Source organism: Pelodiscus sinensis, chromosome 9 (genome assembly GCF_049634645.1).
Source record: "Pelodiscus sinensis isolate JC-2024 chromosome 9, ASM4963464v1, whole genome shotgun sequence".
Taxonomy (NCBI): Eukaryota; Metazoa; Chordata; order Testudines; family Trionychidae; genus Pelodiscus; species Pelodiscus sinensis.
In genome coordinates, this window is record NC_134719.1 from 56,795,860 (window position 1) to 56,866,629 (window position 70,770).

The window sequence follows — 70,770 nt, forward strand, 5'->3', positions numbered from 1 at the left end:
AGACATGGTCATGACTGGACAACTCAAGCCATGACATCACAAAAGCCAACAGACTGAAAACAGATCAATCAGCTCTGACTTGGACGTCCTGATCTGTTGTGCAATTCTCCAAAATGTTCATTAGTTATCGGAAAGTTTTTGTAAAACTGGGGATATAAAATCCCGTTTAAAATATTAACTGGTTAAACCAGGGGTTCTCAAACCTTGATCCCATGACCCCCTAAAATGCTCACGGCCCGGGGAGAGAGGTCACAAGCGAAAAACCGAATCCAGCTGCGACCCCCCTCTAAGTTGTTTGTGACCCCCCTGGGGGTCGTGACCCACCGCTTGAGTAACACTGGGTTAAACTATATGTGGGCCTGGTCAGGCTGCTCTGGCCCATCTGCCTAGAGCCTGCCACACTGCGGGAAGAGGTTTGTTTCGGCCCAGCTGGCCTGGACTGCCCCCTGTGGCGTAGCCTGGCAAGGCTGCTCTGATCAGGCTGGGCGCCAGGTAACTGGTTACCAGTGAGCATCACCTAGTCTTTCAGGTCTGCGTTATACGTCATACACAAGCCCAACTAAACATTGCAAAGAAACCTTTAACAGCCCTGTCATTTAGAAGTGATTCTTAGTGCACAGTTGCCAGTTCTAAAAGCCCCCCTTCCATGGTGTTCGAGACAATGACTTCCAAGTCCCTGACCACATTAGGGTTTGTAACCATGTTTAGAATGTTTTCAGGACTTTCCTTTGCTTGTGTAATTCATACATATTGTTTCATGATGTTTTATTTTGTATGCTGCAAAAGGAACAGTAGACTTACAAATCCAGGCCATAATTCCCTTTTGTAATGGCAACATTACTCGCACATGGTGAGGTGTCAAGGCTAGAAACACTGATACCAGAGCACTAGGACAGGGAAAGTCACAGGTCTTCAGTGAGACAAGTCATTTTACTTTAATGGCTCATATTAGACCCCTGCCAGTGCTCGGCCTTTATAGCTTTTGTTGGATTGAGTGTAATGTAGAGAGTGGGAAAATCATTTATTTGTGGAAAAAATAAAACATTGAGGCATATTTTCTGCCCCACCAGGGATTGCTTGAAAGCTGTTTATTGGTTTTTTTTAGAATTTTACATGTAGGCCTGGTAGAAATAGATTGAGCAGAGTGCCAATAAGGCTTCAATAGGGTTATTCTGCATATAGCGTGGGTTATTGATTACAGGTCTTCACCTTAAAAAACAACGAATAGTCTAGTAGCACCTTAAAGATTAACAAAACATGTAGAAGGGATCATCAGCATTGTAACAAGGATTGGGCAAGAGGGGCACTTGCCCCGGGCACAGTACATTTAGGGATGCAAAATTAAAAATAGGAAAGTTAAAATATTATTTCTTTTATATCTTTACTATCATCTATTTCCAATCTCAATATATATGCAATTAACAACATATGCAATTAATAAAATACACAGAAATTAAGAATTTTATCTTTTTTGGGGGCGATGGTTCAGTAGCTTAGTGTGTAGCAACTTTAAAATGTTGTATTTTTTAACCAGGACAGATCCCCTTTAACATATTGGAAAGTGTTTAATTTAGACATACTGTGATTGAGTTAGATGGGGGCTACTCAACTTTGGAAGCCCTGGGGGCCACAGTGATACTCACAGCACATGCCGAGAGCCCCAACTTAAGTGTGGTCGCATATACATATGCAAATAACTCCTCTCAAACTGACAGGCATGAATACAAAGATTAAGGCAAGACGACACAACATGCAGGCCCTAATTAAGTCAGTTCTGCTGATATTCAAAAAATGCAATATTTACCCCATTTCCACCCGTATGCACTTTTAATGAGCAATGACAGTCCCAGGAATTTAACTTCGAAAAAGCATACGAAGAGAAGATCATTATATTGACTTTTTTTGTTTTGGCTCCCACTTGTGGGTCACATATTGAGCCCCACATGAACCCAAACTGCACCACAGGCCTCAAATAAATGGGTCGGCTCACAGATGGCATGTTGAGTAACCCTGTGTTAGACTATTCATATACTGATGATGCACAATGCCTTCCTCTCCCACTCACCCCTTGCCCAAACTGTATATCCGGGTAAGAGCTATATATCTTCCAGACATTTTAGTCTTTGAAGGAAATTTAGGTTATCCACTTTCTCCGGCTCTCAATCAGCCTATAATCTTTCTGTAATCACTGTTTATCTTTCAAACTGAGGAGTGAATAAAATATGAATATGAAGCACCTGTTGCGTTACAATAAGTTAACTAGCTAAGAACATTTCTCTGCTCATGTTTGGTCACATTTAAACACCCCCAAAGCACAGGGGTTAACGTCCCGATCCTGGCCATCATCTATTAAACCTGCTACACTCCTGCTTTCAGATGAAAAACATCCAGCATCTCAGCTGGATCGGGAGAAGCACTGACTAGCCTGCCCCAATTTTTCCTCTCCTCAAATGCCACAACATGTGAATGAAAATACAAAGGCCATAGCAACGGTGAATATTTATTTCTTTTCTACCCTCTCCTCCCCCTGTTTCCGTAGAACAGACCCCTGTGGGTCCCAGCGCATTTCACACGGACTGCTGTCCCTTGCCTCTGTCTAGGATCTCAGCTGGACCTGGAGAAGCACGTGTGTAACACTGATTCGCCTGCCCCAATATTTTTGCTCCCAAATGCCACAACATGTGAATGAAAATACAAAGGACATAGCAACGGTGAACATGTATTTATTTCCCCCCCCCCTTTTTTATGTAGAACAGACCCTTTTCCGGACACATCTGCAGACATGAACGTATGGAGTGGGATGGGGTGGTCACAAGACCAGGTGTCGGGGAGGATTGATGAACTCCGCTCCCAGGAACACCACTCGGCTATTGTCGCGAGGAGCAGCGGTGAGATGGCTCTCCACCCCTCAGTCTCAGGGGTCATCGAGGTGGGGCAGGGTTTCCAGCTGGCCCTCTCTCCTCGCTTCCTCCACCCCTTGCAGCCACTCCATACACCTGCACACCAGCTTCGGGTTCCTGATCCCCGGCGCCGGATCCTCCTCATACTCTTCGTCATCATAGCGGTTCTGCTCATTCACCACTGAGATCTTTATTAATGAGGTCAGGTCCAGGCCGGCCCTGCTCTGGGAGCCCGGCAGGGGTGTGGTGCTGCCCAAGGGATTCCTCCATCCGCTCTGGTTCTCCAGGTGGCGGCGCAGCAGCAGCCTGGTCGCCTCGGCCGTGAGGTTGATGGTGTAGTCCGTGGTGGGGAACTCAGCCTCCGGCTCCGGCTTCGCCGCCGCACCTGGGTTCCTGGTGGTGCGGCCGCGGGTACGGGTCGGGCTCGACCTCTGTGGCTGCTGCGGTGGCTGTGGCTGTACCTGTTGTTGTTGCTGCTGCTGATGCAGGGAGGCGCAGAGGCGGGAGTTGGGCAAGGGGCCGGTTCTCGCCTGGGGCGCCCCGCGTGGATTCCTCTTCTTAGGAGCTACCTGCTTCTTCGGCTGCACACGGGTGGTGGCGGGGCCAGAGGCCGCAGCAGCGGGAGGCTGGATGGGCGGTAGAGGCTTGGCGGTGCTGCATGACCCCTGTGCTCTACCCGCCGACTCAGCAGCCACTGTCGCCCGGGGCAGGTGGAATAGATTTTTCTCTGGGTTTGAGATGCGCTCCCAAAGGACAGAGGAGCACTGCTGCAGCTGGCGGGGGCCCCGGCTCAGTAACTTAGAGAGGCGACGGCAGCAGGGCTGAGCCGGAGGAGTGGGTGTGAGGACGGGAGGAGCGGGTGGCGCGGCCTGGGAAGCTCCCACGCGGGAGGGCTGCGACATCCCCCAGGAGGGCTGCGGAGCCACCACACGGGGGAGTTGCGATGTCCCCTGCATTGCCTGCGATGCCACCACCTTAGAGTGGTGTGGGGCAACCACTGGAGAAGTCTGTGGCGCTGTCCCCCGGGAGAACTGCGATGTCCTCTGGGAGGGCTGCTGCAACATTGTGACCTGGGAGGGCTTCGGTGACGACATCACCCGGGAGGACTGCGACACCACCATCTGGGAAGGATGCGACGTTCCCGATGCTGGAGTCTGAACACCGCTGAAATAGAAGGGATGGGTTAAAATAGGACTCCAAGGGGAGACAAGTCTGACAGAGCAAGAGATGTCAACAGATAATCCCGGAAACGTTCACAAGAACAAACTCTACAGGCAGTTTGAGCAAGGCTGGAGCATTTACAGCTCTGAAATATTAGAGGGACTTGAAGTTTAGCTGCTAATACTCTGGTACCGACCAGTATTTTCAGCCCACTAGGGCACATCCTACTGCCCTTCCTCTGCACTCCTTGGTGCACAGGGGAACTGCTTTTTACATTTTAAAACAGTCATTTGCCTAATGGAACCCTGTGCCAAGTTCCCTGCCTACCACAACCCCAGAGCTCCGAGTGGCTGCTCCATGTGTCTTTCTGTGGGGCACAGTGGGAGGCGGAGAAGGGGGAGCTACATGCATTGCCCAGGCCCCCAGCACAATCTCTCAGCTCCCATTGTAATGGAGATTGTGATGTAATGTCAAGTGTGTCCGGTATTTTTGCTGGAACCATCTGGCAACCCCTAGCTCTTACACAGCAGAGCCCCACTTGTCATGTCAAATTGGGACCAGGACCAAACCAGATGATCAAAAATTCAGATATTCAGGAGAGTAGGGAAGTGTGAGGCCACAGCGCCATCTAGTGGCCATGGGAGGGTTGCCTGCTGCTGGCCCTGCATGCGCTGGTTATTAGGTCAACATGGAAAGTTGCACAATGGAAGGCTGGAAAAATGGGGCTCTACTGCACGAATATGTGAAAAGAACACTGATTTTATTGTTCATCTGTAAGGACTCCATATAATAGGGCACCTCGTATTACACACTCCTGGCAGTGACACACACACACACACACACACACACCCCCTCAACCTCCTTAGCCAAAGGGCAGATAGTTGGGTGTAACAATCCACTCCTGACAGAATCAGGAACTGCTCAGGCCCAACCAATGTAGAGAAGCTGAACAATTCCCCAAGCAGATGACACATTCTGGCTCATTTGCTGGGTCTTAAAGAGAACAAAGTCCTGGGTCTTCTCCCTATCACTATCTCATCCACTCAACAGTGACACTCAGGCAGGGCAGGAGACTATGGGAAAAGGGAAACAAAAGACACAAAATCCACTGTCCCCACTGGTAAGGAATAGTTCCAATATGAATGTTTCTACAACTTCCATTTGGCCAGCACCCAATAGGTCAGGCAGCATCAGCACCAAATCTATCACAGGCTCTTACCTTCTCCGCAGAGACGTGTCTCTTTTCTCAGAAAGGGATTTGTATAACACTCCAAGAAGATTCTTCTTAGTGTTCATGTTTGAGGCCTGAGAGCGCTCAAGGTAAGAAGAGCAGACCTCGAGATGACTCCCGGCCGGAAAGCTACGGGAGTCTGAAATTGCCCCGGCCCCGCATCCTGTCCTACCTGGCTGTTGTCATGGACTCTCTGTGAGTTCACCACCTGGCAAGGTCCTTTAACCAATAAGCGGAGACACCGAAAAAGGCCTTGTGATGTCACCGCCACACCCTGTCCTGCCCCTGGCCAGCCCCTCTGCATATTTGAGCCTCTCCCCCCTGCATTTCCCCTACTCACTCAATGTTAGTTCTAGGAATCAAGCAGGCTGCACATGGAATCATCAGAGGCTGCTCAGTGCCACATGTACTTGGCAGATTGTAAGGTCACAAAAGACCAATCACCTATCCCAAGGGTGGACAATAATTTTCACTGTGGGGGGGTCACTTCAGCAATTTTGATTTGTGGTCACAGGCTGGATTTGTGCCCCCTGGAAGGTGCAGGGCTTCAGAGCTACAGAGAGAGAGAGGGAGTTAGGGATGTTAAATTTAAACAGAGCTCAAAATGGCCGCCCTTAAAAGGACAATGCCGGCTCTCCTCTTTAAAAGGACAAACTGTTTTGTTTTTTTGCTTATCTTCTTTTCCCTGTCCTTTTTTGTTTGGTTGGTTTGCTCAACAACTTTTCCTTGGGGCATTTTTATTCCCCATCAACAACTTTTCCCTTGGGAATGGCCGCCCTTAAAGGGGCAAGGCTTTTTTTTTGGCTTAAAAATCTTTGGTTTAAAGTTTAAAGAGTGTGATTTGAGAAAATTACACTATTGAAAAAAATTAGGACTGAACTGACTAACTTTTAATTGCGTAAAATGAGATCAATTAATGGTGACTCCCTTGCATAAGTAATATATGAGAGACAATACCTGAAAAAGAGGGAAAAGTATTAAAATTTGAAAGGTTTAATTTGTTTTCTACATATCAATTCATTATTTTTGTTGCAGACTGCTATAATAAACCATGTAATTGGATTATGTATACAAATTCTATCCACTTTACAATAAAAGAATGCTTCAAGAACTAAGCGTACTGCCCAGAGATTCTTTTCTTTTTTTTTAATCGGTGTTGCTATGTAGCGCTTAACTTTCACTGACTATGAACTCCACTACAAAACAGAATATGGAGATTTCCTATCACTTAACATTCTCAACTTGAGTTCTCGAAGACTGATAACATCCCTATTTCATATAGTTGAGTTAAGAGGCAGGTATTTAATTAATCGAGTAGTCCATAGAATTATTGACTACTTGATTAGTCGATTGGCAACCCAGGTTGTGCCATTTTCTTCCCCCTGGCTGTGTCTAGACTGGCAAGGTTTTCCGGAAAATGAGCCGCTTTCCCGGAAAAACTTGCCAGCTGTCTACGCTGGCCGCTTGATTTTCCACAAAAGCAATGACGATCTGCTGTGCGAAATCAACTGCTTTTCCGGAAAAGCTTTGCCGCTCCCGTTCGGGGAAAAGTCCTTTTTGCGAAAAACTGTTGCACAAAAGGGCCAGTGTAGACAGCTAGCTAAGACTTTTGCGGAAAAGCAGGCTAAATGGAAAAAAGTGGTTTGGATGCCGGGAGACCCTGTAGGAGCCCTGGATTTCCTGGGAACCCGAGCTCTTTAAGCAGTCACAGGCTACTGAGCGCACGTGGCAGGACCGTGCCACAGAGCTCTATGGCCTGAGGTCTGCCACAGCGCCCGTCCTGCCCAGCAGCCATCAGAGCCGGCCATGGCAGCTCCAGGCGGTGAGCCACCTGCACCCCCAGTGCAGGAGGCCCCCACAGGCTGGAAAAGACGGGCTCCCTCGTGGTCCCCCAGGGAGCTGGAGAGCCATGGACCTCTGGCAGGAGGAGGAGGGCCTCCACGACACGAGGTCCCGGCACCGCAACACTGATATCTTCGGCCGCATGGCTCAGGCGCTGGCCCAGCACGGACACCCTGCCCGGAACCTCGACCAGGTGCGGGCGAAGGTGAAGGAGCTGCGCCTGGCCGACGTGAGGGCCAGCGAGTGCAGGGGGGCAGGACCAGACACCTGCCCCCAGTACGACCGGCTGCATGTCATCCTTGGCCAGCCAGCCCCGCGAATCCCAGACGTGCCCGTGGACACCTGTGAGCACCCCCACCGGGGCGGAGGAAGGAGAAAGCAGCGCTTCGGAGGAGGAGGCCAGCGTTGCCACCCAGCAGGCCCCCTCCAGCAGCCCCTCCGAGGCCGGGGAAGGATCCACCGGTGAGTCTTGCACTTTGCACTCACAAGGGCAGGGGGGCAGAGGGGGAGAGCCAGGCGCCCGGAGGAGGCAGGGGAAGGGAGGGGGAGAGCATGTCACTCTGGCCATGTGAGCTGCACGCTGTGTAGCATTAGGCAGCAAGCAGCACGTGCAGCCTTGTGACCGAGCGGCACGTGGCCGCGGCAGGCAGCTGCAGGGCACGCCTGGGACCGTGCTGCTCACACACATTCGGCAGGACCAGGGGGAAGGGTGGATGCCGGCTGGAACCGGCCAGGGTCCCAGGGACTGAGCCCAGAGCCTGCACCTCCGCCAAGGGTGCAGCACGGAGAACGGCAACACTGTCCCATGCCTGGCTGTGAGGCACAGCCAGCTGCTCCTGGGTAAACTGCAGTGTCACAGCCCTGAGACCGTGGCCCCCACTGAGCCCCTCACCTGCTCCTGGTGCCTTGGCTGGCTCCCCGAGGGAAGTCCCCACTGTGGCCACACATGTCCCTCGGCTACCATTGTGTGAGGGACAGTGGGAGGAAGAAGGGGGGGAAGCGCTCGGGCCGCCTTTAGGGCTGCCTGAGTTTTTCTGCAAGGCTGGGACACCCCCCCCCCCAGTCACTCTTCTGGTTCCGTCCCGGAGATATCCCACGCGATGGGGATCTGAGAGCCCAGACCACCTCCGCCAGACGTGCTCCCAGGCACTGTGTGGGGATGCATCTCGCTCCCTGTCAAACACCAGTGATTAGCCCAAAGCCTTCACAGTCTCCACGGCAGGGAGTTCCACAGGTGAATGCAACACATGCGCCCTCCCGCCCTCCATGGGGCCAGAACACAGACCGGCGGTTACAATACTGGAGGGAGGACCCTACTCCAGGGGCGGTCCTCCTTGCAAACATACAACATGGGAGGTAGGCGGGGAACCGAGTGGGCCCAAGCCACACAACTGTGGGGTCACCTGGGCTCAGGGGTGGAGGGCATGAGGTGTGGGGACAGTGACCGGCCTGCCTGCCTGACCCATCCTTTCTTCTCTTCCCTGCAGCGAGACCCTCCAGTCCGGCAGCAGTGGCACCCCCACGGTTGCGGTCGAGGGAATACAGGGCTCCATTCGCGAGCGCGTCCAGGGGGACCTGCGATGGCGCCAGGAGGCCTGGGCCGCCTTCCAGGCCCAGTGCACCAGGATGGCTGACTCCATGGCCATCCTCACAGCGCACATAGCGCACACAATCCATTACGGCTTGGCCGTACCCCGTACCCCCGCCATCCCTCCCCTAGCACTGCCCATGCCCCCTCCTGCCCCTGCGATGCTCCCTGCTCCAATGCCCCCTCCTGCCCCTGCAATGCCTCCTGCTCCTGTCGCCCCTCCAATGCCCCCTGCTCCTGCCCACCTCCCCATGCAGCCTGCCCCGATGCGGCCTGCCCCACATGTGCAGGTCCACCCCCGCGCTTGCAGGGGCCATCCCTCCCAGTAGCTCATCCCCCTCCCCGTCCAAGTTGAAGGTCTCCTCCCCCTCCCCGTCCCAGTTGAAGGTCTCCTTCCCCTCCTCCTTGTAAATAAAAAGACAATTTTTCAGTTGATTATTGTGTTGGTTAATTGTGTTACTCGAGGTAACTGTAATAAATGATTTGAGATGCCAATTAGCCACCTAAATTTAAAAGGATTACAAAATGCGGACACCAAATGCGGTGGTCCCTTTAAGTGGTCATTGGTTTGTGGCGCATAAATAAATACTGACGCTTTTAAGTAAAATTTAAACCACAACTATATTAACATAGATAACAAAAAACAAGAAAGGTTAAAAGACGCACACAAAAGAATATGTAACAAAGTCTAGACGCAGGAGATGATTGTCGTGTTACTGGCAACCTCAATCCTTTGGTCCTTCCGGGCCTCGGGAGAGGAACAGCCAGGAGATCGTCTTGGACGATGTGCTTGGAACTGACGCTTTACAATTGGGGGAAGGTAAGGGGAGGGGGTGAGGAAGGGTAGGGGATGGGAGGGAGTCATATGGGGAGACCCAGGTGACCCTACTACGGGGCTTGTGCGAACATGTCCGTCAGGGCCTCTCTGATGCGCACCCCATCCTGGCGCGCCTGGCGGATGGCAGCTGTGTGGGGCTGTTCGAATGTCTGTGCCTCGGCGGCCATCCATGCAGGGAGAAAGGCCTCCCCACTGCGCTCCACAATGTTGTGGAGCACGCAGCACGCGGCCAGTACCTCCGTTGCATTCCATCTCGAGATGGGTGAGCATACACCGGAAGCGGGCTTTCAAGCGTCCAAAGATGAGCTCTACCTGATTTCAGGCCCGGTTGACGTGGTCATTGAACCGGGCCCAGTTCTGGTCCAGCCATCCCGTTTAGGGCCGCATTAGCCAGGGCAGCAGGGGGTAGGCCACGTCCCCGATGACGCAGATGGGCATAGGCACATCCCCAATGGTCAAGTCCAACCGGGGGAAGTAGGTGCCCGCCTCCAGCATGCAAAAGAGTCCGGAGTTGCGGAGGATGCGGGGGTCATGTGCCCTGCCGGACCAGCCCCTGTAGATGTCCTGGAAGCGGCCCCGGTGGTCCACAAGGACCTGGAGAAAAATCGAGCAGTACCCCTTCCTGTTCGTGAAATGGGCTGCTCGATGCAAAAGCGCATCATTATAGTGATAACTGCTCTTCCCCCGCTGAGTGGGAGAAGGGGGAGAATTCCAGGGCCATTGTGAGCCAGGGAGTCGCACCCAGCCAGTCCTTTGTCCTGGTCAGGCCAGAGGTTTCAGGTTTTGAGCCCACAGGACAGGGGGAGGGACAGGACTTGCTTTGGCTAAGAAGACTCACAGATTAAACCAGAAGGGCCAAAACTGCAATGGTGCGGAGCCAAAGACGTGGCCTGCTGGAGAATGTTGTCAATATACACCTGATATAGGATTGTGCTTCTGACTGATGTTAATTCTTGTAACTGATGTATCATTATTGCAGAGAATTGTAAAGGTATACAACATGCATGATCTTACGGAAATACCATGTAATCTGTCAGGAGATGTACGAAACGACAGGTGGCATGTAAAAGGACATTGTGATGGTGCTATTTCATGGTTAATGCTTGTAACTGGTCTTGGAACTTCTTACAGGACAAAAAGGGTTCCAGTCAGAAGGTGCTGTGTGAAAAGGGAAACTGAGTCACGCCACCATTTTGTCTTCGTGGCTAAGTGCATAGATGCCTACATTATTTGGGATGAAAATACCTGCATTCACACAATGTTAATTTTTGTTCAGAGAATTACAAGAGCTGGCCTGGATAAATTCACTATTTTTTTCAGCTCTGGGCAAAAGCACCTGACACATATAGGGATCATGCTGAAAATGCAGATCCAAGTAACTGTGGTTCTTGCCAAGTTCTACCTTGGTTTGGTGAGACAATGCAAGGACGTGACTATGGCTAGGACAGACCTTGCAGTAATGAAGCCTATTTTAGGCAAACTGGGTTCTCATACACTCATCCAGGTCTGGACTGTTGTTTCTACCCCTGGGTTAGAACATGTGATGACACAGAGCCAAAACATGGGGAGGCCTGTGATGCCTTCTGTGATGTTACTAGCATCACTTCCTGCATCAATTTTGTGTTGGGGGGTATTACGTGAACTGAAGTTTAGGGAAGCTGCCAGATCACTGCTGCAGCCATGGGGGGCGGAGGTATTAGCCCCAAATTGGCACAAAGAGGGCCACGTTAGGTGTCAAACAAATGCTTACTTTCTACTGGTTCCGTGTATGCTCTTCATATATCTGGATAATGTCTGTGTGTGGAGTTATGAATATGTACTCTGTATGGAGACTGAAAGTTTCTCTGTATGTCGTTGAGTAATGGGTCAGGAATGTTTTCCTATGGACATGTTAATGAGCAAGTCTCCAGGGAACAATGGATCTCTGGAGTCCAAAGACACACCTGGCCACTGGCCGTGTGACTCTAGCCAGCTTGGAAGAAACCTGGAAGGAGGTATAAATAGACCATGTGGATGACTCCATCTTGGTCTTCAGCTCTGCTTCTGACCCCAGATGCAGCCTCGTAGGGAATCATGAGCCAGGAAGAACTGCAGACCCATCCTGGCGTAGGATGTGCACCAAGGACTTGTAAGCCAGCAGCTATAACATCTGTCCTACAAGCCTGCATCGAGAACTGGGAGATTCGCTGCATGTAATGTATGATACTTTAACAGCCTTACTCTCATGCTTTTCTTTCTTGTAGTAATAAACCTTTCGATGTTAGATTCTAAAGGATTGGCTCAGCGTGATTTGTGGGTAAGATCCAGAGTGTAAGTTGACCTGGGAACTGTGGCAGGTTTCTTGGAACCGGACAGAACTTGTTCGGGGTAGGTGAGATTGGGTTCTAACACCCGTCACCTGTGTATGAGGCCCCTGGCCATCTGGGGCATGCATACTGGTGCGATGTCGGAGGGATTTTGCTCGTGAAGCTTCAGGAAGGCAGCTGAAGCGCTCTGTGGGACTGGTTTGTGGCCTATTTGTGAAGGCCTCCAGTCTGGGGGCTAGAGAGAGCCCCGAATTTGAGCAATTCACTCTGAGCGGATGCCCTAAGCTGCACCCAGAACCGGCCCGGTCCATGGCATCTATGACCCCAGGCTCATCAGTTAAATGTGCACACTGTTACATCCTTGTTATGCCCAATTAATTTTAAGGTGGCTTTTTAGGAGGAAAGAATGTCCAGTAACGACTTGCCTGAGACAACTGAATTCACTCTCCAGTGAGGTCTTCAACATTTTAACTTACTAGATAAGGGTCTGGTGCAGAAAATTAACTCCCCGTCCAATAGTCTGTATTTGATAGCAAGCAGCTACTTAGAAGTTTACCGCTTCCTTGTTTGTTTTGTAATTTTCGTCTCAACTGAACTAGTGGCAGGCGGAGGCGTGTGATCCCTCACAGGAAATACACAAAGAAACAGCAATATCAAGTCACAATAGACAAGAGGATTTCATCAACTGAACTTGTCCCAAAACACTTGGATCTCTGTCACTCTCTGCATGTCTTCGACATGTTTTAATTAAATAAAACTATTCTCCCAGAATGCAAATAATTATCCCATTTTAAAGTAGTATTTCACTCACAACTTTGACATCTTTTAAAATGATTTTCTGATTCCTACAGTGCAGCGGCTGATGACTATTCAGAAGAGGAGGAAATGTTCTCCTCTTCTAAAGCTGTAAGCTGGTTGCCATGTCCCCTTACAGTTCACTACCGGAACGTTACGAAACAGAAGATAAACAAGACAGTAAAAAGAAGAGAACAATAATATTATTTGTAATTACATTGGCCAAATTTCAGAACCAACATTGACGAATTTACAAAGCTTTATATTACAAATCATTTTATTGGGAAATCACTTAGCAAGTATAAAACAATTCAACTGCCTTAGTCAATTGTGTTGTCTCTGAAGTAAATACCAGGTAAATGAACATGCTCTGAAGCATTACTTTTTGTTAAGATGCGTGTAATTCATTAATTGTGCAGTTGACAAAAAAGTCGACTATACAATTCATCTATAAGGCTTAGCACTGCAAGCGCTCAGTCCCGGCTTGCGCCGTTTCCTGGGAGCTACCCCCATTGCGGCTCTGCACTGGAAATAATTTGGGAGCTGGGGGCAGGCACCATGGCTCCTAAAATACTCTTCCTGTGGGGCTGCAGCAGGGGAAGCTCCCGGGACCGGCATGAGCTGGAACTGAGCCGTGCTGCCTGTCCGCCAGCTCCTAAAATACTTTTAATGCAGAACCATAGTGGGGGTAGCTCCCGGGACCCAGCACCAGGTAGGACTGAGCCAGGCTATGTACTGGGGGAGGGGATGGGGTGCAGAAGGGAGTTTGGGGTAAAGGATTGGGGTGCAGATGGAAGAATGGAGGCTGAGAAGGAGTTTGGGTGAAGGAGGCAATTGTGATTTATGGCAGGGGACTGAGGTGCAGGGTTTTGGGATGTCAGACCTTGGGAAGGAGACAGGGATGCCAGATCTGGGAAGAGGTAGGGGTGCAGGAGGGAGGCAGGAGTGGGGGGCAGAGCACTAGCGGTACCAGAGGCAGGCTCTAGTCTGGAGACTTACCAGCCAGCAGCCAAACCAGCCTGCCTGCAGAGCTCAAGCCATGTCTCAGCCATCCAGCCAACCCTCCCCACCACGTGCTTCGGTCAATAACTGAGCAGGAGGAGAGGGGGTACGGTGCTTTGTGGCTGCCTGTTGTTCTAACAGGCAGCTCTGCCAGATATTGGCCAAGGGGATCATGCTGGGGGTGGGGGTAGCACCTGAAACTTCCCCCACTCCCCTCCAGGATTACAGTTTACAAAGGGAAATGGGGCCAGGCAGCTGCGTTTGTGAGCGCCATGCGTTGCAAGTAGGGGAGCCTGCCCGGAGCTCCCTGCTGCCTCTGCAGGCTGGATCTGGTGGCTTGATGGGCCATACTTTGCCCAGGCCTGGTTTACACTGTCACTTCACTGCCCCAGAACTTTCTGGCTCAGTGAAGCAAGTTACAGGCCTGTGAAGCGCCAGGGGAAAAGGCCTCCAGCTCCCAGGATCTTTAACTGCTCCCTTGGCCCCGGTTCCCTGTGAGGTGCGTGTCTGCAGGGGCACACACCACAAATGTGAGTCCCGCCCACAGTGCGGCTGCGCAGTCACAGCCCAGCTGCTCCCGGGGTGGGGCCGTGTGGCAGCTGCCACAGCTGGAGCCTGGGCTGCAGTACTAAAAATCGCACCGTGGCCCCAGCTCCAGTCCTGGCACAGGGGGAAGCCACCCGCCACGTGGCCCTGCCCCCAGAGGCACCGGGGGCTGCAGCTGCTGGGACAGCAGTACTAAAAGTAGAACCGCGGCCTCAGCTCAGTCCCGGCACACAGGGCCTGCTTCCCCGAAAGCCCCAAGGAGCAGAGATGGGCAGCCACCACTTCAGCCCTGCAGGGCGTGGGGAGGAGGCAGCCTTCTGCGGGGAGCTGGGTTTGGCCTTCAGCTCCTGACCGAGCCACTTTTCTTTCTTCCCTGGGAGGCGCAAGGGCCAGTCCTGCCCTGCCCCTCTGGGACACCTCTCCATGCTTGCTGGGGCCCCCTCCTCCCCAAGCCCCTGCCTGACTCTCTGCACCTCCCAATCGCCTGCCTTCTCTTCCCTTCCCTTGGTGCGTCCTTCCCACCCTCCTGGGCTCCATCCTGCCTCCTGCCCTCACCTTCCAGCCACCCCGCTCCAAACCCTGGCTAGAGTCGTCAGCTTGGTAGTAGCAGCCTCGCTCTGTCAGCCCTGTCTCCAGCACCCCTCAGCAGGGAGCTACAGCTCAGCACCCTGAGCCAGTTCCAAGAGGGGAATGGATCCCCAGGCCTCGGGAATCCACCAGCCCAGTGGTGGAGCGGAGGCTGCAGGCAAGCCCCGGCCTTTCAGCACAGCCTTTTGTTCCCCCAGCCGGAAGCTTGTGCACCAAGGCCCGTCCACCCCCTCAGCTGCCCTGGGTGCCGGGACTGGAGCAGGGCCATGGTAGAGCTGCTCTTGGGCCAGGGCTAGGATACTAAAAATAGCACCGTGGCCCTGGCTCCAGCCCAGGCACATGGGGCAGCCACCGGCCATGCAGCCCCGCAACCAGCACAAGACGGTTGAGGGATGCAGGTGTCAGGACGGTGAGGGAATGGACAGGGGGAGAGCTAAGGGGAAGGTTGGGGTGAGGAGAGGAAGGGGCTTGTACTGACGGAGAGGAGGGGCGCAGGGCAGGAGAAGAAAGGGGAAGGCACCAAGAGGCAGGCTGGAGGAGAGACATGCCAGGGAGCCAAAAGAAGACAATGAGGGGAAAGGGCAGAGGGTGGGGGGAAGGTATTGGTAGGGGAGGGAGGGGTTAGTCATGCTGAGAGAGGAGAATGGAGGGGCATTGGGGGACGAGAAAGGAAAAGGAGAGGAGAGGAGAGAAGAGGAGTGGGTGCTGGGAGAAGAGGGGTTGAAAGGAGGGGTAAACATGAGGAAGGCAGGGGATGGAACAAGTCATGTGTGAGGGTGCCGGGGGGCATGAGTTTAGGCCTAACACTTTAGGCAATGTAGTCGTAAAACTGTTTAACTCAATTTCTGTTAACACAGTTTAATCCCCAAAGTAGATGGTTCAGGATTTGGGTAATATATGTACAATTTCTTCTAAAGTTTTGTGTATCATTTCTTATGGTATTACTATTGTTGTTCACTCTCTGCATTTCCCAAACATCAGGATTTTATAATGATTGTAGAGAAAATGTTTAGTTAATTATAGCTGGTAGGACGGCTTTGAAATGTTTGAACGTTTGTAACAGTATGGAGAAAGCTTGATATGAGCATGGGAGGTCTGGTAAATGCTTACTCGGTTTTGTTATAATGCTAATATTTTAAGCACCAATTTTTTACTTTGAAACTTAAAATATAATTAAAATGACATGAAAATAATATCTAAATTGATTTACAAAATACATAATTTTTAAATGATGACTATAATTTTTAAACTTAAGCAACATGGCTGGAAATTAAAATGATGTTTTTGCAAACATGTTTCATTTTAGAAGTAATAATTTAAAGGTGTGTTGACTAATTTCAATCTTTTGCTACCGAGGAACACCAAAACATTTTTTTTATGAGAAACACCAAGGATTTTTAAGACAAAAAAAAAAAATGGAGGCTTTAAGGGCAGCCATTTCCAAGGGAAAAGTTGTTGATGGGGAAATAAAAATGTCCCAAGGAGAAGTTGTTGAGCAAACAAAAAATGACAGGGAAAAGAAGTTAAGCAAAAAAACAATCAAACAAAAAAAAAACCCACTAAAACAAAAAACAAACCCAAACAGTTTGTCCTTTTATCATAGAATCATTTAATCATAGACTACTAGGACTGGAAGGGACCTTAAGAGATGATCGCGTCCAGTCCCCTGCGCTCGTGGCAGGACAAAATACTGTCTAGACCATCCCTGATAGACATTTATCTAACCCACTCTTTAATATCTCCAGAGATGGTGATTCCACAACCTCCCTGGGCAATTGATTCCAGTGTTTGACTACCCTGACAATTAGGAACTTTTTCCTAATATCCAACCTAAACTTCCCTTGTTGCAGTTAAAGCACATTGCTTCTTGTTCTATCCTCAGAGGCCAAGAAGAATAAGTTTTCTCCCTTCTCCTTATCACACCCTGTTAGATTCCTGAAAACGGCTATCATGTCCCCCCTCAATCTTCTCTTTTCTAAACTAAACAATCCCAATTCCTTCAGCCTTCCTGCATAGGTCATGTTCTCTAGACCTTTCATCATTCTGTTGCTCTTCTCTGGACCCTCTCCAATTTCTCCACATCCTTCTTGAAATGCGGTGCCCAGTACTTGACACAATACTCCAACTGAGGCCTAACTAGTGCAGAGTAGAGCGGAAGAATGACTTCTGGTGTCTTGCTCACAACACACTTGTTAATGCATCTCAGAATCATGTTTCCTTTTTTTGCAACAGCATCAAACTACTGACTCATATTCAGCTTGTGGTCCAATATAACCCCTAGATCCCTTTCTGCCATACTTCTTCCTAGACAGTCGCTTCCCATTCTGTATGTGTGAAACTAATTTTTCCTTCCTAAGTAGAGTACTTTGCATTTGTCTTTATTAAACTTCATCCTGTTTACCTCAGACCATTTCTCCAATTTGTCCAGGTCATTTTGAATTATGACCCTATCCTCCAGATTAGTCGCAACCCCTCCCAGCTTGGTATCATCTGCAAACTTCATAAGCTTCTTTCTATGCCAATATCTAAATCGTTGATGAAGATACTGAAGAGATCCGGTCCCAAAGCAGACCCCTGCGGAACCCCACTTGTTATGCCTTTCCAGCAGGAATGTGAACCATTAATAACTACTCTCTGAGTACGGTAATCCAGTCAGTTATGCACCCACCTTATAGTAGCCCCATCTAAGTTGTATTTGCCTAGTTTATTGATAAGAATATCATGCAAGACTGTATCAAATGCCTTACTAAAGTCTAGGTATACCACATCCACCGCTCTCATTTATCCACAAGAGCAGGCCTTATCAGTAGAGCAGGCATTGTCCTTTTAAGGGTGGCAATTTTGAGTTCTGTTTAAATTTAACATCCCTAACTCCGGGTATGTCTACACTACAGCGCTAGTTCGAACTAACGGATCCAGACTAAAAATCTAGTTCGAATTAGCGTTTTGCTAATAAAGAAACGTTTTTTATGTATTTGTATAAATAATTAAAGCCTTTTGTGTTGCAACAGCAGATCCTTGGGAACTGTGAACAGGACTGTTCATCTGTTGCAGGCATCTGATTTTATTAAGTTCTGGGTTTGAAAGAGAAACAGTGATTACAGAAAGATAAGGATGGGCCAATTAAGAGCCGGAGAATGTGCAGGTTATGTTGGATAACCTTAATTTCCTTCCTAAACTAAAATGTCTGGAAGATTGATAGCTCTTACCCGGATATACAGTTTGGACAAGAGATGGGTGGGAGAGGAAGGCATTGTGCATCATCAGTATATGAATGGTCTAACAGAGGGCTACTCAACATGCCGTCCGTGGGCCGACCCGTTTATTTGCGGCCTGCGGTACAGTTTGGGTTTATGTGGGGCTCAGCATGCGACCCAGGAGTGGAAGCCAAAACAAAAAAGTAGTCAATATAATGGTCTTCTCTTGCTATACGTTTTAGTGGTTAAATTCCTGGGTCTGTCATTGCTCATTAAAAGTGCATAAGTGTGGAAATCAGGTAAATATTGCATTTTTTGAATATCGGCAGAACTGACTAAAATAGGGCCTGCATGTTGGGTAGTCTTGCCTTAATCTTTGTATTCATGCCTGTCAGTTTGAGAGGAGCTATTAGCATATGTATATGCAACCATACTTTATTTGGGGCCCTGGGCATGTGCTGTAAGTATCACTGTGGCCCCCAGAGCTTCCAAAGTTGAGTAGTCCTGGTGTAACCCAATCACATTATGTCTAAAATAAACACTTTCCAATATGTTAACGGGAATCTTTCCTTGTTAAAAAATACAACATTTAAAAGTTGCTACACACTAAGGGTACGTCTAAACTACATGCCTCCATCGACGGAGGCATGTAGATTAGCCAGATCGGCAGAGGGAAATGAAGCCGCGATTAAAATAATCGCGGCTTCTTTTAAATTTAAATGGCTGCCCCGCTCTGCTGATCAGCTGTTTGTCGGCAGATCGGGGCAGTCTGGACGCGCCGCGCCAACAAAGAAGCCTTTCTTGATCGGCACTGGTAAACCTGGTTTCACGAAGCTGTGCTTAAAGGGACCTGACCCCCACCTAACCCCCACCCCAGACAGACAGTTCTCAGGGTTCCCCTCTTGCTTGTTTACCTCGATGAGGGACAGCAAAGCAGTCCTGTCTTGGAGTGCCCTGAGTGCCCGCACTCGGTGCATCACAGCGCTCGGCCAACAGCCCGGCTACACTTGCTGCAGGCTGCCATCTGGGGAGGGGGTCAATCTGGGGGCTGTCAGGATCCAGGAGGCCCTGCAGGAGAGCTTCCACCCCGAGGAGCCCACAGAGCCACCCCAGTCCTCCCCATCAGGGTCTCGTACCCCATTCCTCCCTCACCTCCTTTCACTTACCCCTCCCTAGCCCCCCTTCCTGATGTAAAAAATAGATGTTCAAAAATAGAATCTCTCTTTATTTAACAAAACTGGGGGGAGGGGGATTAACCTTCGGGGAGACTGGGAAAAGAAGGTGGGAGAGGGGAAGAGAGAGGGTGGGAGGGGATAGGAGGAAACCTGGGGGGAGGGAGCTGGAAAGGGGAAGCCAGGGGAAGAAGAAGGACGGGAAGTATAAAACTATGGTACGCCATATCTTCAGTACTGTGTACAGATGTGGTCGCCTCACCTCAAAAAAGACATTTTGGCCTTGGAAAGGGTTCAGAAAAGGGAATCTAAAATGATTAGGGTTTGGAATAGGTTCCATATGAAGAGAGGCTAAAGAGACTGGGACTTTTCAGATTAGAAAAGAGGAGGGATATGATAGAGGTCTATAAAATCATGAGTAGTGTGGAGAGGGTGAATAAAGACAAGTTCTTCATTAGTTCCCATAATATAAGGACTAGAGGACATGAAATGAAATTAATGGGCAGTAGGTTTAAAACTAATAAGTGAAAGTCCTTCTTCACCCAGCACATAGTCAACCTGTGGAACTCCTTGCCACATGAGGCTGTGAAGCTAGAAGTATAACAGAGTTTAAAGAGAAAATAGATAAATTTATGGAGGTTGGGTCTATGGAGTGCTATTAGCCAGGGGGTAGGAATGGTGTCTTCGGTCACTTTTTGTGGAAGGCTGGAGATGGATGGCATGAGACAAATCGCTTGGTCATTGTCTTTGGTCCGTCCCCTCCGGGGTACCTGGTGCTGGCCACTGTTGGCAGACAGGCTACTGGGCTAGATGGACCTTTGGTCTGACCCAGTACGGCCATTTTTATGTTCTTATGTTCTTATGTTCAGAGCTCAGGGTCGGGTATCTCACTGGACAAACTTGATTTTTATGCAAACCTGCTCCTGGGATCGCATGTGGCATTTGGTGGCCAGGCTGGCAGCTATCCTGCCCTAGACGGCCACATTGCTGTGGACGTTGGAGGCCTCTCCCCAAACCTCGATGAGGTCCACGATCTGCGCACTAGACCAGGCGGGCGCCCGCCTCTTGTGACCCCGGGCAGGCTCCTGGGAGCCGCCAGCCTGGTCCTGGGAAGAGGGGGAGGGCTGTGTGGCAGCGGGTGGCTGGCTCATGCCGAGCCAAGTGCAGGGTCTGCTGGCTGGGTGCTGGCAGGCTTGCAACGGGCACAAGCACTGTAGCCAGCCCGTGCCTCTTTAAGGGCTACGGGGCTGGGAGGGGAGCAGAAGAGTTTCCCTGGTGGTGCCCAGAGTGGCCTCCAGGGCAACCTGGGAAGGGCTAACCTCCAACTAGTTCGAATTAAGTGGCTACACAGCCCTTAATTCGAACTAGGTGTTACTTCTCGTAGAATGAGGTTTACCTAGTTCGAATTAAGCGCTCCGCTAGTTTGAATTAAATTTGAAATAGCGGATTGCCTGTGTAGCCCCTATTAAAGTTAATTCGAACTAACGGCTGTTAGTTCGAATTAACTTTGTAGTGTAGACATACCCTTTCAGTTCCCGCTTCCTCTGTTTCCCGCTGTGTCTCTACCTCCCCTGTCCCCCACAGAAACAGGACTGGAAAGAGCCAGCTTTTAAGCCAGCTCTCTCTCCCCAGCACTGGCTCTTGCTCCCCCACCCTTGCTATATCACTAGTCGACTATCCGATAAGCTTATGCTCATCCTCTGGTCCACTAGTCACTTCTATCCCTAGCTGCCATATGAAGAGAGATTAACAAGACTGGGAATTGTCCTCTAAGAGGAGAAGGGGTATGTGGAGATACGACAGAGGTTCATCAAATCATGACTGGTGTGGAAAAAAGGAGCAAGGAAAAAGTCATTTACTTGTTCCTATAACACAAGAACTAGAGGTCAGCAAATAAAATTAACAAGTAGCAGGTTTAAAACAGGCGAAAGGAAGTATTTCTTCATGCAACGCCCAGTCAACCTGTGGAACTCCCTGACAGAATATATAGTGAAGGCCAAGACTTTAACAGGGTTAAAAAAAAAAGAGCTAGATAAATTCATGGAGGATAGATCCATCAATGCTCATTAGGCAGGATGAGTAAGAATGGCGTTCAACAAAACTTTAAGCTAAAGACTTGTTTCCTGGTTTAATTCTGACACCCCTACCAGCCATCCTGGGTCAGACCAAAGGTTCATCTAGCCCAGGAGTTAGCAATAAGTTTTGACCGGGGGCCACATCAGAAACTTTTGAAGTGGCCCCGGGCTGCCATTTCCCCACCCACAGATCCTGATCGCTCTGGGGGGAAGGAGCACATCAAGTCTTTGCACCGGCAATTGTTCCCAACAGCTGGCTTTTTCCTCTAGGTACCTGTGCACCTGGCGGTGGGAAGAAATTTCATGTGCTTCCTCCAGATGCCCCCGGGTCAATCGGGGCCTAGGGGAGCATGTGAAGTCTCTCACCTCCTGCCCCCACATTGCACGGGAGAACTGCTTAGAGTCAACCGCCAGCTGAGCAGCAGCTAGTGGTAGACTTTAAGATCTCAGCTGGAAACCCTGCCCCACCTGTATTACCCCTGAGCCTGAGGGGTGAAGAACCATCCCGGCGCCGCTCCTCGCGGCAATAGCCGAGGCTGCCCGTGTGTTGTGCCTGGGAGCGGAGTTCATCCATCCTCTCCGACACTTGGTCTTGTGACCGTCCCATCCCGCCCCACACGTTCGTGTCTGCAGACTCAGCGACGAGAGATCGGAGTTTAAGTGCCGGGTTTGACCTGAGAGGAAACGAACTTACTGTGCCCAGACAGAGGCGAGGGACAGCTGTCCGTGTGAAATGCGCTGGGACCCACATTGGTCTGTGCTATGTAAGCGGAAGGAGGAGGAGGTGGGGGGACAAAAGAAACACATATTCATCGTTGCTACGGCCTGTGTATTTTTCTTCACATATTGTGGAATTTGGGGAGAGGAAAAATTGTGGCAGGCTAATGAGTGTTGCGCACATGCTCTTCCGGTCCAGCTGAGATGCTGGATGGTTTTCATCTGAAAGCAGGAGCCATGAATTTAATAGATGATGGACAGGATCGGGAGTCCTTCCTGAGAGCTTCCTACTAGCTCCTGCCACATTCCCAAGAAGCCCCTTGCCATTCCACACTGCTGCTTCTTTATCAGGCTGGAGCTGGGCTGCAAGGGTTTAAAAACATCTCCCCTCACAGACCGGATGCCTATCACCCTGTGCTGCTGCCTCAGAGAGGGTATGTCTACACTACCCCGCTAGTTCGAACTTCATTTGCATAAGCGGGGCTCGAACTAGGTAGTTCGGACTAGGATTCCTATTCCGAACTACCGGTACACCTCGTTCGAGCCCCGTGTAGCCACCCTACACGGGGTTTGAACCAGCGGGGATTTAAAAATGGCGGCTCCCCGCTTATGCAAATGAAGCCCGGGAAATTCAAATCCTGGGCTTCATTTGCAAGTGCGGTATGCCTACATTACCATTTTAGTTCGAACTAGGAGGGTAGTGTAGACATACCCAGAAAGAGGCTGCAGTAAATGTTTGTGCTAGTGTGTTTCCTAACTAAACGAAAGGTGAGTTGCAAAATGGCACACAGCTATTTGAAGATCATAAAGCAGTTGATTAGGAGAGGGAACAGGAAGGTACCAGGATCTCTATCAACAACCTGTGCCACAGCACTGCTAGGGTATGTCTACACTAGCTCGTTAGTTCGAGCTAGGTAGGCAAATGAGGGCAACGGGAGTTGCAAATGAAGCCCGGGATTTAAATATCCTGGGCTTCATTTGCATGTTCCCAGGTGCCGCCATTTTTAAATCCCCCTTATTCCGAACTAATTGCCCGCGGCTAGACGCGGCAGTTAAACGTTAATTCGATCTAACTCCTTACACTACACACACTGTGGGCGGGACTGACATTTTTGGTGTGTGCCCCTGCAGACACGCACCTCACAGGGAACCGGGGCCAAGGGAGCAGCTAAAGATACTGGGAGCTGGAGGCCTTTTCCCCTGGCGCTTCACAGGCCTGTAACTTGCTTCACTGAGCCAGAAAGTTCTGGTGCAGTGACGTGACAGTGTAAACCAGGCCTGGGCAAAGTATGGCCCACCAAGCCCCCAGATCCAGCCTGCAGAGGCAGCAGGGAGCTCCGGGCAGGCCCCCTGCTTGTCCCGCATGCCGCTCACAAACGTAGCTGCCTGGCCCCATTTCCCTTTCTAAACTGTAATCCTGCAGACGGGGGGGTGGGGGGGGGAGAGGGGGAGTTTCAGGCGCTGTCCCCACCCCCAGCATGATCCCACTGGCCAATTTCTGGAGGAGCTGCCTGTTAGAACAACAGGCACCCCCAAAGCACCGTACCCCATCTCCTCCTGCTCAGTTATTCACACAAGCACGTGGTGGGGTGGTCTGGCTGGATGGCTGAGACATGTTTTAGCTTTGCAGGCAGGCTGGTTTGGCTGCTGGCTGGTAAGTCTCCTGGCTAGAGCCTGCATCTGGTACCCCAGCCCTCTGCCCCGCACACCTGCCTCCCTCCTGCACTCCTACCCCTTCCCAGATCTGACATCCCAGTCTCCTTCCCAAGGTCTGACATCCCAAAACCCTGTACCTCAGTCCCCTGCCATAGATCACAATCGCCCCCTTCACTGAAACTCCTTCTCAGACTCCATTCCTCCTGCACACCAATCCCTTTCTCGAAGCTCCCTTGTGCACCCCACCCACTCCCCCAGTACATAGCCTGGCTCAGTTCTTGCTGGCGCTGGGTCCCGGGAGCTACCCCCGCTACGATTATGCATTAAAAGAATTTTAGGAGCTGGCGGACAGGCAGCCCAGCTCAGTTCCAGCTCATGCCGGCCCCGGGAGTTAATCCTGCTGCAGCTCCACAGGAAGAGTATTTTAGGAGCCATTGTGGGAGAAATATCAAATAACTCCAATTTTGTCTAAGGGGGGACTGTGCAGGAAATCAAAACTCTCTTAAAGAAAACTGCTGTAAGGGTTAAAAAATTTTCCAGGCCTCTCTCCCTGTATCAGAGAGAAATCATCTTAACTCTAATCAAGACCCTTACAATGTTTCCTATCTCAACTTCATAAAGACTCCTAGTCTGTCACAATTTGTCATGTAAATCCTTATCTTTGTCACAGTTTGCCTTGTAGGCTCCTCACTGAGGTTCTCATGTGCCTTTGTACTGTAAACTTACTTCTAGCACTTCTGGTGTGAACAGAAACCTCTCAGAGTACTTCTGCTGAATAGTGATAGAAATGTAGCCGTGTTAGTCTGGGGTAGTTGAAGCAAAATGCAGGACAATGTAGCACTTTAAAGACTAACAAGATGGTTTATTAGATGATGAGCTTTCGTGGGCCAGACCCACTTCCTCAGATCAAATAGTGGAAGAAAGTAGTCACAACCATATATACCAAAGGATACAATTAAAAAAAATGAACAAATATGAAAAGGACAAATCACATTGCAGAACAGAAGGGGGATGCGGGGGGGTGGGAAGGGGGAGGAAGGAAGGTAAGTGTCTGTGAATTGCTGATATTAAAGGTAGGGAGAGTGGGATGTTTGTGAGTTAATGGTATTACAGGTGATAATTGGGGAAACTGTCTTGGTAATGGGTGAGAAAGTTCAAAGACTTGTTAAGTCCTTGTTGGCAAGTGTCGAATTTTAACATGAATGACAGTTCAGAGGATTCCCTTTCAAGTGCAGATGTAAAAGACCTTTTCTGCTACAAAGACCAACAAGGACTTAACAAGTCTTTGAACTTTCTCACCCATTACCAAGACAGTTTCCCCAATTATCACCTGTAATACCATTAACTCACAAACATCCCACTCTCCCTACCTTTAATATCAGCAATTCACAGACACTTACCTTCCTTCCTCCCCCTTCCCACCCCCCCGCATCCCCCTTCTGTTCTGCAATGTGATTTGTCCTTTTCATATTTGTTCATTTTTTTAAATTGTATCCTTTGGTATATATGGTTGTGACTACTTTCTTCCACTATTTGATCTGAGGAAGTGGGTCTGGCCCACGAAAGCTCATCATCTAATAAACCATCTTGTTAGTCTTTAAAGTGCTACATTGTCCTGCATTTTACTTCTGCTGAGACTTTGATATGTTAAAGAAAACAATCAACAACTAAACTGTCTGAACATACTGTCTAAAGGATCCCTGAACCTGTCTCTCAGGGCTGCTGCTGCTGCTCTCACTCTGGTAGCTGTCAGCCTGCATGCATAATAAAGTTTTCCTTCTAGATTTCTCTCCTGCCTCACTGCTTTGACCTCCAGCCTCGGACCCTTCTGGGGGCTCTGTACCCCACGGGAGCAAGATTTCTCCAACAGTTTGGTGTCAGAAGTGGGATGGCTTGGAACTCCAGTTGGAAAGGCTGACGACGGGGAACAGGAACGGACTACAGCGTGCATCTGGAGGGTAAGAGATCCATTTGAAATCCCCCAGTCCGCCTCCCTGTTCTCATCTTTTGCTCAACAATTTTCTAGAAGAGGCTTGAGGGAGATTTAAAATGAAAACGCTGGGTATAGCCAAATAGGGGTTGGATTTTGTTGCTGACTGATTGGTGGCGAGTCCAAGCGCATGGTTTTGAGTGAGTGAAGTCCGGAACGGGAGCGCAGCCGCACCGGTGCTGTCAGTGTCACTGAACAGCTGCTGAAAGCAAGGGCGGTTTCCCCCGGCACATAAGGAGTGTGAGTGAAGCTGACAGTTTGTGTGGACTCCCACACTATCCTTGGAGAGGGTAGTGTTGCTGGACGCCTGTGCTATCCTTGGAGAGGGTAGTACTGCTGGGCTCCTGTGCTGTCCTTGGACAGGACAGTGCTAACATGGGTGGGATTGCTCCCTCAAATCTGTCTCCGACTGAGGGGAAAGGTTTCTCACAGCCTGGGACTCCCTTGTCTCAGATGATAAGAATTTACAGTCAGCTAGGTAATTGCCGGCAGGTTTGAAACTAAGGAGACTTAAGAAATTATCGAGCATTTGGAATGGCTGTACTCAGGGGAATTCCCAGAATAAATGGCACCTAGAGCTTTGACTTAGAAAAGCTTGCTTATCTTAGAGTTTTCCTCGAGGAAAAACATCCTAACCAGATGGAATATTGGTGCCTCTGGGAGGATGTGTCAGTAAGAAAAAAGCATCAGAGCATTATGGCTAGCCAAATAGATTCTATTGAAAAGCTGCAGCAAGAATTGGCTACTCTAAAGAAACAGCTTGATTCCCCAGATGTGCCATCTGCACCCCCACCTCCTTTGGACCCTTGTCAGCTGAACATTCTTTCCTGTTATCTCCCTGTTCTCCTGTAAATCTTATGGGACGTGACTTGTGGTGTAAATTGGGTGCAAACCTTCAGTAGAGAGGAAGGGATATTTGTTGACCTTCCCCCCATCAGGCTCCAAATTTGATGGCATTACTACTCTCAGAGGGTATGTCTACACTGAAAAGTTAGTTCGAACTAATGGACGTTAGTTCGAACTAACTTTCCTAGGCGCTACACTAGCGCTCCGCTAGTTCAAATTTGAATCGAACTAGCGGAGCGCTTAGTTCGAACTAGGTAAACCTCATTTTACGAGGATTAAGCCTAGTTCGAACTAGCTAGTTCGAATTAAGGGTTGTGTAGCCCCTTAATTCGAACTAGTGGGAGGCTAGCCCTCCCCAGGTTTCCCTGGTGGCCACTCTGGCCAACACCAGGGAAACTCTATGCCCCCCTGCTGGCCCCGGACCCCTTAAAGGGGCACGGGCTGGCTACGGTGCCCGTGCCAGGTGCAAGCCTGCCAGCACCCAGCCAGCAGACCCTGCACCTGGCACGGCTCAGAGCCACCCACCCGATGTCCCCCAGCCCACCCCCTCTTCCCGGGACCAGGGTGGCGGCTCCCGGGAGCTTGCCCTGGACCGCAAGAGGCGGGCACATTCCTGGGCTAGTGCGGACATCGTGGACCTTGTCCACGATCTCCGCACTAGACACAGGAAAGTGGCCATCTAGGGTAGGAGAGCTGCCAGCCTGGCCACCCAGGAGCAGGTGTGCATGAAAATCAAGGGGGTCCACTGAGACCCCCGACCCTGAGCCCTGAGCTTACAATGGCCGTCCTGGGTCAGACCAAAGGTCCATCTAGCCCAGTAGCCTGTCTGCCGACAGCAGCCAATCCTAGGGACCCTGGGGGGGATGGACCAAAGACAGTGACCAAGCCATTTGTCTCATGCCATCCCTCTCCAGCCTTCCACAAACCTTGGGCAGGGACACCACTCCTACCCCCTGGCTAATAGCACTCCATTGACCCAACCTCCATGACTTGATCTCACTTCCCTTTAAACTCTGTTCCAGTTGTAGCCTTCACAGCCTCCTGCAGCAAGGAGTTCCACAGGTTAACTATTTGCTTTGTCAAGAACAACAACAACTTTCTCTTACTAGTTTCAAGCCTGCTACCCATTCCTTTCCTTTGGTGTCCTCTAGTCCTTCTTTATGGGAACTCAGGAAGAACTTTTCTGAATGCACCCTCTCCACCCAACCTCTGCTTTTAGAGACCTCTATCCTGTCCCCCCTCCGTCTCCTCTTTTCTAAGCTGAACAGTCCCAGTCTCTGTAGCCTCTCTTCATCTGGGACCTGTTCCCAACCCCTGATCATGTTAGTTGCCCTCCTGTCTCCCAGCCTTTCTCTTCCCCTCTCCCACCTCCTTTTCCCAGTCTCCCCCAGTTTTGTTCAATAAAGACAGAGTCAATGTTGGAAGAAACATTATCTTTATTTTGTACATCAATAATAAGGGGGGCTAAGGAAGGATAAGTGGAAGGGGGTGAGGGAGGAATGGGGTACGAGCCCCCGATGGGGAGGACTGGGCTGGCTCTGTGGGCTTCTGGGGGTGGAAGCTCTCCTGCAGCCCCCCCAATTGCCCCCTCTCCCCAGATGGCAGCCTGCGGCAAGTGCAGCCGGGCTGATGGCCGAGTGGTGTGATGTGCCCAGTGTGGGTACTCCGGGCACTCCAAGCCAGAACTTCTTTGCAAGCGGGGCACCCCTTAGAACTGTCTGTCCGGGGTGGGGGTCGGGACCCTTTAAGCGCAGCCCTCGGCTAGCCTGAGACAGCATCTCCATGCTCTAAGTCCTCCTCTTATGCCCTGCTGGCACTGCTTCCGGCCATCCTTAAGCCCTGTTCAGAGTCCACTCAATGTGGACTTGCTAGCTCGAATTAGCAAAACGCTAATTCGAACTAGTTTTTAGTTCTAGACGCGTTAGTTCGAATTAGCTTAGTTCGAATTAACTAATTCGAACTAAGTTAGTTCGAACTAGCGCTGTAGTGTAGACATACCCAGAGGAATCTGATGAGACCTCAGGACATACACCCCTCCTGGACCTCTCAGATGTCCCAGAGACATTGTGGGCAGCCCATGTGAATGAAGTGGGGTTGCTAGCCTCTGCCACACCAGTGCAAATAACATACAGACACAACAAGCCTTTCTCAAGGGTACCCCTGTATCTATTGTCTAGGGAGGCACAAGAGGGCATTAAGCCTGTAATCTCTTCCCTCCTTGAACAAGGGATACTTGTTTATACAACTTCACCATGTAATACACCTATACTACTCGGCTACGTCTACACTGGCCCCTTTTCCGGAAGGGGCATGTAAATTTCAGCAGTCGTCGTAGGGAAATCCGCGGGGGATTTAAATATCCCCCGCGGCATTTAAATAAAAATGTCCGCCGCTTTTTTCCGGCTTTTAAAAAAGCCGGAAAAAGAGCGTCTACACTGGCCCCGATCCTCCGGAAAAAGTGCCCTTTTCCGGAGGGTCTTATTCCTACTTTATTCCTACTTTTTAGTTCTAGACGCGTTAGTTCGAATTAGCTTAGTTCGAATTAACTAATTCGAACTAAGTTAGTTCGAACTAGCGCTGTAGTGTAGACGTACCCATACAGACACAACAAGCCTTTCTCAAGGGTACCCCTGTATCTATTGTCTAGGGAGGCACAAGAGGGCATTAAGCCTGTAATCTCTTCCCTCCTTGAACAAGGGATACTTGTTTATACAACTTCACCATGTAATACACCTATACTACTAGTGAAAAAGGAGGAAAAATTTGACAGCAAATCTATAGATTTATACAAGACCTAAGAGCCATTAAGAAGTTTGCAATCCCTAGATTTCCAGTAGTACCTAACCCTGCTACTATTCTTTCCTCTATTCCACACACTTCTAAATGGTTTTCTGTAATAGATTTATGTTCTGCCTTCTTTTCTATTCCAGCACATAAGAATTCCCAATTTCTCTTTGCCTTTTCATTTCAGGGTTGTCAATTAACCTGGACATGTTTTCCCCAAAGTTATTGTGAAAGCCCCACTCTGTTTTCTCAGTTTTTAAAAAAGCTGACCTTAATTCTATCCCTCTTCCCTGCAGCTCTGTGTTGGTTCAGTATGTTGATAATGTGTTAATTGCTAGCAAAACTGAGAAAGGGTGTAAAACTGATACCTTGTATGTGTTAAAGTGTCATGCTGAAAAGGCTCCCAAGGCTTCCAAAGCCAAATTGCAGTTTGTAAAACAAAGAGTTCAGTACTTGGGACATTTACTTTCAGGAGATGGCTGCCAGTTAACACCTGAGCAAATCTCACAAGTTCTTTCCATTCATTGCCCTTTAGCCAAATGTCAGGTACACAAATATCTGGGTGATGCAGGATATTGCGGACAATGGATTCCTAACTTTTCTGGACTCACCAGACCCCTTACTATTCTATTCATAGACTCAGCTCCTGACCCAGTGACCTGGTCCCCAATGTGAATCTGCTTTCCTTTCCCTTAAAACTCTTCTCTCACAGACCCCCACTCTGGGCTTACCTAATTATAGCAAGCCCTTTACTCTGTTTTGTCATGTGCAGGATGGAATTGCAGCTGGAGTTCTCTGTCAACCCCTTGGACCCACACCTCGTCCAGTAGCTTATTTTTCTGCAACACTGGACTCAGTAGCCCGTGGGTTCCCACCTTGCCTGATGGCAGTTGCAGCTACTGCTGAATTACTTGAAAAAGCCCAACCTGTCACATTGGGCCACAGCATTATCTTACAGGTCCCTCATGCTGTCTCTGCTCTCTTACAGCGACACCGCACCCAGCACCTGTCTCTTCAGAGACAAACCCGGTATGAGAATGTTATCCCCTCTTCCCCAAATGTGGTAATTCAAAGATGTAATGTACTTAACTCAGCTACTCTTTTTCCTTTACCCTCTGACGGTGAACCACATACCCATACCCGTGAAGAATTGCTTGAGCACTGTGTGAAGCCTCGCCAAGATTTGTCTGATCAGCCGCTGGAAAATGCAGATCTTGTATTGTATACTGATGGCTCATGTAAAAGAAATTCAGTTGGTAAGCTAGAGGCTGGATATGAAGTGGTCTCAGGTAATGATGTTTTAGAGGCCTTTTCTCTTCCAAGAATCAAATCAGCTCAGGCTGCTGAGCTCATCACTTTAATTTCCGGACAGTCTGCTGCTATTTATACTGACTCAAAGGGTACGTCTAAACTACATGTCTCTGTCGGCAGAGGCATGTAGATTTGTTTGTTCAGAAAAGGCAAATGAAGCCGCGATTTAAATGATCGCGGCTTCATTTACATTTACATGGCTGCCGCGCTGAGCCGACAAACAGCTGATCAGCTGTTTGTCGGCTCGCGCGCTAGTCTGGACGTTCCCCCTGTCGACATCAAAGCCCTTTGTCGGCAGCCCCGGTAAACCTCATCCCACGAGGAATAACGGGGCTGCCGACAAAGGGCTTTGATGTCGACAGGGGGAATGTACAGACTAGCGCGTGAGCCAACAAACAGCTGATCAGCTGTTTGTCGGCTCGTGCGCTAGTCTGGACGTTCCCCCTGTCGACATCAAAGCCCTTTGTCGGCAGCCCCGGTAAACCTCATCCCACGAGGAATAACGGGGCTGCCGACAAAGGGCTTTGATGTCGACAGGGGGAATGTACAGACTAGCGCGTGAGCCAACAAACAGCTGATCAGCTGTTTGTCGGCTCAGCGCGGCAGCCATGTAAATGTAAATGAAGCCGCGATCATTTAAATCGCGGCTTCATTTGCCTTTGCCTTTGCCTATCTGTCTAATCTACATGCCTCTGCTGACAGAGGCATGTAGTTTAGAGACAGCCAAAGTGTGCTTTCTCTGTCTGTCATGCCACAGGACAAATTTGGAAACAACGAGGTTTCCTTACCTCTTCTGGCTCCTCTATCTCTCATGGTCCCCTTATCTCCCAACTCCTTGATGCCATTTAGCTACCCACATCCCTCTCTATTACCCATTGCCCGGCCCACACAGGTGCCACTGATCCTGTTTCTCTGGGTAATGGGAGTGCTGATGCAGTGGCCAGACATGCAGCAGCACACGGATCTCTGGTTCCCTTTCAGATTCTGGTCTCTCTTTCTCTCCCTGTTTCTTTGCAGGAACTGATAGAACTACAGCAAGCTGCTCAACCTGCGGAGAAAACCCTTTGGGAGAAAGCAGGCTGCTCCTTATCCCCAGCTGGGATAATGGTTGCACCTGATGGCCGCCCGGTCGCCCCAAGATCTCTCACACGGCAGCTTGCTCAGGTGTCTCATCGGATGACACACATGAGCAAAAGGGGGGTGGCCTCACAGATCCTAAAACAATGGTACGCCCCAGGCGTGCACCTAGAAGCTGCAAGGGTATCTAATTCATGTGTGATTTGTAAGCAGTTTAATGTTGCAGGAGGAGACCCACAGGCTAGCGGCCACACAGAAAGAAGAAACCTAGACATAAAGTGACGGTTAGGAAAGCTTGCACCTGCAGGTGAAGGAAGCCCTCCCAGTACCTACTGATGTACTGTGCCACAACATCCAACCAGGCGACTACGTGTTTGTGAAGGAACATCGCAGAAAGAACTGCCTGGCAGCCCGGTGGGAAGGACAGTTCCAATGGCTGCTCGTCACCCACACAGCCGTAAAGGTGAAGGAGCGCCCCTCGTGGATCCACGCAAGTCACGTACGCTGAACTGCAGCTCCAACAGAGCTGACTGACCCCGTCACCCAGGACCCTCCCCGGAGGAATCACCTGAGGATGAAGTTCAGCGGACCGAGGCGGCAGACTCTCAAACCAGACTGTTACCAAACCGGCCTCCACCAGGAGCTTTAAGGTACAGCCTGAGAGGTAGGACTGTGCCAGCAAAGACCTACAGGTGAGTCTGGCGCCCTGTAACTCTCACAAAGGGGAATCCTTTCCAGTATTGAGTGAACTGAGAGACTATGAAATCTCGAAGAGTGCCTGCAGAGGCAAGCCAAACAATACTAACTGATTAAGCTTAGTTAAAGAGACTGCTTTGCTAGGTGCTAGCTAATTACTATATTATTATTATCCTTTCTACTTTAGAGATTTAAAATACTATAATAGGATGAGGATTGTTTTCCCTCTTTGAGTAGTCAGAGTAGCCTTAGTATATAACTTTCCCCACCCTTATCGGGAAGCCCTGCAGAAGGCTGTGTCCCTCACCAATGCAAGTGACTGTTGGATATATGAACAGCTTATCACAGGCACTAAAGGCCTTTTACCATTACAGTTTATCCCAACTCCTGCCTCCCTGTGGACCAGACCCCTAAAATTCAGATTTACTGGTAGTCAGTATTCTACAGGAGAGCGGGAGTGGGTAGATGTCCAGAATGATAACGTTGTACCAGGAGTACATAGTCAGGGGGGGAACAGGCAGATTTGGCATAAAAATCTGATTGCCTCAGGGATTCCCCTAACTCAAACATTACATCCACCAGGGACCATGTTTCCGTTGTGTTTTGAAAGCAGAATTGGCACTGGTAAAGATCTGGGGTGGATCCCAGAAAATACCTGCTATCGTAGAGTATGGTTAAATCCAGGAAATGGGCAGTGGGTCATTTACCCAGTTGATAAAGAAAACCTCCCTCTAAGATGAGAATTCATCCTAGCAAAAGAAGAATACCTAAGAATGTCCAGAATAAACTTTGAGTAATACTCCAATAGGAGTATTAAAGGGGGGAATTGTGGGAGAAAAATCAAATAACTCCAATTGTGTCTAAGTGGGGACTGTGCAGGAAATCAAAACTCTCTCAAAGATAACTGCTGTAAGGGTTAAAAGTTTTCCAGGCCTCTCTCCCTGTAACAGAGAGAAATCATCTTAACTCTAATCAAGACCCTTACAATGCCTCCGATCTCAACTTCATGAAGACTCCTAGTCTGTTACAAATTGTCATGTAAACCCTTATCTTTGTCACAGTTTGCCTTGTAGGCTCCTCACTCAGGTTCTCATTTGCCTTTGTACTGCAAACTTACTTCTAGCACTTCTGGTGTGAACAGAAACCTCTCAGAGTACTTCTGCTGAGACTTTGCAATGTTAAAGAAAACAGTCAACAACTAAACTGTCTGAACATACTGTCTAAAGGATCCCTGAACCTGTCTCTCAGGGCTGCTGCTGCTGCTCTCACTCTGGTAGCTGTCAGCCTGCATGCATAATAAGGTTTTCCATCTACATTTCTCTCCTGCCTCACTGCTTTGACCTCCAGCCTCGGACCCTTCTGGGGGCTCTGTACCCCAGGGGAGCGAGATTTCCCCAACACCTCCAACACTAAGAAAGCAAATAGGGAGCCCCCTTGAGCTGCTCAATCTGCGTGGATTGCTTATGCCTAATGCCAGCACTGCCAGGATTTCACCCACTCTATTTTACTGAAACAAAAAACAGGACTATGTAGCACTTTAAAGACTAACAAGATGGTTTATTAGGTGACGAGCTTTCATGGGCCAGACCCACTTCCTCAGAACAAATAGTGGAAGAAAATAGGCATGATCATATATATCAAAGGATACTATAAAAAAATGAACACATACGAAAAGGACAAATCAAATTTCAGAACAGAAGCGGGATGAGTGGGGGAGGTAAATGTCCATGAGCTAATCATATTAGAGGTGATAATTGGGGAAGGTATCTTTGTAATGGGTAAGATAATTAATGTCTTTGTTCAGACCTAAGCGTAAAGTGTCAAATTTAAGCATTTTTTAAATTAAATACTGTTCTGCTGTGACTTTAGGTTTTTGAACAACATGGCACACAGAGAAAAGGTTCTCACTAAAACTACAGTATGATTAGTGGGTAGCAACTTTAAACTGTCGGATTTTTTTACCAGGACAGATCCCTTTTAACATATTGGAAAGTGTTTAATTTAGACATGCAGTGATAGAGTTAGATGGGAGCTACTCAAATTTGGAAGCCCTGGAGGCCACAGTGATACTCACAGCACATGCCTAGGGCCCCAAATTAAGTGTGGTTGCATATACATATGCAAATAGCGTCTCTCAAACTGACAGGCAGGAACAAAAAGATTAAGGCAAGACTACACAACATGCAGGCCCTATTTTAGTCAGTTCTGCTGATATTTATAAAATGTAATATTTACTCTATTTCCACCCATATGCACTTTTAATGAGCAATGACAGTCCCAGGAATTTAACTACTAAAACGCATACCAAGAGAAGACCATTATATTGACTACTTTTTTGTTTAGGCTCCCACTTGTGGTTTGCATGTTGAGCCCCACATAAACCCAAACTGCACCACAGGCCACAAATAAACGGGTTGGCCCACGGATGGCATGTTGAGTAGCCCTGTGTTACACCATTTACATACTGATGATGCACAATGCCTTCCTCTCCCACCCACCCCTTGCCCAAACTGTATGTCCGGGTAAGAGCTATCTATCTCCCAGACATTTTAGTCTAGGAAGGAAATTAAGGTTATCCAACATAACCTGTGCATTCTCCGGCTCTTAATTGGCCCACCCTTATCTTTCTGTAGTCACTGTTTCTCTTTCAAACCCAGAACTGAATAAAATCAGATGCCTGCAACAGATGAACAGTCCGGTTCACAATTCCCAAGGATCTGCTGTTGCAACACAAAAGGCTTTAATTATTTATTCAGATAAATAAAAAACGTTTCTTTATGTGCAAATACACAAAATCAGTGGATCCTTCCTCTGCTATTGCCACGAGGAGCTGTCTCAGGGGTCATACAGGTGGGGCAGAGTTTCCAGCTTGCTCTCTCTCTTCGCTTCCTCCACCCCACGTAGCCACTCCATGCACCTACGCACCAGTTCCTGGTCCACGACTCCCGGCGCCGGATCCTCCACGTACTCCTCGTCATCGTAGCGATTCTTCTCGTTCAGCAGGGAGATCTTAATGATCGAGGTCAGGTTTAGGCCGGCCGTGCTGTGGGAACCTGGCAGTAGCCCAGTGTCGCCGATGGGATTCTTGAACCCCCACTGTTTCTCCAGATGGCGTCGCATCAGCAGTCTGGTCGCGTCGGCCGTGAGGATGATGTTGTACTGCTTCGCTGGGACTGTTGCCTTCGGCTCCCTCCTCGCCGCTGCACCTGGGTTCTTGATGGAGTGGCCGCGGGTACGGGTCGGGCTTGACCTCTGTGGCTGCTGCGGTGGCTGCGGCTGTAACAGTTGTTGTTGCTGCTGCTGCTGCTGCAGGGAGGCGCAGAGGCGGGGGTTGGGCAAGGGGCCGGTCTCTGCCTGGGGCACCCCCCGCGGATTCCTCTCCCTGGGTGGCGGTGCTCGATTCTTCGGAGCCACCTGACTCTTAGGCTGCACACGGGTGGTGGCAGAGCCAGAGGCTGCAGCAGCGGGAGGCTGGATGGGTGGTAGGGGCATGGTGGTGCCGCGTGACCCCTGTGTTCCGCCCGCTGACTCAGAAGCCAGCTGCAACCGGCGGAGTCCCTGGCTCAATAAGGTAGACAGGTGACGGTAGCAGGGCTGAGCCGGAGCAGTGGATGTGGGGGGAGGAGGAGCGGGCGGCGGAGCCGTGGAAGCGCTCACCCAGGAGGTCCTTTGGGAAGGCAGGGATGCCAACACCTGGGAGGGCTGTGGCACTCTTCTCCGGGCAAGCTTCAATGCCACCACCTGAGGGCAGCAGCACTGTCACCCGGAAGAACTGTGACGACGACACCCGAGAGGGCTGCTGCGACGTCCCCTGTTCCGGAGTTTGAACACCACTGAAAAAGAAGGGATGGGTTAAAACAGTACTCCAAGGGGAGACAAGTCAGACAGAGCAAGAGATGTCAAAAGATAATCCCGGAAACATTTACAAGAACAAACTCTACAGGCAGTTTGAGCAAGGCTGGGGCATTTACAGCTCTGAAATATTAGAGGGACTTGTAGTTTAGCTGCTAATACTCTGGCACCGACCAGTATTTTCAGCCCCTCAGGGCACATACTACTGCTCTTACACTGCACTCCTTGGTGCACAGGGGAACTGCTTTTTACATTTTAAAACAGTCATTGCCACTTGACATCTTTTGATGGTGATTAGTCCATGTGGCCTCATTCACACCTCCTTCCACCCAGAGCCAACAGCCTCTTTTAAAGAGTCTGTCAAGATCTGCTTTCTTTTGTTCCTCAATCTTAGCCTCTACCAATTAAACTTGTTAGAGGGAGCTGCCACGTGCTGCGTAACTGCAATATCAAACAGGCTCAATGCAACAATCGAAATGAGATTTTGGAGAAGTAGATTCTTTACCCAAAGAAGGAATAACTCACATCACTACTTTCACAGCAAAATCTTATTCATTAAGCTAGCTTTCCCACAATAATTCCAATATTCAAATCCAGCCAACTGAATGGATGGCTAAGAAGAGAAACCAGTACGTGCTTTTTCTTATGCTGCTTGACCACGGGGCAAGTTTAGAAATCTACATAAAACAATTTCCAACCCTGAGACACTGTGACTACAGTTATGTTAAACATGATATTGCCAGTGCTAAGGGTACACAGTGAGCATAGATAAGATCTCCCACAGGACAGAAAGAAAAATACTTAGAAAAAGAGTTATTCAAGTAGGCCACAAAACTAGCTGCATTATTGTTATAACACGACTATCCACAGCAGCAAGTGGTTGAACACAGGCCAATCCTCCACAGAAATATTATGCAAGCCTGTTTCCAAAGGGTGAGCACACAACAGTGTAAAAATGTAACCACCATGGTGTTTATTTAATAGAACATGCAACCATCTCCCAAAGATCTGACTCAATATGCACATGAGGACATGCTTCTTTAAGCTAACTCTGGAGGAGACAGAGCTACTGCTGGTGGAGAGAGGGAAACAAAGAACTTTCAGCCACCTAAAATCTAGGACCTAGGCTGTCTACTCTGGCTTCAGGATCCTCATAGTCTTGTTATGGCTTAATAGCTGAAGTTGGAAAAAATGTTTCAACCACAGCTTGTCCCTAAAAATACTTTCATAGAAGCTAAGTACAAAGTCCTGAGTCTTCTCCCTATCACTATCTCATCCACTCAACAGTGAGACTCTGGCAGGGCAGGAAGCTATGGGAAAAGGGAAACAAAAGACACAAATTCCACTCTCCCCAGTGGAAAGGAACAAAAAGCCTAGGAGGGAAAAGAAGGGTTCCCGATAGGTCAGGCAGCATCAGCACCAAATCTATCATAGGCTCTTACCTTCTCCGCAGAGATGTGTCTCTTTTCTCAGAATTGGATTTGTAGAAAATTCCAGGAAGATTCCTCTTCGTGATCATGGAGCGCTCAAGGTAAGAAGAGCAGACCTTGAGATGACTCCTGGCCACAAAGCTACAGGAGTCTGAAATTGCCCCAGCCCCGCATCCTGTCATACCTGGCCATTGTCATGGACTCTCTGTGAGTTCACCACCTGTCAATGTCCTTTAACCAATGAGCGGAGATGACGAAAAGGGCCTTGTGATGTCACTGCCACACCCTGTCCTGCCCCTGGCCAGCCCCTCTGCATCTTTGAGCCTCTCCCCCCTGCATTACCCCTACTCACTCAATGTTAGTTCTAGGAATCAAGCAGGCTGCACATGGAATCATCAGAGGCTGCTCAGTGCCACATGTACTTGGCAGATTGTATGGCCAGGAAAGCCCAATCACCTAACCCAAGGGTGGACAATAATTTTCACTGTGTGGGGGGTCACTTCAGGAATTTTAATATGTGGTCACAGGCCGGTTTTTGGCCCCCTGGAAGATGCAGGGCCTCAGAGCTACAGGGAGAGAGAGGGAGTTAGGGATGTTAAATTTAAACAGAGTTCAAAATGGCTGCCCTGAAAAGGACAATGCCGGCTCTCCTGATAAAAGGAAAACCTGTTTGTTTGTTTGTTTTCCTTAACTTCTTTTCCTTGTCCTTTTTGTTTGCTTGGTTTGCTCAACAACTTTTAGGTAAGTAAATTGTTTCCATATGCCCCAACATAGTGGTCCTATCATTAAAATTTATATAATCAAACCAGTGCTAAAAAGAGGATGTATACATCCTCCTCAAAGTGAACACTCCTCCACAGGGGTATTTTCTTGCAATAATCTTTTTAATGCACATTAAAACAAACCAATATAGGAGATACGTTATTCAATGCCACTTTGTAGCACCACGTAATAGCTCTCTCAATTGCTTGGATAAGACAGACAACACAGGAAGCTCTACTTGGGATGACATTTTATACTAGAACATATTTCAGTTACCTGAAATGGAATTAGGCCCGTACAGCATTAAAACTACAGGTCAAAATAATCATAGGTGTCTTCGGCTTTATTAAAGACATTTTTATATTATCTAATCCATACTGAACTGAAACAAGTCAACTCATGTTTTACCAGATCAGCATTCAAATAAGGGAAAGGAAAAGCTGGGGACCAATAGTCATTAACGGTGTTTTTTTTGTAAGAAAAGAGGTGCCGGTACTCCAAGTTCAAAGTTGTTGAGAGAAAGAAAAAGGGGAAAAACACAAAATGGAAAAGTTGTTGAGCGAAAAGTTTGGGAGCCAAGCCTCCTCAGGAAATAGGTGCTGGTATGACAGAGGGGAATCCCATTCAATTAAAGTACCGGGGCCTATCGTCACAAAAAAAGCACTGGATGTGAATATATTGGAATGTACTAGAACAGCAGAATGAATTAAACCAATTTGAACAAAAATAAGCCTACAAGTAAAACATGGTTGTGCACATTTAGAATGTTAAAAATCTGACTGGAGAAGTTGGGATGCATGAAAATTAAGAGAACGTCTTTTAGTATTTAATTTTGTATCATTTTACTGCTTTCAGCTCTCTTGAGAACAGTCCCCCTGCTGGGGCTCTTGTACGTTTCAAAAGCAGAATCACAGCAGAAGCAGCGGGAGTGGAGACTGTTTCAGTCCCCGCTTCCTCTGTTTCCCGCTGTGTCTCTACCTCCCCTGTCCTCCATGGAAACAGGACTGGAAAGAGCCAGCTTTTAAGCCAGTTCTCTCTCCCCAGCACTGGCTCTTGCTCCCCCACCCTTGCTGCATCACTAGTCGACTATCCGATAAGCTTATGTTCATCCTCTAGTCCACTAGTCACTTCTATCCCTAGCTGCCATATGGAGAGAGATTAACAAGACTGGGAATTGTCCTCTAAGAGGAGAAGGGGTATCTGGAGATACGACAGAGGATCATCAAATCATGACTGGTGTGGAAAAAAGGAGCAAGGAAAAAGTCATTTACTTGTTCCCATAAGACAAGAACTAGAGGTCACCAAATAAAATTAACAAGTAGCAGGTTGAAAACAGGCGAAAGGAAGTATTTCTTCATGCAACGCCCAGTCACCCTGTGGAACTCCCTGCCAGAATATATTGTGAAGGCCAAGACTTTAACAGGGTTAAAAAAAAAGAGCTAGATAAATTCATGGAGGATTGGTCCATCAATGCTAATTAGGCAGGATGAGTAAGAATGGCGTTCAACAAAACTCTATGCTAAAAAATGGTTTTATGGTTTAATTCTGACACCCCTACCAGCCACACTGGGTCAGACCAAAGGTTCATCTAGCCCAGGAGTTAGCAATAATTTTTGACCGGGGGCCACATCAGAAATTTTTGAAGTGGCCCCGAGCTGCCCTGGAAGGGGCAGGGCCAGGACACATCCCGTTTCCCCACCAATAAATCCTGATAGCTCTGTGGGGAAGGAGCACATCAAGTCTTTGCACCCGCAATTGTTCCCAAGAGCTGGCTGTTCCCTCTAGGTACCTGAGCCCCTGGCAGTGGGAAGAGACTTCATGTGCTTCCTCCTGATGCCCCTGGGTCAGTCAGGGCCTAAGGATGGGGAGCATGTGAAGTCTCTCACTTCTGAGCAGTAGCTAGTGGTAGACATTAAGGCTACGTTTACACTGGCATGATTTTCCGGGAATACTTTTAACGGAAAAGGTTTTCTGTTAAAAGTATTTCCGGAAAAGCGCGTCTAGATTGGTCCCGGAGTTACCGTTATAACAATGCGCTTTTGCGGAAAAGCGCGTCTAGATTGGCGGCGCACTTTTGCGCAAAAGTAGGAACCCGGAACCATTTTGAAGAGGGCAAAAGGCCACCAGACCTTTCCGGGGGCGGGGCTGGAGCTCCGTTCAGACACGTGCTTAAAGGGGTCTCTCCCGACAGCCGTTTGTCTCCTGCTCTGTGCGTTGGGACCTCTGGCAGGGACTGACAGCCATAGCAGGTTTGGTGGTTGCCCTCTGACTTTTGGGGACACCACCCTTTTGCCCCCTTCTGCTTTTTCCTGATTTGGGTTTCTTGTGCCCTGCTCTGTCTGCCATGGACCCGTGGGTGGCCATGTGCCTGCTCTGGCCCTGTCGGCCATTTTCGAGTGCCTGCAGCTCGTGCTCCAGGCCGGTGCCCTTGTGTTCCACGACCAGGAGTCAGAGATCGCCTTCGACTCCCTCACCAGGGAGGCCATGGCTTCCCTGCGGCATCAGCACCCCACCGTGGCGAGGCCAGTCTGGAGACTGGAGTATGGACTGGTGGGTCCGGCTGGTCATCGGGCAATGGGACGACCAGCAATGGCTCCGGAATTTCCGCATGTGAAAGCGGATGTTCCTGGACTTGTGCGCCTGGCTCACCACCGCGCACCCTGCTGTGGGCACCCATCCCCATCAACAAGAGGGTTGCCATCGCGCTGTGGAAGCTGGCCACCCCGGACAGCTACCGATCAGTGGCACAGAAATTCGGGGTGGGAAGATCCACCGTCGGTGTCGTCGTGATAGAGGTAAGTCCCAGGGGACTGGGGTGCGGGGAGGGTGCTGCACTCCATGCCCAGGGGCAGCCAAGACTCCAGGCTGGGTCACCCAGGCGTTTTTCTGCACCCTTCTGCAGGGCATCCATGCTCCCAAGAGTCATCTGCGTGCGCAACGTGGACGCTACACTGGCCGGGTTCACTGCTCTCGGGTTCCCCAACTGCGGGGGAGCCCTGAACGCAACCCACATCCCCGTCCAGGCCCCGGAGCATCGAGCAGCCCATTTCACGAACAGGAAGGGGTACTGCTCGATTGTTCTCCAAGCCCTTGTGGATCACCGGGTCCGCTTTCTGGACTTTTACATTGGCTGGTCCAGCAGGGCACATGACACCTGCATCCTCCACAACTTCAGACTCTTTTGCAGGCTGGAGACGGGCACCTACATCCCCCGGCGGGACTTGACTCTCGGGGATGTGCCTGTGCCCATCTGCATCATCAGGGACACGGCCTACCCCCTGCTGCCCTGGCTAATGCGGCCCTACACAGGGCAGCCGGACCAGAACCGGGTCTGGTTCAATGACCACCTCAACCAGGCCCGAAATCAGGTGGCGCGCGCCTTCGGACGCTTAAAAGCCCACTTCCGGTGTTTGCTCACCTGTCTCGAGATGGGTGAGCGGAATGCAACGGAGCTACTGGCCGCGTGCTGCGTGCTCCACAACATTGTGGCATGGAATGGGGAGGCCTTTCTCCCTGCGTGGATGGCAGCTAAGGCACAGACATTCGAACAGCCCCACGCAGCTGCCGTCCGCCAGGTGCACCAGGATGGGGTGCGTATCAAAGAGGCCCTGATGGACATATTCGCACAAACCCCATAGTAGGGTCGCCTGGGTCTCCCCATACGACTCCCTCCCATCCCCTACCCCTCCCCCCTTCCTCTTACTTTCCCCCCAATTGTAAAGCGTCGGTTCCAAGCACATCGGCCGTCATCGTGACTGTTCGTCGGGTGTGTCGGACGTAGTTAGGGTTTTTCTTTTAGTTTAGGCTAGAGTTTAGGCCACCATCGCCTGTCCGAGCTGTCCCGAAGAACAGGAAGAGGATTCGTGGTTCATGCGGAAGGCTCAAGTCAGCGTACCCGATTCCAGTCGTCTTCGAGGGATCTCCTGGCTGTTCCTCTTCCAAGGCCCGGAAGGACCAAAGGATTGAGGTTGCCAGTAACACTACAATCGTCTCCTGCGTCTAGACTTTGTTACATATTCTTTTGTGTGCGTCTTTTAACCTTTCTTGCTTGTTTGTTATCTATGTTAATATAGTTGTGGTTTAAATTTTACTTAAAAGTGTCAGTATTTATGTATGCGCCACAAACCAATGACCACTTAAAGGGATGACGGGTGATAGATACAGATTTTGGTGTCCGCATTTTGTAATCCTCTTAAATTTAGTTGGCTAATTGGCATCTCAATTCATTTATTACAGTTACCTCGAGTAACACAATTAACCAACACAGTTTTGTTTTCAACTGAAAAATTGTCTATTTTTATTTACAAGGGGGAGGGGGAGGAGGAGACCTTCAACTGGGACGGGGGAGGAGGAGGAGCTACTCCTGGGAGGGGTGGCCCCTGTGAGCGCTCCTGCGGGGGCGGACCTGCACATGCGGGCAGGCCACATCGGGGCAGGCTGCACGGGGAGGTGGGCAGGAGGAGGGGGCATTTCAGGGGCAGGAGGGGGCATTGGAGGGGCAACAGGAGGAGGGGGCATTTCAGGGGCAGGAGGGGGCATTGGAGGGGCGACAGGAGGAGGGGGCATTGCAGGGGCAGGAGGGGGCATGGGCAGTGCTAGGGGAGGGATGGGGGGGGCATGAGGTAAGGCCATTCCATAATGTATGGCATGTGCTATGTGTGCTGTGAGGGTTGCCATGGAGTCAGCCATGCACATGCACTGGGCCTGGAAGCCTGGCGCCACTGAAGGTCCCCCTGGACACGCTCACAAATTGAGGCCTCGATTCGCTCGACTGCCTGCACGTGCCGGCGAAGGAGCTGGTCCCGGTGGCGGAGCCTGTGCCTGTGAGGTTGGGTATCTGGGGGTGCCGCTGCTGCCGGACTGGAGGGTCCCCGGCTTGTGCTTGGTCCCAATGCAGGGAAGAGAAGAAAGGATGGGTCAGTCTGGCAAGCCAGCCACTGTCCCCACACCTCATGCCCTCCACCCCTGAGCCCAGCTGATCCCACAGTAGTGTGGCTTGGGCCCACTCGGTTCCCCCCTGCTCCCACCGCCCATGGAGTAGGATCCTCTTCCATGTCTTGTAACCACCAGTTTGTGTCCTGGCCCAGTGGAGGGCGGGAGGGCGCTTGTGTTGCGTTCACCTGTGGAACTCCCTGCTGGTGGATACTGTGAGGCTTTGGGCTAATCACTGGTGTTTGACAGGGAGCGAGATGAATCCCCACACAGTGCCTGGGAGCACATCTGGCAGACGTGGCACATCCCGCCCCCTCGCCCTTGTGAGTGCAAAGTGCAAGACTCACCGATGGATCCTTCCCCAGGGGAGGGACTGCTGGAGCCTTGGAGGGACTGCTGGAGGGGGCCTGCTGGGTGACGATGCTGGCCTCCTCCTCCGACGGGCTGTAATGAATCCCTAGCTACGACAACCAAGTTGTTTGATTCACACAGCTTTGTTACAGTGAGGGTCCAGCATATTTCTTCACAGTCCTGTATTTAACGTGTCTCTGCAACCGCCCTCACATTTAAATGCTTGTACATGCTCATGCACCCAGCCAGAATCTTTGTCATCTCACAGTGCCTAGTACCAAATAGACGTAGCCCAGGAGGAAAACTAGTCACATGCACATTTACAGCACCAGGGCTGTGTGGATTGAAACATTTAGAAAAATCTAAACCTATTACATGTTCTGCTGATACTATTCATTAGGGGTGTGAATGTTTAACCACTGGGGGCTTTGGAGCAGCTCCCTACCTGCCCCAGGCAAGGGGCTGCTCCAGCCCTCCAGGGCATGGGGGAACTACAGACAGAGGCTGTTTCCTTGGGCTGGGCAACCCATAAACAGAGGCTGCTCCCACAGGGTACTCTGGCCCACCACCAGCAGGAGCTGCTCCAGCCCGTCCAGCGCAGGCACTGCCTGTAGTGGGGAGGGGAGAAAGAGGTGGGGTGGCAGGCAGAGGCTGCTTTGGCTAAGCGATGTTATTTTCCAGTTCTCTTTTAAAAAATTGAGAGTTTCAGTCCAAATTTCTTCCAAATTACAGTTTTCAATTCAGAAAATGGTTTTTCAATACAGGAAAAGCGATGCGCTGAAATCTGTATGGGACCTAGCTGAATGTGCATTTCCTCACTTCTCAGAAACAGATTTTAGGGTGTAGTTCAGCCCAAGTTGAAAATATTTAAAATTGAAGTGTCATAAATGTTTACCATTCTTTTTGGTGCTTTTTTAAAAAGCACTGTAAAGTGTCTTTGGAAGTAGCTGTAGCTTCTGTACTTAGTTTTGTACATAGACTCACATACGATATTAAAGGCTACCTCTATATGAGAATGTAAACTTTGCAAGGTACCATAGTGGCTAGTTCTTAAGTTTGCCAAGGATTGGTGAGGCAGTTTGCACAGCAGAATGCTGATGGAAGGACTGACTGTACCATTGCAACTGTTCCAGTGCAGCACTGACGATGGATAGACATGCATACGGAAAATGCAATCTAACCTATGCACTCTTCATGACAATTGTGTCCATAGATTTTATAGGGGTGCTAAGGATTTCATATGAGGTTACACATGGAGATACAACCTTTGACATTTGCAATGAATTGTGGAGTCCAACATTTATTAATTATCTTTGAAGCCCAAATAAAAATTCTGACATGACATAAGAAATATTAAGCAAAATTAAGGCCAATCACTGATGCCAGAAAAGTGACTAAGTAGAGCTTAACTATTGTTCATTTTATTATCCATTAGGGATGTAATAGTGTAGTCAATTAATCAATAAGCAAAAGTTTGTAGGTTAATGCTATAGACAACATGTATTCCCCAGTGCTGCCAGCAAATTTTTTAGCAGGCTGGCCAGCAGTCTGAATCAGTCCCAGCTCACACCAGGTCTGGAAACTTGGGCCCCTTCTACATGGGGGCTGCTGCCTCTTTCTCTGAGGCAGCAGCACAAGGTGCTAGGCAGCCGGTCTGTGAGGGGAGATGTTTTTTAAACCCTTGCAGCCCAGCTCCAGGCTGATAAAGAGGCAGCAGTGTGGAATGGCAAGGGGCTCCTTGGGAACGTAGCAGGAGCTAGTGGGAAGCTCTAAGGAAGGACTCCCGATCCTGTCCATCATCTATTAAATTCATGGCTCCTGCTTTCACATGAAAACCATCCAGCACCTCAGCTGGACCGGGAGAAGCATGTGTGCAACACTTATTAGCCTGCCCCAATTTTTCCTCTTCCCAAATGCCACAACATGTGAATGAAAATACACAGGCCATAGCAACGATGAATATGTATTTCTTTTCTCTCTCCTCCTCTCCCTGTTTACGTAGAACAGAGCCCTGTGGGTCCCAGTGCATTTCGCACGGACAGCTGTCCCTCGCCTCTGGGCAGAGTAAGTCCGTTTCCGCACAGGTCAAACCCGGCACTGAAACTCCGATCTCTCGTGGCTCAGTCTGCAGACACGAATGTGTGGAGCAGGATGGGACGGTCACAAAACCAGGTGTCGGAGAGGATGGATGAAATCCACTCCCAGGCACAGCACACGGGCAGCCTCGGCTATTGCCGCGAGGAGCGGCAGTGAGATGGCTCTCTGCCCCTCAGGCTCAGGGGTCACCCAGGTGGGGCAGGGTTTCCAGCTGAGATCTTAAAGTCTACCATTAGCTGCTGCTCACCTGGCGGTTGACTCTAAGTATTTCTTCCGTGCAGTGTGGGGGCAGGAGGTGAGACACTTCACATGCTCCCCATCCCTAGGCCGTAGGTGGGAAACAGAGGAAGCAGGGACTGAAACAGTTTCCACTTCCGCTGCTTCTGCTGTGATTCTGCTTTTGAAACGTCCAAGAGCCCCAGCAGGGGGACTGTTCTCAAAATAGCTGAAAGCAGTGAAATAATACAAAATCAAATGCTAAAAGACGTTCTCTTAATTTTGATGCATCCCAACTTCTCCAGTCAGATTTTTAACATTCTAAATGTTCACAAACATGTTTCACTTGTAGGCTTATTTTTCTTCCAATCGATTTAATTCTTTCTGCTGTTTTAGTACACGCAAATATATTAGTAAATTCCAATATTATTAGTATATTCATAACCAGTGCTTTTTTGTGAGGATAGGCCCCGGTACTTTAATTTAATGGGATTCCCCTCTGGCATACCAGCCTGTGACCACATATCAAAATTCCTGAAGTGAACCTCCACAGTGAAAATTATTGTCCCTACCACAGGTTTAGATAGTGCCAGCTTTGGAATACTTTACTTGGCATAGTACCCGGGAAGGTCTCTTTGGAATTCAGGGCTTTTAGGGTGTATTCATAATCCACTACTGCCCTGTGCTGCAGAATCCAGGATTTTCCTTGCAAAGGTCCGGGTGGCAGGGAGAAGTCACATTTTTGTAACCAGTTCCCAGCCGGACATATCAACACTGTCTCCCTCTTCATGGGGAGAGCTCTGTAGGGCTTTCTCTGGGAGCTCCAGAAAGTGGGGTTGGTCTCCAAACACGGGCGGAATCTCTTTGAAGGTGGATCTCCTTGTTTTGTAAGAAAGCTCACCTTGTTTTTAAATGCTGTCTTCAAATTCCCTCTAATCATGTTCCCAAAGAGGCCAGTTACCCAGTCTGACATCTCCCTACAAGAACTTGGGGTGCAGCATCTTTGGTCTCTATTTCCAACAGGTACTGCAGGGTCCCTTTTGGCAATTGTCATCTTGTCCTGTATACAGGCTTAGTGATCGTAACCACTGGGTGGCCCTGAACAGGTTTAGAGGGGATTGGAAGTTGTGGCACTTGAAACATCAGCAACCAGTTTGCGAGCCCTGGCAGAGCTGTGCTGGAACCGTTGCCTGGTGGAGATTGTGAGAAAACTGGTGGCATGGACGTAACCTCTGTTATCTCTCGGCTACTTCTGCTCCCATGGGAGACGAGGGGAGTTTTACCACTGACTTCAGTGGTAGCAGAATTAGGCCAACCCTGAACTCATCTAAAAATCCCACCCAACCAGTGCAAATCAGAAATGAAGAATTAATTTTTCATTGGCATATCAAACGCCAACTCCCAGGATTCTCTGCCACCGTGGGTCTACAGTCCCAGGAGAATTTCCAGATGGGCCTGATACGCTTCCAAACACTGTTATGCAAATATGCTGTACAGATAACTGCATTTCTCTGTCATGATCACGAGGGTTAGCCAGCATCCTGAGGATTAAGGGGTTAACTATGTCCCTTACCTAAACCAGGTGGCAGGCAGCCAATAGAAACGTAGGTAGGAATTTCAAACTTGGACAAAGGAATTTTTGGGTTTTCCCCTCCTTTGTCGCTGGGGCAGTTCCTCTCCAGTTATTGAAATCATTCTTCACTTTCTGTAAGTAGGGTAAAGTTTAGATAAATCCATTAGGTTTTATTGTTTTCTGGTTTGGGAAATGGGATCTGATGTCTGTACACTTTCAGATTTTGGGGGGAAGTTTTATACCAAAGCCTGGTAGATAAGGGTTTCGGGTACTTTTCCTGGCTCCCTTTCCTGCATTTATCGTCCCAGAGTGGGGACGGAGCCATGGCAGTCCCGTTGCAGAGTTTGCTGCTTTCCAATTGGGAGCGAAGTGCGTGGTTTCTGAATTTCTTTCTGATTCTTTAGGATCCTTTCTTTTCTTGTGTAAGCAGGGGCTGAACTGCTGCTTGCTGTCAGCCAGCTGAAAGGAGGGGTGGGTGTGCCCACTACAGTTGTTTAGCTCTACAAGGTTGTTAACTGTTAACTGTTGACATGTAAATACTGCTCAGGAGAGAATCCAAGGTGTGGCTATGTAAATGTGGAGAATTGTATATAATTTGGGACTGTTGTGGGGGTCACTAATCATGCTACCCCTAAATGTGGGAACTGTCAAACATGCCACCAGTGCTTGCAGGAGAGACACCACCATCATGGTAAGAGGTCTCGGAAGAACAAGCCTCCCCCCTTCCAGAGTTGCGTGAACAGAGCTGGGGGAAAGGGTTAAAGGACTTGAGTCAGCCTGCTTCACACCTACCAGGTGTGAGCTATAAGACTGGCCCAGCCTGTACCTTTCCCCCTTTGTTTTAAGGACAGACCTAAAGCAGACTCCCTGAGGAGTCTTTTTGTTTGCTAGTCCAGTGAAAGCTGGATTCATTTGAGAGCTGAAATCACTGGTTTGGCTGAGAGCCAGACCTACTGCAGCCAGTAGAGTGGCAGCAGGCGAGGAGCGGTGACTAGCGGCGTGGCGTGGAGCGGCGGCAGGTGAGGAGCGGCGACCAGTGGCGTGGCGTGGAGTGGCGACAGGTGCCCAGCGGAGCATCCAGAGGTGTGGGACGAGACAGCTGGTGAAGCGTAGCGGAGTTTCGTATAAGGTGCCCCCTATCTATCTCCCCACCCCCATTTCTACCCAGGTTGGGAGGTGAAACCCTGCGGGTGAACTTTGGGACTCTGAGTGGCACAGAGACTTGTGGGGACAGAGACTTTTGGGGAGTCGGTGGACTTCGGGCGAATCTTGGCCGGGGTGGGGGCTCATGTTTGGGTTATGAACTCTGTTTGTGGTGTTTTCCCCAAGCTAATGCCGTATGAATTCTTCCTCTGTTTCATTAAATGTTCTTTTCCTACACTCAGACTCAGTGCTTGCGAGTGGGGAAGCATTGCCTCTCAGAGGCACCCAGGGGTGCGTGAATTTCCCAGATCACTGGGTGGGGGCTCGAGCTGGTTCTTTGTGAGATTGACCCCAAGATATTGAACCCAGCCCTGGTTCCTGCCAGGCCTATCCGGCAGAAGGGCTACACTTGCATAAAAATATCTTTTCCAGAAGGACTAATACTATCCTCACTGCTCAGTTCACCTCAAGCTTTCAGTTATTTTGCCCAGATGATGAGCATCTAACCCTACCGACTGGTCCTAGCTCAGCAGATTAGCTCATAAGTCATGGAAAGGCAAAGCAAGCATGGTGGGGCTGGGTGAATTATTTCTGCCATAGGAATTTGGTTTAGACACCAGAAATGTCTTTCCACAATTCCCAGTGTAGAATCTTTGTATTTATACAGGTGTGTTCTGAGCTGGATGTGTGCGATCCTTTCCAGATAGTTGTCCTTGTGCTGCTGCATAACGCTGCTGGATTCTTTTTTTTAACCCCACGCTCTCTAGAGAGAAATACAAGGAATATTATGAGCCCAGAGACTTGAAAGCCTTCTCAGCAGAGCCCTTGCTTGTTTCTCCAACCCATTCCACAGGGCAGCCGGGTTACCTCAGTGACACAGGGTACGTCTACACTACAGCGCTAGTTCGAACTAACTTAGTTCGAATTAGTTAATTCGAACTAAGCTAGTTCGAACTAACGCGTCTAGAACTAAAAACTAGTTCGAACTAGCGTTTTGCTAGTTCGAACTAGTAAGTCCACATTGAGTGGACTCTGAACAGGGCTTAAGGATGGCCGGAAGCAGTGCCGGCAGGGCATAAAAGGAGGACTTAGAGCATGGAGATACTGTCTCAGGCTAGCCGAGGGCTGCGCTTAAAGGGTCCCGACCCCCACCCCGGACAGACAGTTCTAAGGGGTGCCCCGCTTCCAAAGAAGTTCTGGCTTGGATTGCCCTGAGTGCCCACACTGGGCACATCACACCACTCGGCCATCAGCCCGGCTGCACTTGCCGCAGGCTGCCATCTGGGGAGAGGGAGTAATTGGGGGGCTGCAGGAGAGCTTCCACCCCCAGAAGCCCGCAGAGCCAGCCCAGTCCTCCCCATCGGGGGCTCGTACCCCATTCCTCCCTCACCTCCTTCCACTTACCCTTCCCTAGCCCCTCTTCTTATTGATGTACAAAATAAAGATAACGTTTCTTCCAACATTGACTCTGTCTTTATTGAAAAAAACTGGGGGACACTGGGAAAAGGAGGTGGGAGAGGGGAAGAGAAAGGCTGGGAGAGGGGAGGGCAACTAACATGATCAGGGGTTGGGAACAGGTCCCAGATGAAGAAAGGCTACAGAGACTGGGACTGTTCAGCTTAGAAAAGAGGAGACGGAGTGGGGACAGGATAGAGGTCTCTAAAAGCAGGGGTTGGGTGGAGAGGGTGCATTCAGAAAAGTTCTTCCTGAGTTCCCATAAAGAAGGACTAGAGGACACCAAAGGAAAGGAATGGGTAGCAGGCTTGAAACTAGTAAGAGAAAGTTGTTGTTGTTCTTGACAAAGCAAATAGTTAACCTGTGGAACTCCTTGCTGCAGGAGGCTGTGAAGGCTACAACTAGAACAGAGTTTAAAGGGAAGTGAGATAAAGTGATGGAGGTTGGGTCCATGGAGTCCTATTAGCCAGAGGGTAGGAGTGGTGTCCCTGCCCAAAGTTTGTGGAAGGCTGGAGAGGGATGGCACGAGACAAATGGCTTGGTCATTATCTTCGGTCCATCCCCTCCAGGGTCCCTAGGGTTGGCCGCTGTTGGCAGACAGGCTACTGGGCTAGATGGACCTTTGGTCTGACCCAGTACGGCCATTGTAAGCTCAGGGCTCAGTGTCGGGGGTCTCAGTGGACCCCCTTGATTTTCATGCACACCTGGTCCTGGGTGGCCAGGCTGGCAGCTCTCCTGCCCTAGACAGCCACTTTCCTGTGCCTAGTGCGGAGATCGTGGACGAGGTCCACGATGTCCGCACTAGCCCAGGAAGGTGCCCGCCTCTTGCGGTCCAGGGCAAGCTCCCGGGAGCCGCCAGCCTGGTCCCGGCAAGAGGGGGTGGGCTGGGGGGCATCGGGTGGGTGGCTCTGTGCCGTGCCAGATGCAGGGTCTGCTAGCTGGGTGCTGGCAGGCTTGCACCTGGCACGGGCACCGTAGCCAGCCCGTGCCCCTTTAAGGGGTCCGGGGCCGGGAGGGGGGCATAGAGTTTCCCTGGTGTTGGCCAGAGTGGCCACCAGGGAAACCTGGGGAGGGCTAGCCTCCCACTAGTTCGAACTAAAGGGCTACACAGCCCTTAGTTCGAACTAGCTAGTTCGAACTAGGCGTTAGTCCTCGTAAAATGAGGTTTACCTAGTTCGAACTAAGCGCTCCGCTAGTTCGATTCAAATTCGAACTAGCGGAGCGCTAGTGTAGCACCTATTAAAGTTAGTTCGAACTAACGTCCGTTAGTTCGAACTAACTTTGTAGTGTAGACATACCCACAGAGACATCACGATCTGGGACAATGAGACTGTGTCAACTGACTGGGACAGAGCCCATTCCTGGAAGTCCCGGCAACAGGGCCAGATCCACAGCAATTCCCAGAACAAAGATGCCTTGGTCCCCCAGCCACCTCTCGATGCATCGTCCTCGAGGGATGAACTCTGACGGCCTCCCCTCCCCACTGAGTGACTCTGACAGCTGCAGCCGCAGAACCTGCCTCACAATTTAGCTTTCACCTTGAAGCATCTAGAGACATTAACGCGGTCGCCTTCTCGCCATCTTGAGCGGCAAAGCAAATTGGATCTCACTGACTTCACCCACCCAATCTCTAGTTTTGGGGAAGGCAGAAAAAGGGGTTTGAAGCAGAATGTCAGAAAAACAGAGACTTCTAAAGAAGGTCTGGTAAACTCCAGTCCATTCTCACAGGGGTTTGTAGCTATGAAAGCTCTGTGAAGTGGTGAACTGGATTCCATGGCGCGCTGAGTTGATACTAATTTGCAAAGGAAAATTACAAAATGTCCTTGAATGATGTTGTTATGGCTCCTTCCCCACTCTGGCATGATAAATGCAGAAGTGGGGGCCAGCAAGAGTACCCCAAAGCCTTATCTACCAGGCTTTGGTATAAAACTTCCCCCAAAATCTTAAAAACGTAGATTTTTGGAATAAAACTTCCGCTGCCACCACCCAAATATTAGTAATGAGATTAGGGGAAAGATTATTTAGGAAATCTCATCCCTATTATAAAAATCAGGACACACAAGTAACCAATGCCAGGTTAATAAAAAGAATAGAGAAAACTTTTATTATTACAACAATATTCCTGTTTCAAGCATAAGGATCAGATGGAAAGGTAACAAAATATACTCATGGAGGAATTACACCATGGGCTAGAACTTAGTTAAAAAGAAAAGCCAAACATCTCTTAAGCAGTGCCAGATATCAGATCCCATACCCAACCCTTAAAACAATAAAGCCTAATGAAACTACCTAAACTTTACCCTACTTACAGAAAATGAAGAATGGTGTCTTGGAGAGAGAGAGACATGCTTGTCGCTCTCTGTAGCTGCAGAGAACACACCCAGAGAGACAAAAGGAGAAAGGAAAAAAAACCAAATTCCTTTGTCCCAGTTTGAAAGTCCCTCCTACATTCCTATTGGTCACTCCACCTGGCTAGGTGTAGTTAACTCCTTAATCCCCAGGCTGCTGGCTAACCCTCATAATCATGACAGATGTTTTTCTACAGTTCCTGGTGTAGAATCCTCTATTTATAAAGATTAATATATATAGGTGTTCTGAGGTGGACGGGTGTAAGTCCTTTCCAGATGGTTGTCATTGTGTTGCTGCATAACGTTAACTGTTCTTGGTTTCTGTTTTGTGACCCCATGCTCTGAGCGAAGCTGTGAGAATTTAAAGGATCACTCAAGATTACAGTGATGTTAAAAAATGCCTCCTCTGTGTTGCTATCTAAACCTCTTCCATCATGTGAGCCCCCACACCAGGTTGCAATAGAAAACCATTTCTGGAGTCCTCTCTCCTGCAGTTCAGGATGCTCCACCCACCTCACCATGAGGAAAGAGAGGCTTGTCATCTCCTGAAATGTGGCTGCAACCTCCTGAACTGATGCTTTAAGTAGGTTGCCAGGAGTTGGGTTTTGGAATGAAACGCCCGGCCAAAAAGGGAGCCTGGTTTCTCCAGGCAGCATGCCAACCAAACCATTAGTAGACCAGTCCTAAGGCAGCTACATACCTGCCCTGGCTCTGCATGGCTCCTGGAAGCAGCTGCTAGGTCAGTGGTTCTCAAACTTTTCTGCATCACGCCCCCTTTTTGACCTGGACCTGGCCGAGCACAACATCCCTCCCGTGGTGGCAGCATGTTGTGTGCTCCACAATTTATGTGAGAGAAAGGGGGAGTCTTTCCTGCCAGCCTGGATGGCTGAGGCTGACCGCATGGCTGGCCACTACGGTCAGCCCCGCACCGCCGCTGTCCGGGAAGCCCAGCGGGAGGCCGTCCGGATCCGGGAAGCCCTGCGGGAGAGCTTCTATGTGGAGGAGGAGGACTGACCTCTCCCTGCATGCCCCACTAGGGCCTTCTTCCACCCTCCCCCCCTCCTTCCCCTTTCCCCTCCCTACCTACTGTCAAATAAAGACACCTGTTTTTCAATCAAAAAGTCTTTTTATTTCACATAACTGGGGTGGGGGGAGGGAGGAAGGAGGGTGGGAGAGGGGAGGGGGAAACCTGGGAGGAGGGAGCTGGAAGGGGAGGGAAGGGAGGAAGGGAAGGGAAAGGAAAGCTCAGGGGTGGGGGTCCGGCTGCCTCTCCTGTCTCGCAACACTGCGGGTCCAGGGGCGTCGGTGGGGAATGGTTGTGGAGGGGGGGGCAGGAGGGACACGGGGTGTGGAGGAAGCAGGAGCGGGAGCAGGAGGGGGAGCAGGGGGAGCAGGAGGGGGAGCCGGAGCAGGAGGAATTGGGAAGCGGTCGAGCAGGCTCTGGAGGTGGCCTCGCAGGGCACGGCCCTGCTCCTCCAGTGCCTCCAAGCTCCTCCGGCGCAGCCTCAGGTCCTCCTGGACCCAGTGCTCCTGGATACGGAGCTGTTGCTCCATGAACCGGAGGTGCCACCTCTGGTACTCCTCCTGGTTCCTGGCTCTCCTGCTGGCCCGGGCGCAGATGGCTGCTGCAGGCGGGCTGGTGCGCCCTGCAGGCCCAGGTGCTGTGGCTGTGGTGAAACAAGACCAGTGGTCAATTACCCCAGGGGCCCAGGTGTGTGAAACCCAGCTCCCCTCTGCAAGGCCTGGGCCCCTGCAGGATCCCCAGCTGCTGCTCTGTGGTGGGCAAGGCCCACGTGCACGGTCCCTGGGCTCCCTCTCGCCCCAGCCCCCCATACACATAAGGGGAGCATGATGGTACTCACATGTGGACGCCTCCCCGGCCTCGGACGACACAGGCGAGCGGCTCTGTGGGGTGCCTCGGGGGTCCCGGGTCCTGGGCAGGCTGCCAGCAGGCTCCTGGCTCTCGGAGCCCTCCTCCTCCTCCTCCTCCTCCTCCTCCTCCGTGTCTGGGAGAGGTCCCTCTGCCCCGGGGTCTATCACGTCCCGGGGGGCAGGGACGGCATGAGCCCCCAGGAGGCGGTCCAGAGCCAGAAAGTGGGGGCACGCCTCTGGGTCGGCCCCTGGTAGGCAGGCCCGGGAGTAGGACTGCTGCAGGTCCTTGATCTTGCAGAGCACCTGCTCCCGGCTGCGCTGGTGGCCCCTGGCAGCCAGGCTGGCAGCCATGCGGCCATAGACAGTCGCGTTCCTGTGGCTAGTGCGGAGATCGTGGACATTGGAGGCTTCCCCCCAAACCTCGATGAGGTCCACGATCTCCGCACTAGACCATGCGGGCGGAAGAGGGAGAGGGCTGGGTGTCATCGGGTGGCTGGCTCATGGGTGTCAGCTGCTGGGTCTGCTGGCACGGGTGCTGGCAGCCTTGCAACTGGCACAAACTGTGTAGCTAGCCCGTGGCCCTTTAAGGGCTCCGGGGCCAGGAGGGGGGCAGTAGAGTTTGCCTGGTGTTGGCCAGAGTGGCCACCAGGGCAAGCTGGGAAGGGCTAGCCTCCCACTAGTTCGAATTAAGGGTCTACACAGCCCTTAATTCGAACTAGTAAGTTCGAACTAGGCTTAATCCTCGTGGAATGAGGATTACCTAGTTCGAACTAAGCGCTCCGTTAGTTCGAATTAAATTCGAACTAATGGAGCGCTAGTGTAGCGCCTAGGAAAGTTAGTTCGAACTAACGTCCGTTAGTTCGAACTAACTTTGTAGTGTAGACATACCCTTTGAAGTGGTGTTGAAAAAGGCACAACAAGGTAACAGAAAACGGCACAGGGGTGGGAAATAAGTTTTCACGGGGGGCCCAGTTCACAAATTTTAGTATGTGGTTGCAGGCCGGTTCTAGACCCCCAGAAAGTGCAGGGTCTCAGAAGGAAGGGGTTGGGCTTGGGCTACAGGAAGAAAGGGTGTGTGTGTGTATGTGTGTGTGTGTGTGTGTGTGTGTGTGTAAGAGAGAGACTTTGTGCCACGCTCACTCAAATTGTGTCACAGACACAGCATGTGCATGTGCTGGCCCAGTTTTTGAGAAGCCGTGCTCTGTCTCTTTAAGGGAAATCTGTTTTGCTGTTATCTCCTCCCTCCTCCTCCTGCCACTCTCATGCTTCAGACTGGAGCAGCTCTGCACCCCCTCTACAAGTCCTGTTCTGCAGAAATGGGGATGTGGGGGACACCCAGACTTCAGCTCTCCCCTCCCCGCCCCCGCACATCTAGCAGGAGAACCCTGAAAGCAGTTTGAAGGGATGGAGCAGAGTGAGGTGGGGGCCAGCTGAACACACACTGCCGGCTCTGCCTCTGCTGTCTTTGCTAATCCACTGGGTGGGCAGGAGAGAAATACCTGCTGGGCCCAGCCCTGGACAAAAGTCACATCTATAACACGTGCACTTAAATGTCAACGGGGACTAAAATCCATCCTGCATTTCAGATTGTGAGACCCTCCCCTAATTAACAACTGTGCTGCTGCCCATGTGGCTCAGCCTCTTCCACACCCCAGGCTGAAGAAAGTAGCTTAGTCATGAAACTTGGCCCATAGTGAGTGATGGGGGGAGGGGTTTCCAGCAGGATTTAAGTTGTAAGGAAAGAGATGCTGGAACTCAAGTAATTTCTTTACATTCACCACAAACCCAGACATTCCAGGGCTATCAACGCCCCTGTTTGGCACATCTCCACTGTACAGGGAAGGGTTTTATTAGGGGAGAAAGGGGTTAGTTGGGGGTTCTTAGAGCTGGGGATCAGAGAAGGGCACAGAGACAGTGCTTGGTAGAACAGTGCTCTGAGTTTGAGCTGTGAGAACATGGCCACCTCTGAAATAGAGACAAGGTGGTGCTCATCACAGAGCAAGAGCAGGAAGAACAGCAGTGCACCATGGCTGCGTCTAGACTGGCATGATTTTGCGGAAATACTTTTCACAGAAAAGTTTTTCTGCAAAAGCGCGTCTAGATTGGCACGGATGCTTTTGTGCAAAAAGCGCTTTTGCGCAAAAGCATCTGTGGCCAGTCTAGACGCGATTTTGCACAAGAAAGCCCCGATCGCCATTTTAGCCATAGGGGCTTTTTTGCGAAAAACAGTTCTTCCCTGTCTACACTGGCCCTCTTGTGCAAGTATTCTTGTGCAAGAGGGCTTTTTCCCGAGGGGGAGCGTGAAAGTATTTGCACAAGAAGCCCTGATTTTGTACATTACAAAGTCAGTGCTCTTGTGCAAATTCAAGCGGCCAGAGTAGACAGCTGGCATCTTTAATAAATCTTGCCAGTCTAGATCCACTCCATGGCTGTGTCTACACTGGCATGAATTTCCGGAAATGCTTAAAACAGAACAGTTTTCCTTTATAAGTATTTCCGGAAAAAGAGCGTCTACATTGGCAGGATGCTTTTCCGGAAAAGCCCTTTTTCCGGAAAAGCCTCCATGCCAATGTAGACGCGCTTTTCCGGAAAAAAGCCCAGATTGTCATTTTTGCGATCAGGGCTTTTTTTCCGGAAAACACTACTGGGCTGTCTACTCTGGCCCTTTTCTGGAACAGTTTTCCGGAAAAAGGACTTTTGCCCAAGCGGGAGCAGCATAGTTTTTCCGGAAAAGCAGCTGATTTCTTACATTAGATTGTCAGTGCTTTTCTGGAAATTGAAGGGGCCAGTGTAGACAGCTCGCAGCTTATTCCGGAAAAGCGGCTGATTTTCCGGAATAAGTGTCCCAGTGTAGACACACATATGTGGAAGAGGGGGAAGGGGAAAGAAGACTTGGTAAAGGGAAAAAGCCCTAGAGAAAGAAACCTAACAACCAACAACTGGGTAACTATATACAACCTGGCTACGTCTACACTGGCATGATTTTCCGGAAATGCTTTTAATGGACAAGTTTTCCGTTAAAAGCATTTTTGGAAAAGCGCATCTAGATTGGCAGGATGCTTTTCTGCAAAAGCACTTTTTGTGGAAAAGCGTCCGTGGCCAATCTCGACGCCGTTTTCCGCAAAAAAGCCCCGATCGCCATTTTCGCGATCGGGGCTTTCTTGCAGAAAACACTACTGTGCTGTTTACACTGGCCCTTTTGCGCAAAAGTCTTTTTAAAAAACACTTTTGCCCAAACGGGAGCAGCATAGTATTTCCGGAAAAGCACTGATGATCTTACATGAGATCGTCAGTGCTTTTCCGAAAATTCAAGCGGCCAGTGTAGACAGCTGGCAAGTTTTTCTGCAAAATCACCTGATTTTGCGGAAAAACTTGCCAGTCTAGACACAGCCCCTGAGAAGGCTACAGAAACAGGAGTAATCAGAGAGTTCCAGGGCCTGTCTGCACAAGGAAATTATTTCAAAATAACTAAACTTGAAATCATAACTCCCACAGTAACTAGTTTGAAATAAGCTTATTCCCCGAGGAAAGCGGGAGCACAGATTTCAAAATAACAGGCTTGGGAGTGTGGACATGCTGAACTGTAGGGTAAATTGAGGCAGCTCATGGTATCTTGCTGAGAACTGACAAACTCAAATCTGAAAGTCTCAGGCCAGGCCTGGAAAGCATACAATTCAACTGTTACCGAGACCCTGGTTCCCCTGGCAACCACATTACAAAGGGGCCTCACTCTCTGATAAGGCCTGGCTGGTACCAGCCAGGCTGCGCGGTTTTCTTACTGTCTCTTGTGATTTCAGATTGATAAGCTTGCATCCCAAAGATCGCGCCAAGGCAATACCACCCCCGCAGAAGACGCATTATATTTCCGGCCCACAAAATGACCATCAACTTGCCTTTGTTTATGTTGGCTTGTTTAGCTTGTTAGGAATAATGACCTGGATTAGTGATCACATGTTGATGAGCACTCCACCAGCTTTGTAAACCAATAAATCCTCTGCTTGTTCTCACCTGCTCCCAGCGTCTCCAGAAATTTATTATTTCAGAATAACTCTAGTGTGGAGCAGGACTCAGCGAGCTCAGAGCACTGAGGTCTAGTGGTGCTGGCGCCGGTTGTGCAGTGGAGGAGGGAACCGGAGCAGTGTCAATGCACCCAGCCTTGGATGCAACGTGCGTCACACAGGAAGATGCTGCTCCGGTTCCCTCTTTCTACCCCTCCGCCCTAGGAGAGTCAATGGACACCACCACCTGCAGAAACTGCACTTTTGCGGTCTGGTCAGTACATTTTTTTTTCTGATTAAATATTGGATGCAAGCCCCCTTATCTCCTCCAACCTCAGGGGTTTATGACAAAACTCCGTGAGACCTCTGCACCTGTCCTGATGTAGCACAGTTGTGGACTGAATCAAGGTGGATGTAAAATGGCTTTGGCTTCATTTTAGCACTTGTCCCCCGCTTTCTCCATGAGAACACCAGAAACCCAGCCCACCACCTCCGGATGCCTTATGCTGCCCAACTTCAGCATGGCACCTGCTTCAGCCCTGGCCAGCTGGTGGTGGGTGTCCAGCAGTGTGAGGAAATGAGGAGTTTTGGGGAATGCAAGTGGGTGGTGTGCAGAGGGGGCACTCAGTGCCCCAGGATGGTACCGGTTACAAGTGACAAGAGGACAGGGAGTGTGTCGTTGCAAAGTCCAGCCCAGAACTGTACAGCCCTAGTGACTGACCAGAGGACACAACTGGTCCTGGCCAGACAGACAACGGGCAGCAGAGAAGAGACCCGGGCAACGGACCCAGCTGGTTCCAGCAAGGGGAGAACTATGGGGAGAGGAGAGCGACCCAGCCAACCCTGTTACCTGGAGTGAAGACAATGGACAGGGGAGGGGCTGGTGCTGGGGATACTGGGGGCTCTGTAATTAGACTGCGAGGGCTGTCGGGGACAGACAGCAGAGCAGGAAGGACTCAGGTACCTGCAGGGGAGACCGATGTGGAGGGCTGAGGGCCCAGGCCTAAGAGATGCTTTGCTGTCTTCAAAGCTCAATGAACCTTCCTAAGGAGCTACACAGGGATCCCTCCTTAGAGGGCCTGAGAGTCCTGGCTGCCCAAGACAGTGCTGGGTCTCTGTGGTAGGACGGCAGAAAAAGAAACTTTGGGGGGAGAATGCTCGGGAAGAAGGGATCCCTGTACAGGGCATGGACCAGCCTGGGAGAAACTGAATCCTGAGAAGTGGGGAGGCACCTGGTGGAACCACAGAGGTACCGCTGCAGACTGCTGCATCTGGCCCACGATATCCCCTTTTCAGAACACCGAGGACAGGATACAAGATGATGAAGTTGCCAGCCTGGTTCTGGGAAGAGGTGGAGGGCTGGGTGGCAGCAGGTGGCTGGCTCATGCCGTGCCACGTGTAGGGTCTGCTGGCTGGTTGCTGGCAGGCTTGCAACTGGCACAAGCACCGTAGCCAGACCGTACCCCTTTAAGGGCTCCGGGGCCGGGAGGGGGTCAGAAGAGTTTCCCTGGTTTGGCCCAAAGTGGCCACCAGGGCAACCTGGGAAGGGCAAGCCTCCAACTAGTTTGAATTAAGTGTCTACACAGCCCTTAATTCGAACTTCTTAGTTCAAACTAGGCGTTACTCCTCGTAGAATGAGGTTTACCTAGTTCGAATTAAGCGCTCTGCTAGTTCGATTTAAATTCGAACTAGCGGTTTGTATGTGTAGCCCCTATTAAAGTTAATTCGAACTAATGGATGTTAGTTCGAATTAACTTTGATGTGTAGACATATCCTGAGGGATTTGGGTTTGTTTAGTCTGCACAAGAGAAGAGTGAGGGGGGATTTGATAGCAGCCTTCAGCTTCCTGAAGGGAGGTTCCAAAGAGGATGGAGAAAGGCTGTTCACAGTAGTGACTGTTGGCAGAACAAGGAGCAGTGGTCTCAATTTACAGTGAGAGAGGTCTATGTTGGATATTAGGAAAAACTATTTCACTAGGTGGAATGGGTTACCTAGAGAGGTGGTGAAATCTCCATCTCTAAAGGTTTTTAAGTCTCGGCTTAACAAAGCCCTGACTGGGTTGATTAGGTTGGGATTGGTCCTGCCTTGGGCAGGGGGCTGCACTTGATGATCTCCCGAGGTCTCTTCCAGCTCTATGATTCTATGACTACAAGCTGCCAGCTTGAGGCAACCATGAAAAAGGCTCATGTAATGCTAGGATGCATCAGGCAAGGTATTTCCAATAGCCCTAGCAAAGTGTTCATGTCATTATACTGGGGAGACCTCAACTGGACTATTGTGTGCAATTCTGGTTTCCCGGATTTAAGAGGGATTAGTGCAAACTGGGACTGGTGCAGTGCCGAGCCGCTAGGATGATCAGAGCAGAGGCTAAAAGAGCTTGGCTTGTTGAGCCTAATCAAACAACAGTTGATGGGAGATGCAGTTGCCCTCCTTAAATACATCAGAGGGATAAATACGGGGGAAGGAGGGGAGTTATGAGTTAAGCACCAGTGTGGGCACGAGAACAAATGCACATAAACTGGCCACAGCAGCACCCCTGCTAAGGAGACGCATTGCTGATGCAAAGAGCCAAGTGTGTGCACACAAGTGATCTAATCATTGGAGTGGCTATCTGCCCGTATAACATCATTTTGTAGTGTAGACTTGGACAATGGGACTGAATCAGCAAGTTGTCTTTTGTACAGAGACATGTCGGAGTTTGCCATACATTATAGAATAGAAGAACTAGAGGAAGACACATCCATGGAAGAATTACAGAAAATGATAAGGGTCCTTATCTACTGATTGATAGACTCATAGGCTACGTCTAGACTGGCCACAAATTCCGGAAAAGGGATGCAAATCAGGTAAGTCAGCATAGGGAAATCCGCGGGGGATTTAAATATCCCCCGTGGATTTAAATAAACATGTCTGCCGCTTTTTTCCGGCTTGGGGAAAAGCCGGAAAAAAAGCGTCTAGACTGGCGCGATCCTCCGGAATAAAGCCCTTTTCCGGAGGATCTCTTATTCCTACTTGTTTATTTAAATCTGCGGGGGATATTTAAATCCCCCGCGGATTTCCCTATGCTGACTTACCTGATTTGCATCCCTTTTCTGGAATTTGTGGCCGGTCTAGACGTAGCCATAGACTTTAAGGTTAGAAGGGACCATTATGATCATCTAGTCTGACCCCCTGCACAGTGCAGGCTACAGAATCTCACCCACCCCCTCCTAGAATAATCTTCTCACGTATATCTCAGATACTTTGAAGACCCCAAGATGCAGAGAATCCTTCAGCTATGATCTGTGCCCCATGCTACAGAGGAAGGCGGAAAACCTCCAGAGCCTCTGCCAATCTACCCTGGAGGAAAATTCCTTCCTGACCCCAAATATGGCGATCAGCTAAACCCTGAACAAGACTCACCAGCCAGGCACCCAGAAAGTTCTCTATAGTAACTCCTATCATCCCTCCATTGATCTATTTACCACTGATAATGAATGGTCAATTAATTACCAAGATCATGAAAGTAGGAATAAGGGATCTCCAGGAAAAGGGCCTATTTTCCGGAAAATCGAATCTACACTGGCGCTTTTCTCCAGCAAAAATCCCAAGCCGGAAAAAAGCGGCAGCCATGTAAATGCAAATGCCGCGGGGGATATTTAAATCCCCCGCGGATTTGCAATTCCGAAGTGTCTCATTAGCATCCCTTTTCCGGAAAGGGCTGCCAATGTAGACAAAGCCATCTAGTTTAATCTTAAAGCCAGATAGATCTTTTGCCCCCACTACTTCCCTTGGAAGGCCGTTCCTGAACCTCACTCCTCTAATGGTTAGAAACCTTCGTCTAATCTCAAGTCTAAACTTCCTCCTAGCCAACTTATATCCATTTGTTCGTGTGTCCACATTGGTATTAAGCTTAAATAATTCCTCCCCCTCCCTGGTATTTATCCCTCTAATATATTTAAAGAGTGCAGTCATGTCCCCCCTGAGCCTTCTTTTGGTTAAGGTAAGCAAGCCAAGCTTCTTGAGTCTCCTTTCATAAAACAGGTTTTCCATTCCTTGGATCATCCTAGTGGCCCTTCTTTGTACCTGTTCCAGTTTGAATTCATCCTTCTTAAACATGGGAGACCAGAACTGCACACAGTATTCCAAATGGGGTCTCACCAATGCCTTGTATAATGGCACTAACACCTCCTTATCCCTACTGGAAATACCTCGCCTAATACATCCCAAGACCGTATTAGCCTTTTTCACAGCCATGTCACAATGGAGGCTCATAGTCATCCTATAATCAACCAGGACTCCGAGGTCCTTCTCCTCCTCCGTTACTTCCAACTGATGTGTCCCCAGCTTATAACTAAAATTCTTGTTATTAATCCCTAAATGCATAACCTTACACTTCTCACTATTAAATTTCATCCTATTGCTATCACTCCAATTTACAAGGTCACCCAGATCTTCCTGTATGATATCCCGATCCTTTTCTGAATTGGCAATAGCTCCCAACTTTGTGTCATCCGCAAGTTTTATCAGGACACTTCCACTTTTGGTGCCAAGGTCAGCGATAAAAAGATTAAAGAAAATTGGCCCCAAAACTGATTCCTGAGGAACTCCACTAGTAACCTTCCTCCAACCTGACAGTACACCTTTCAATATGACCCGCTGTAGTCTCCCCTTTTACCAGTTGCTTATCCACCTCTCAACTTTCATATTAATCCCTATCTTTTCCAATTTAACCAATAATTCCCCATGTGGTACTGTATCAAATGCCTTACTAAAGTCGAGGTAGATTAGATCCACTGCATTTCCTTCATCTAAAAAATCTGTTACTTTCTCAAAAAAGGAGATCAGGTTGGTTTGGCACAATCTACCTTTTGTAAAACCATGTTGTAATTTGTCCCAATTGCCATTAGCCTCAATGTCTCTAACTACTTTCTCCTTCAAATTTTTTTCCAAGATCTTGCATGCTACAAATGTCAAACTAACAGGCCTATAGTTACCCGGGTCACTTTTTTCCCCTTTCTTAAAAATAGGAACTATATTAGCAATTCTCCAGTCAAATGGTACAACCCCTGAGTTTAGAGATTTATTAAAAATTTTTGCTAATGGACTTGCAATTTCATGTGCCAGTTCCTTTAATATTCTTGGATGAAGATTATCTGGGCCCCCCGATTTACTCCCATTAAGCTGTTTAAGTTTGGCTTTTACCTCGGATATGGTAATATCTACCTCCATATCTTTAGTCCCATTTGTTATGTTATCATTATCCCTAAGCTCTTCATTAGCCTCATAAAAGACTGAAGCAAAGTTTTTGTTTAGATATTGGGCCATTCCTAGGTTATCCTTAACCTCCACTCCATCCTTAGTAATTAGTGGTCCTACTTCTTCTTTTTTTGTTTTTGTTTTTCCTATTTATATGGCTATAAAACCTTTTAATTCACTTTGCAAGGTCCAACTCTACCTGACTTTTAGCCTTTCTCACTTTGTCCCTACATGCGCCCAGTTTATGCAAATGAAGCCCGGGAAATTCAAATCCCGGTCTTCATTTGCAAGTGCGGTCTGCCTACATTACCCTCCTAGTTCGAACTAGGGGGGTAGTGTAAACATATCCTATGATATAAAATCCCTCTGACCACAGCGAAGCCAGGATTTCACACACTCTATTTTACCATTACAGCATATTTGATAAATTCACGTTAACATGTTCAATCAAATGTATTTCTTGTGAAAGAGGTTTGCCAGAGCATCTTAGAAAATTCATAAGCAAATACTTAAGATAGTGAATTATAGTGTTGTTGTGGCAAAAAGTAGTGGAGAAGGCTATTGAATCATCTTGTTTTCACACGCTTAACTTTCTTTAAAGACTTACCCTTTCAGAGGCTGTACTGCCCTCTGAACCAGGAAATTCTGGGGCACCCCTCCAACACTAAGAAAGCAAATAGCTGCTCAATCTTTTTAGCTTGCTTATGCCTAATGCCAGCACTGCCCTGCCAAATGAATTTTTTACATTTCTCCACAATTTCGTGATGCGGGAATTTTTTAAATGAAATTCTGTTTTGCTGTGACTTTAGGGTTTTGAACAACATGGCACACAGAGAAAAGGTTCTCACTAATACGACAGTATGATTAGTGGGTAGCAACTTTAAAATGTCGTACTTTTTTACCCAAACTGTATGTCCGGGTAAGAGCTATCTATCTTCCAGACATTTTAGTCTAGGAGGGAAATTAAGGTTATCCAACATAACCTGCACATTCTCCGGCTCTTAATCGGCCCATCCTTATCTTTCTGTAATCACTGTTTATCTTTCAAACCCAGAATTGAATAAAATCAGATGCCTGTAACAGATGAACAGTCCCATTCACAGTTCCCAAGGATCTGCTGTTGCAACACAAAAGGCTTTAATTATTTATTCAAATACATAAAAAGCATTTCTTTATGTCCACAAACACAAAATCAATGCACCCGTCCTCTATTGAGATGGTTCTCCACCCCTCAGGCTCAAGGGTCATCCAGGTAGGGCGGGGTTTCCAGCTGGCCCTCTCTCCTCGCTTCCTCTACCCCGCGCAGCCACTCCGTGCACCTGCGCACCAGCTCCTGGTTCACGGCCCCCGGCGCTGGATCCTCCTCGTACTGCTCATCGTCATAGTGGTTCTGCACGGTCACCAGTGAGATCTTCATTAACGAGATCTGCTCCATGCTGGCCCTGCCTTGGGAGAGGAGCCTGTTGTCTCCAAAGGGATTCATCCACCCCCCGTGGTTCTCCAGGTGGCGTCGCATCGGCAGCCTGGTCGCCTTGGTTGTGAGGTTGATCGTATACGACGTCGTGGGGACTGCAGCCTCCGGCTCTGGCCTCGCCACCGTGCCAGGGCTCCTGACGGAGCGGCCGTGGGTGCAGGTCGGGATCGACATCCCTGGATGCTGTGGCGGGCGCGGCTGTGGCTGCGGCTGTAGCTGTTGTTCCTGCTGCTGCTGGGAGGCGCAGAGGCGGGAGCTGGGCAAGAGGCCAGTCCCCGCCTGGAGCGCCCCCAGCGGATTCCTCTCCCCGGGCGGCGGTGCTGGATTCTTAGGAGCCATTTGCTTCTTAGGCTGCGCACGGTTGGTGGCAGGGCCAGAGGCCGCAGCAGCGGGAGGCTGGATGGTCGGTAGGGGCTTGGCGGTGCCGCTTGTCCCCTCTGCTCCGTCTGCCGACTCAGAAGCCACCTTCGCCCGGGGCAGGCGGAACGGATCCTTCTCTGGGCTTGAGATGTGCTCCCATACGTGAGAACAGCACTGCTGCAACTGGCGGGGGCCCTGGCTCAGTAACTGTGACAGGCAATGGCAGCAAGGCTGAGCCGGAAGAGTGGGTGTGGGGGTGGGAGGAGCAGGTGGTGTGGCCAGGGAAGCTCTCACCCAGGAGAGCTGCGGAGCCACAGTCCGGGAGAGCTGCGACGTCCCCTGCAAGGGCTGCGTCACCACCATCTGGGAGGGCTGCGATGTCCCCTGTTCCGGAGTTTGAACACAGCTGGAAAAGAAGGGATGGGTTAAAACAGTACTCCAAGGGGAGACAAGTCTGACAGAGCAAGAGATGTCAAAAGATAATCCCAGAAACGTTCACAAGAACAAACTCTACAGGCAGTTTGAGAAAGGCTGGAGCATTTACAGCTCTGAAATATTAAAGGGACTTGTGGCTTAACTGCTAATACCAGTATATTAGCTGCTGGCCCTGCATGCGCTGGTTATTAGGTCAACGTGGAAAGCTGCACAATGGAAGGCTGAGAAAATGGGGCTCTACTGCACCACATCATCTGTAAGGACTCCTTTTAATAGGGCACCTTGTAGTATACACTCCTGGCAGTGACACACACACACACACACACACACACACACACACACAGATCCTCCACCTCCTTAGCCAAAGGGCAGATAGTTGGGTGTAACAATCCACTCCTGACAGAATCAGGAACTGCTCAGACCCAACCAATGTAGAGAAGCTGAACAATTCCCCAAGCAGATGATACATTCTGGCTCATTTGCTGGGTCTTCAAGAGAACAAAGTCCTGAGTCTTCTCCCTATCACTATCTCATCCACTCAACAGTGAGACTCTGGCAGGGCAGGAAGCTATGGGAAAAGGGAAACAAAAGACACAACATCCACTGTCCCCAGTCGTAAGGAATCGTTCCAATTTTAATGTTTCCCAGAACTTGCATTTGGTCTGCACCCGATAGGTCAGGCAGCATCAGCACCAAATCTATCACAGGCTCTTACCTTCTCCGCAGAGATGTGTCTCTTTTCTCAGAATTGGATTTGTATAAAACTCCAAGAAGATTCTTCTTAGTGTTCATGTTCGAGGCCTAATAGCACTCAAGGTAAGAAGAGCAGACCTCGAGATAACTCCCTGCTGCAAATCTACGGGAGTCTGAAATTGCCCCAGCCCCGCATCCTGTCCTACCTGGCCCTTGTCATGGGTTCTCTGTGAGTTCACCACCTGGCAAGGTCCTTTAACCAATAAGCGGAGACACCGAAAAAGGCCTTGTGATGTCACCGCCACACCCTGTCCTGCCCCTGGCCAGCCCCTCTGCATATTTGAGCCTCTCCCCGCTGCATTACCGCTACTCACTCAATGTTAGTTCTAGGAATCAAGCAGGCTCACATGGAATCATCAGAGGCTGCTCAGTGCCACATGTACTTGGCAGATTGTAAGGCCAGAAAAGACCAATCACCTAACCCCAGGGCGGACAATAATTTTCACTGTGTGGGGGGTCACTTCAGGAATTTTAATATGTGGTCACAAGCTGGTTTCCAAGAGGGGAATCCCATTCAATTAAAGTATCGGGGCCTACGGCAACAAAAAAACACTGGTTATGAATATCCTAATACTGTACTAATATATTGGAATGTACAAATATGTTTGCGTGTACTAAAACAGCAGAATGAATTAAACCGATTTGAACAAAAATAAGCCTGCGAGTGAAACATGGTTGTGAACATTTAGAATGTTAATACTCTGACTGGAGAAGTTGGGATGCATCAAAATTAAGAGAACGTCTTTTAGCATTTAATTTTGTATCATTTCACTGCTTTCAGCTCTCTTGAGAACAGTCCCCCTGCCGGGGCTCTTGTCCGTTTCAAAATCATAATCACAGCAGAAGCAGCAGGAGTGGAGACTGTTTCAGTCCCTGCTTCCTCTGTTTCCCGCTGTGTCTCTACCTCCCCTGTCCCCCACGGAAACAGGACTGGAAAGAGCCAGTTTTTAAGCCAGTTCTCTCTCCCCAGCACTGGCTTTTGCTCCCCCACCCTTGCTGCATCACTAGTCCACTATCCGATAAGCTTATGCTCATCCTCTAGTCCACTAGTCACTTCTATCCCTAGCTGCCATATGAAGAGAGATTAACAAGACTGGGAATTGTCCTCTAAGAGGAGAAGGGGTATGTGGAGATATGACAGAGGTTCATGAAATCATGACTGGTGTGGAAAAAAGGAGCAAGGAAAAAGTCATTTACTTGTTCCCATAAGACAAGAACTAGAGGTCACCAAATGAAATTAAAAAGTAGCAGGTTTAAAACAGGCGAAAGGAAGTATTTCTTCATGCAATGCCCAGACAACCTGTGGAACTCCCTGCCACAATATATTGTGAAGGCCAGGACTTTAACATGGTTAAAAATAAAGAGCTAGATAAATTCATGGAGGATAGATCCATCAATGCTCATTAGGCTGGATGAGTAAGAATGGCGTTTAACAAAACTCTATGCTAAAGACTTGTTTTATGATTTAATTCTGACACCCCTACCGGCCATCCTGGGTCAGACCAAAGGTTCATCTAGCCCAGGAGTTAGCAATAATTTTTGACCGGGGGCCACAACAGAAATTTCTGAAGTGGTCCCGGGCTGTCCTAGAAGGGTCAGGGTCAGGACACTTCCCGTTTCCCCACCCACAGATCATGATTGCTTTGGGAGGAGGGGGGGAAGCAGCACATAAAGTCTTTGCACCTCCACTTGTTCACTGACTGAGCCAGGCTACGTACTGGGGGAGGGGGAAAAGAAGGGTTGTTAGTTCGAATTAACTTTGTAGTGTAGACATCCCCTGAGTTAGGTGGCTGGCTTCCTATGTAATGAAAGGAGAGAAATAGGCACCAGAGGAAGGTGATCTGAAAAGCCAGCTCACTAGCCAGTGGCAGACCCTGACAAGGGTAAAGTTTAAGCCCATCGCTCAGGAGTAGGTTCCCAAGTGCAGGCTGCATCCTTGTTCCTGGGCCAGTGATCCCCACACTAAGACTGGCACTTGGTTGCCTAAGTTGCAGGAACGAAAATCTAGGAGGACATCTCCTTCATAACCTTGGGCCTACTACAGAGGGTGGGGGAACCCTGCTTCAAGTCCCACATCCTCAGGAGCAAAGGGAATCAGCCGACTCTCCGGTCAGTGCTCTAAGCAGAGTGAGGGGATATTCCGGCGAGGAGCTCTCTCAATCTCTCCTGTTGAAGAGCTTCCACTTGGATTGAACAACAGACTAATTACTGAGCCACAAAAAGGGCCTTAGAACCACTCTCTAGCTTGCTGGGAAGGGCACTTCCCCGAGTGGTGGCAGATGCTGTTGAAATCCTTTCTTCCCTCGGGCAGAGGTGAGGATTTCAATGAGGGTTTCCTACACCCTGGATATCGGTCTCATACAGTAGGCCAGGCCTGGGCAAAATCCAGCCCACAAGCCACCAGATCCGCCCACAGGTGCTGCAGGGAGCCCCAGGCAGGCTCCCGCTTACTTTGCCCACCTCCCTGCCACTCAGAAATGCAGCTGTCGAGGGGTTTCGCTTTAAAATCTGTGAGCCTGGAAGGGAGGGGGGAGGTTTTTTACTCTGCTCCCGCCCCCACAATCCCCTTGGCCTGTTTTTGGTCAGACGCTGGCCAGAGGGCGCTACCTGTTACAATGAGAGGCGGCCAAGAAGCACCATGCCCCTCCCCCTCGGGGGCAAGGTCACAGAACACATGGCTGCAGCCTGTGCAGGACGGGGCAGGCAGGGAGGCTGCTTCAGGTAAGTGCTGGGCTGCTGGCTGGTAAGTATCCTGGACAGAGCCTGTCTCTGGCACTGCAGCCCCTCCCTCCCCCAACCCTCTGCCCCCCATTCCTATCCCCTACTCCACGTACCAAATCCTCTGCCCCCCTCCTGCACCCATACCTCCCAGATCCGGCACCCCAGTCCCCTGCCCTGGCTCACACCCTAAACCCCTGCACTTCAATCCCCTGTACCCCCTCCTGTACCCCAATTCCCTCCCTAGGTCACAATCCAACCCCCTGCAGCTCAGTGCAGTGCCCCACGTTACAACCACTTCCTTCACCCAAACTCCCTCCCTCGCCCCAAGCTCCTTTCTGTACCTAACCTCCATCCCAGACCCTGCACCTCCTTCATTGATATCACGGGAGAGTGTGGCTCTTGACCACTTTCCAAATTCTTGGAGTGGGCCCCCATCAAGAATTATTGCCCATCCCTGCTGTAGGCTGACGAGAAGGGAAGTTGTCTCCTTTGGGCCCTGCACCCCGCTATTTTGTATGACTTTGCCTGAGTGAGCCAAGGTGGTAGTTGGAAGTTTGCTCACAGACCACCTGCTGGACAGGACAACGGAATGTCTACCATGGATTGTGAATGGCTTTGGGGAGCATGCAGCAGACAGATGACCAGACACCTATTCATAATTAGATAGCGCTGTGTGCGCTCTGGTAGGGGTTAGGCATCTGCCAAGAATGAGGCTGCAGTGTGCATGCCTAGAGGAAATATTGGGCATTGAGAGAGTTAATGCACTGACAATATTAAACAGTACCGAGTAGGAAAGTTGGTGAATCACTCCAGTGCCCCAAAATCCTAAATATCCCACCCTTACTGCGTGCATGTACCATGGAAGAGTTGATTTGGATTCAACCATCAAATTAAGTTCCAGATGAATAGCTTTTCAGCAGTTCTCATGGACTCAAGGAGAAGGAAGGCATGCTAGAGAAGGCAGCTGTTTCCCTTCTTCCTTCTATTCTGAGCTGTAAAAGTCCTACCACACAGAGAGATTTTTGAGGTGTCTGTGAGGAAAAGATCAAAAGCAGCAAATTTGCAGCTCCACACCCCTCTCCAGAGTTTTCATCCCTAATGATCTGTCATGATTATGAGGGTTAGCCAGCAGCCTGGGGATTAAGGGGTTAACTACACCTAGCCAGGTGGAGTGACCAATAGGAATGTAGGTGGGACTTTTCAAACTGGGACAAAGGAATTTGGGTTTTTTTTTCTTCTCTCCTTTTGTCTCTCTGAGAGAGTTCTCTGCAACTACAGAGATGGACAAGCATGTCTCTCTCTCTCTCCAAGACACCATCCTTCATTTTCTGTAAGTAGGGTAAAGTTTAGGCAGTTTCGTTAGGTTTTATTGTTTTAAGGATTGGGTATGGGATCTGAGATCTGGCACTGTGTAAAAGATGTTTTGGCTTTTCTTTGTAACT

General features: G+C 49.6%; 3 protein-coding genes across 3 annotated transcripts; all 3 read right to left on the minus strand.

Moving 5' to 3' along the window:
* Positions 1-2,737: 2,737 nt before the first annotated feature.
* On the minus strand, positions 2,738-5,582 carry LOC142830686 (uncharacterized). The gene is made up of 2 exons (XM_075937138.1): positions 5,281-5,582; positions 2,738-4,064 (listed from the first exon to the last, which is right to left on the minus strand). The coding sequence occupies exons 1-2, from the start codon at positions 5,355-5,357 to the stop codon at positions 2,915-2,917; spliced, it is 1,227 nt and encodes a 408-aa protein (XP_075793253.1). The 5' UTR covers positions 5,358-5,582; the 3' UTR covers positions 2,738-2,914.
* A 29,258-nt stretch (positions 5,583-34,840) lies between these two features.
* LOC102453648 (uncharacterized) lies at positions 34,841-37,899 on the minus strand. Its single transcript, XM_075937139.1, has 2 exons — positions 37,613-37,899; positions 34,841-36,151 (listed from the first exon to the last, which is right to left on the minus strand). Exon 2 carries the CDS (start codon positions 35,808-35,810, stop codon positions 35,154-35,156), a length of 657 nt encoding a protein of 218 aa, XP_075793254.1. The 5' UTR covers positions 35,811-36,151; positions 37,613-37,899; the 3' UTR covers positions 34,841-35,153.
* Positions 37,900-64,822: 26,923 nt separating this feature from the next.
* On the minus strand, positions 64,823-66,697 carry LOC142830692 (uncharacterized). Its single transcript, XM_075937147.1, has 2 exons — positions 66,570-66,697; positions 64,823-65,825 (listed from the first exon to the last, which is right to left on the minus strand). The coding sequence occupies exons 1-2, from the start codon at positions 66,644-66,646 to the stop codon at positions 64,823-64,825; spliced, it is 1,080 nt and encodes a 359-aa protein (XP_075793262.1). The 5' UTR covers positions 66,647-66,697.
* Between the last annotated feature and the right edge of the window lie 4,073 nt (positions 66,698-70,770).

Coding starts and splice junctions, on each gene's coding strand:
- LOC142830692 (XM_075937147.1), bottom strand. CDS start 66,646: ATGAACACTAAGAAGAATCTTCTTGGAGTTTTATACAAATCCAATTCT. Junction 65,826..66,569: donor GACACATCTCTGCGGAGAAG/GTAAGAGCCTGT, acceptor CTTCTTTTCCAG/CTGTGTTCAAACTCCGGAAC.
- LOC102453648 (XM_075937139.1), bottom strand. CDS start 35,810: ATGCCCCTACCACCCATCCAGCCTCCCGCTGCTGCAGCCTCTGGCTCT.
- LOC142830686 (XM_075937138.1), bottom strand. CDS start 5,357: ATGAACACTAAGAAGAATCTTCTTGGAGTGTTATACAAATCCCTTTCT. Junction 4,065..5,280: donor GACACGTCTCTGCGGAGAAG/GTAAGAGCCTGT, acceptor CTTCTATTTCAG/CGGTGTTCAGACTCCAGCAT.